Source organism: Hipposideros armiger, unplaced genomic scaffold (assembly GCF_001890085.2).
Source record: "Hipposideros armiger isolate ML-2016 unplaced genomic scaffold, ASM189008v1 scaffold_2, whole genome shotgun sequence".
Lineage (NCBI taxonomy): Eukaryota > Metazoa > Chordata > Mammalia > Chiroptera > Hipposideridae > Hipposideros > Hipposideros armiger.
In genome coordinates, this window is record NW_017731352.1 from 5,797,062 (window position 1) to 5,864,355 (window position 67,294).

At 37.5% G+C, this 67,294-nt stretch overlaps 1 protein-coding gene across 5 annotated transcripts; it reads left to right on the forward strand.

Moving 5' to 3' along the window:
* Nucleotides 1-1,787: 1,787 nt before the first annotated feature.
* On the forward strand, nucleotides 1,788-53,053 carry AFTPH (aftiphilin). Of its 5 annotated transcripts, none has more exons than XM_019635394.1 (10): nucleotides 1,789-1,897; nucleotides 16,450-18,398; nucleotides 29,331-29,482; nucleotides 31,376-31,502; nucleotides 31,922-31,978; nucleotides 34,979-35,101; nucleotides 39,840-39,900; nucleotides 41,429-41,512; nucleotides 45,432-45,555; nucleotides 51,926-53,053. In XM_019635394.1, exons 2-10 carry the CDS (start codon nucleotides 16,482-16,484, stop codon nucleotides 52,068-52,070), a joined length of 2,790 nt encoding a protein of 929 aa, XP_019490939.1. In that variant the 5' UTR covers nucleotides 1,789-1,897; nucleotides 16,450-16,481; the 3' UTR covers nucleotides 52,071-53,053. The 5 variants fall into 5 exon arrangements, with proteins under 5 accessions (XP_019490963.1, XP_019490972.1, XP_019490939.1 ...); XM_019635401.1 differs by lacking the exon at nucleotides 1,789-1,897 and adding an exon at nucleotides 11,998-12,020; XM_019635410.1 differs by lacking the exon at nucleotides 41,429-41,512 and having other exon boundaries at nucleotides 1,790-1,897.
* Nucleotides 53,054-67,294: the final 14,241 nt, after the last annotated feature.

The following is a 67,294-nucleotide window of genomic DNA, read 5'->3' on the forward strand; positions in this document are numbered from 1 at the left end:
GTAGCCTACAAACAGATAGAGGTTTGGGAGTTATGAGCATTTAAAAACAAAAGCTGGATGAGATCTCAGGGATAAGAATATGGGGAGGCCAAGGCCCGAAGGACACTGACATTTATGAGGCAGGCAGAAGAAGCAAATCCATTGGAGGAGAAAGGAAGGATATGATAGGGAGGAGAATCAAGAGAGAGTGCCTCTCAGAAATGCTTTTTCACTTAAAAATGTATTTTAGACACCTTTACCTAGTAGTCATATAGCTTTATCTTTTTTTAAATGGCTATACTTTTTATTTACCCTATTCCTTATTGATAGATATTTAAGTTGTTTTCAGTTACTTTTTAAAAAACAATGCAGAAATTAACATTTTTTGTGGAAATATCTTTCATACTTTTATGAATGCATCTGTAGGATACGTTCTTGTAAATGAAATTGCTTAGTCAAAAGAATGTGCATTAAAATTTTGATATATTACTTAATTGCCTGGAGTATGTGAAACAATATATACTCCCAGCAATAGTATCTTTAATTTTATCCTTAAAGTGGCTTGCGTCCAGAATTGAGGGTAGTATGAATTTGAAAAATAGTAATTTTTGTTTACTACTTTTATGCAAAATTCTGTAAAAAGAAAAGGAATTTTTCATTTTATCAAATTACTTGGTTCAGTCAAATAATGTAATTTAAGAATGCATTTTGTCCTTGTAAGCACCAGATCAAGGAGGAGTTCTAACAGAATCTCCTTTCTCTCCTCTTATGTGCTGGAAGCAATAATTGGATTTTTTTTTTTTAAGCTGAGCCATCCTGCCACCTGTTGGCAGCTCAGCAGCAGCTCAGCTCGGGCCGGACTCGAACCTCTGTTGATCAGAGCTCAAACCTTTGAGTGAGCTCTTAACCAACTGAGCCACTCAGCCGGCCCTGGAAGCAATAATTGGATTTAGAGGAAGTGGATCTGAAGGAAAGAGAATGATAGTATTATCATGAGGTGGATTAAACGTAGAACAAAATTGATGCATGCAAACAGTTCTTGTCATTGTTGTACACATACTGACACAACCAATACAAATTCTGTGTTGTTTTTTTTCTTCTTGTAGCAAACTTTAAGCAATGGCTTCAAGACTAAAATGAGTTATTCTTATAAAACTGATTATCGGAGAGTTAATGGCTTAGAAAATACCCAGAGTAGAAATACTGCAGAAGTTTAAAGTTGTCAAAATCTCACTGCTTACATAATTTAAAGGTTAAAAATGTGGACAAGTGCCACAGCTTTTCTTTTTTGTTTTCTTTTCCTTACCTGATGTTTGCAGCACCTGTGTGGAAGGACCTACTGCCTTTCCCGCAGCTCAGTGACACTAATAGCATTTGGGGAGTATTGACTGTAGTCATTTTCTCTAAATTCTTCAGTGTCTCTTTTGTCAGGCTGTTGTTTTTTTTTCTTTTACTTTGGGTTGTGACGTATCTCTGGTTTGTAAATTTAGGTTTATAAAATCAATTTAGGGAGTCATGACCAGCTTTTAAGAAAAATGAAATAGAACTAAAAATATCAAGAGTAGACAAAGAGTAAGGGTAAATGTTGTTTGGTGACATGTTTCTTAAATGCATGTATGTATATGTTGGGTCATCATGCAAAATGTGTTTATTCTGTGGGTTATGGGGGGGGGAATTTGAAAAATTCTGCTTTAAATGACAGGTTAATTCTCAAATAATTTCTAATCAAAGGTATAATAGTGCATTGCAAATAATAAATGTTACCTGTTTTTTTCTTCTTTTTACCCTTTAGCCTTCCTGCCTCTCAAGAGAAAGTAAAACTTTAAACCAAGCAATAACACCATTAAAAGGTCAACCAGCTAGAAATCTGTTTGCCATGGGAATTCTTTCCATAGTTTCCATGAAGTTATTGGCACAGGTACGCCCACTTGTGGCATTACCTGTGTATACCACACACATACTATCATGAGCACTATTTTGGAATGTGTTTATATTTGATTTTTCAACCATACAAAGCTTTTGTTTTTATGTTAATTTGCCCCAAGAATGTCATTATTATATGCTCTTATATGTGGATAATTAATGACTATTTTTAAGCCTGGGTCATTGTCTGGTTTCCTTATGTTCCTCACATCTCTAGGTCACCTTTTTCTCAATTGGTGGGTGGTCAAGGAACAAATTAAAGTAAAACTAATAGCACTTGTCAAAGACATTGTGAGGTAAATGTGTTACATAGGTCATATTTTAAGGCAAAATTTGTGAGTTTTAGGTTATCGAGGTCATTGCTTCCTTTCTCATTACCTCAGATAATTGAATTCTAACTGTGTTTGGTTGCAGTTTTATAACTTTGACTAGATGCTTTTTTTCTCTGAAAGGTAAGTTGCTGTCACAGTTGGTGTTTATAATATAGAGAGTAGCACTGTCAGAGGAAGGGCAGCTGCCAAGCACCTGCCAAGGTGTACCTATTTTAGTTACAGACGAAAGTGCTGTCTTTAGTTTTGAAAGTCCACAAAGTAGGTGTTCTTTCCCCACCCACAAATTCCCTGGGCACTTCAGGTTTAACTCATCAGTCTTGGCCAGAATGCTCATTTAAAACTTTACAGCAAGAAATTTCTTTCAAAGCATGTCAGCTATTCATGTTGACTGATTTCAAAAGCTGTGGGAAAATTTACATGAAGAACTAAAGAAAGTTGCTGGGAGTAGAGAACAAGAGCCAAGGGACTGTCCAAAGTAGCATCATGCTCTGGTGACACCAGCTGACACGTCCACTTATGCTGAGAAACTGCCTCAAATCAAAGCAGATATTTGTATTAGCTGATCTGTTAAAAATACCTGAACAAATTTTTGTCCTTTAGGTGTTTTTTTTTTCCTAGCTTGCATGTGAGTGAGCACTACCCCTCTCAATATAGTCTTCCTTCAGACATGTTGCAACAAAAAACGACTGGGTTTATTTTCTTTCTCATGTGTCACATTTCAGGCCAGCCTCTCTCAGATCACACTTACTCACCTAGATTGAACTTAGATATTTCCTAACTTATTTGGTGGAGCACTAGGAGACCAGAGCTAGGGTTATAGAAATCTGGTAGGTGGGTGGAGGAGGAATCAGTTCAAAAGTGGTGAGTGGAATAAATGCCCCAGCAAGAACAATAATGCAGTAATGTATTCAGTTCCTACTGAGAGCCAGGCCCTGAGGATGTGTGCTCAACAACAGAGGCCTATGCCTGCACAACATTTCCAGTTTTCTGAGCTCAAGTAAAGTAACTCTTGCAAGAGCAGCTTCAGTGGAATGGTAGGATGGAAGACAGATTGTGCTGGGTTGCAGAGTGAGTGGGTTAGGAAGTGGAGATAGTGAATAGACAAGGCCCTTTCAAGAAGCTTGATAGGAGGAGGAGGAGAGCTAGAAGTGCTGGGAAGGGCGGGCTTTGTTTTGTTTTGCTCTGATTTGTTTGAAGATGCAAGAGTCTTGAACATGTACAGGCTGATGAGAAAGCATCAGTAGTGGGAGAAATTCAGAGAGCCCCCAGAGCAAGCAATTGAGAAAGAAAACAGAATGTCCAGGGGTTATCTGTAGACAATATTGTATATGTAAGCAAGATTTTAGTGAAGGGCCATGAAATTAAAGTAGTTCCTGCTTTTAGATTGTAAAGTTTCTGGAATATTAGGATGGAAAATTAGAGTAGGTAATTTATTCTGCAACAATATGATAAGAACAGACAGTCCTGGGGGGAAAAACTGTTCTCCAAGGGCTAATGCTTCTATCCTTGCTGCTGCTTCTGTTCTGTTGCCTTTGTTATTAACAGTTATCCAAGGTTGTTTATTTGATTTCAGTTAGAAGTACCTTTTGAGAAAAATAGCTAGTAAACTCTCAAATATGGACAGTTGCTATGACAAGTTAAAGGTAAAACAATTTTTAATGTTTTAATCTTGTTTAATTTTTACTGTGAAACTTCAAACTCAGGTTTCATGGCTTGTGGATTTGCATAGAAGAATCAAATAATACAGTAAAAGAAAAGCTCGCTCTTGGGGCTGGCTGAGTGGCTCAGTTGGTTAAGAGCTCGCTCAAGAGTTTGAGCTCTGAGCAACAGTGGTTCGAGTCCCGGCCCGAGCTGAGCAGCCGCTGAGCTACCAACAGGTGGTGGGATGGCTCAGCTGAAAAAAAAAGAAAGAAAAAAAAAGAAAAGCTCGCTTTTAGGAATTTTTGAAAATTAGCTTCTATAAAATGATCTCTTATAGCTGTTTAGCAAGATTCATTGGAGAGTGAATGTGTTGCTGCTCATGTTGTCATTTACATTATGTATATGATATTTGTACTTTTATGAATCACCCTTATTGACATAAAAACCAGGAAGACAGAAAATTTGGTTGTCACTTTTGGCAGTCTAGCATTTTGAGGCTGATGAGTGTAGGTATAAAGATATTTTGCTGTGTATTTTCATTGTTTACCACATTATTACCACTATATACATTAATATTGAAATAGAGTCACCTTTTGGCAGTTTTGCTGGTTATACTTTCTTCATCTTAGTTTGTAAGCCTTTTTTTTTACTCCTTCCAAATTTTTGTGGAAGTTTTAGAAACCTTTTTCTGAGCAGCTCAGAAACATTTTAGAAAGGACTCTTTAATTCTAACATTTGCTGTCCATTATATCTGCAGTTAGACAGTTTTCAAATATTTTATTAGCTTGTAACTGATTCACCACTTACTAATTATACTACCATGAGCTTTTTCTTTAACTTCTTTAAGCTTTTATTTCTTCATCTGTAAAATGATGATAATAATTCCTACCTCATAGCTAGTGTGAGGAATAAATGAGATAATTCGTGAATGCCTTTTTAGATACATAGTATCGACACATAGTAAGCGCTGAATAAATATTAACTTGTTATTGGTGTAAGCAGAGAATGAATGCACATGGAATATACTATTTTGCAACAAATGTTTTAAGTAATACTGCATATTATTATGCAGCTGAGGGCATAATGACATATTGATACAGTTGATAGCTATGATGTCTTGAGCTTTTATTTTTAAGTTGGCAAGTCAAAGGGATTATGAGATCTCTTAAAAATATTCAGCTTTGGGATTGTGGAAGTTTGGTTAGTAGCCTTATAGTTTGCAGCCTATGTTGAAGGGGAGGATGTTAGTCCTAAAAACAAACAATAAAACCTTTCTCAATTCTTTACTAAAAAGCATCTACTTTTGGGGGCTCTCCCTGTTGTTTTGGCCACCATTGAGCTAATATGCTGAGGACAAAGCACTCAAAAAGGGAAAATAAAAATTACCATATTTGTAGATTTTAAATTTTAGAGACATGAAAACCTTTTCGACATGGTTCAAGTCATCTCTAGATGTATTGAAAACCAAGAAGTTAACTAAAATCCAAATCTTAATATGCCTCAGGCAAAGGGCTCTTCTGTTTTTTTATGACAAAATAATTCTTAAGCAAGGAATGTAGGCTGGAGAGATTCATTGACAGTACATTTTGATAGTATCTTAAAACTCTCTTGAGGATATTACAGTAAAGATTTGAATAATTTGAACTACTGCAATAGCAGACGTTTGTAATGCAAATTGATGATAATGGCTTATGTAACATTTTCATGCAATTTTTCTTTTTTTTTTTTAACAATGACTAATTATAAACCTCAGACATAATGTTAAAAAGGTAGCAATTTCTTCTGTGAGCCTTTAAATAAACCTAGCTTGTGTGATTTGTACTGTTTACATCGGTAGCATAACTTTAGATACAGTTGTCTTTTCCCTTTTCTTAGCAACATCCTCCCTGCTTGTGTTCTCAACCACACACAAACACCCTCCCAGTCCCTATAAAGATAGGTTTGGAGTGAAGGGTCCTCAGTAAAGCTGGATTGTGTAACCTAGGTATGTTTATCTGGTCTTGAAAATTGATATACACATTGATGCTGTTGGGTTGGTGCTCCATAAAAAAGATGGGAGTTTCTCTGGTGAGTTTTTAGCTTGTCTGGAAGGAACTCTTCAATGTTTGGTTTTCGGAGATTCCTAGAGGGCCTGTATGTCGTAGAACAATATGTAGACTCCTTGCCATCCCAGCCAGGTGCCTTCTTAGAAGCCTTTATCCTTATTGTCTGGATAAGACCCACACAGCCAGTTTACTTCAAGGTACTGGTAAGAACTTCTGGGTTGCATTATCTGGTTCCACCTCAAAACATTGGTCTTTTAACAGACTGGTCCCTTGAGTTGGTTTAGATGTTATGGTCTCAGTCCTTCAACCTTAGGCATTGTTTCCTGTTTCTAGGGATTGGTTATAGAAATTAACAATAAAGTCAACTTCATGTATCTTTAGTATGGTTAGTAATATTTTTCTTAAATGACTTTTAGTGACCTTTTAAGTATATGCAGAGTCATATGAATGTACCAACTAAGCAAACCTTGGCTTAGATTTTGTTAAGGGTAGATTATGATTTGAGCCACAGACTTGGTTGGTGAAAGTTAAAATGTCATGGTAGTTCATAACTTGCTGAGTATGCAGAATATACCAGGTACTGAAAGTCTTATTTTTTGTAATTCTCACAACATTTAACTGCTAGCCCCTTTTTATAAATAGGAAACTGAAGCTCAGAGAGGGCAAACTCACATAATAAGTAAATGGTGAAAATGGAGTCTGAACTTAGGCTCTACCTGACTCTGAGTCCATGATCTTTCCCCCATACCATACTACCACTTCAGACAAATGTATATTGCCTTAAATCCCAAAATAAGGCAAGGTGTAAATAAGCAACCTTTTTTAATAGAATGGTATATTTGTAACTATGGCCACATATTCATTAACTTGTAATGTAATTGCTGTTAGTTTAAGTATGTTGATTTTCTGAGAAACACTTTTTTGGTTTTTATTGATGTATAGCATATATACAGCAAAACACACACATCTTAAGTGTACGGCAGGATGAATTTTTACAAATGTATGTGCCTGTGTAACTACTACCCAGGTCAAGAGATAATAACATTATTAGCATCCAGCAGGCTCTTCTTTGTCCCCTTCCAGTCAGTACTTGACCCCCTTTAGGTAGCTACTTTTCTGAATTACCACTATATATTAGTTTTGCTTGTTTTGAACTTCATAGAAATGGAACATACATAGAAGTGTATATGTGTGTGTTCATCTGTCTTTTTTCACACATTATGTCTGTGATAGTCATCCATGTTGTTTCCTATAGTAAGAATTCATTTCATTGCCATGTATCTCATTGTATATACCGTGGTTTATTTTAACCATTCTCCAGTTGATGGACATTTGGGTTATTTTCAGCTAAGAATGAAGTTGTCATGAACAGTTGTGTGCATGTCTTTCAGTGCATATATGTCCTCACTTTTGTGGGCTATATACGTGGTACAGTTCTAGTAGATACTGCCAAAGTTCTCCAAACGTGTATACTAGTTTACACTCCCACCATTAAACTGTGAGAATCCCAGTTACTCCTCATCTTTGCCCTCAGTGGCTGTGGTTAAAATTGTTTTCATTTTAACCATTCTGGCGAGTGTGTAGGGGTGTCTTATTATGGTTTTAACGTGCATTTCCCTGATAACTTTTCATGTGCTTATTGGCCTTTGGATATCCTCTTTTGTGAAATTCCTGTTCATATATTTTAGTCATTTTTTATTGGGTTGTCTTGTATTGATTTGTAGGAATTTTTTACATATTCTGGATATGAGTACTTTGACAGTTATACGAGGTCTGACAATTAAGTTCACAAACTCATCCTAGAAAAAGTGCTACATACCTCATTGCTGAATATCATTATGGTCACCTTCGAAGTACCCCCCTTGGGAAGCTATGCACCGATGCCAGTGCCTAAGTTCACCCTTCAAAGCAATTTTGGAGCTCTTTTTCTGGAATGGCCATCAGGGCTATCCCCAAATTACTGTTGATGTCCTGAATGTCATCAAAATGTCTTCCTTTCAACATTTCCTTTATCTTCTGGTAAAGAAAGAAGTCATTGGGGGCCAGATCAAGGTGAATAGGGATGGTGTTCCAATGCAGTTATTTGTTTACTGGCTCAAAACTCCCTCACAGTGTTGTATGAGCTAGTGCATTGTCGTGATGAAAGAGCCATGAACTGTTGGCAAAAAGTTTAGGTCGTCTAAGTTTTTCAGCCTTTTCAGCACTTCCAAATAGTAAACTTGGTTAACTGTTTGTCCAGTTGTTACAAATTCGTAATGAATAATCCGCCTGATATCAGTAAAGGTTAGCAACATAGAACTTAATTGTCCGACCTTGTATGTATTACAAATCTCCCAGGCAGTGCCTGCCTTTTCACTCTCTTAATGTTTTTCTTTTGATGAACACAAGTTTTTAATCTTAACGAAGTCCAGTTTATCAATATTTATTTTATGATTAGTGCTTTCTTTTTCTTGTTTAAAATATCTTGCTTCCCCTAAGGTCATGAACATAATCTCTGAAATTATCTTCTAGAAGGTTGATTGTTTTACCTTTCACATGTAGGCCTACAATCTTATCTGGAGCTGATTTCTGTGTAATATTTTAGATAGATTTTTTTCCCCCTGTGTGAATATCCATCCAGCACCATTTGTTAAAAAGGCTATATTGTACCCCAGTCTCTCTATAAGGATGTGATTTCCCATGGACAAATCTCCGAAGTACAGGAGGTCTACATGAAATTCTCTTATCTCCACTCTCTGACTACCTTTAAGATATTCCATTACTACTCAATCATGAGAGCCTCTTGTCTATTTGTGTATACTATGGCTTGATTCTTTTCTGGATATCCCCATTAGTTATTTACTCCCCTATAATAAGTCTTAGAATAACCAGTCATAAAAATAGCAAGTTGAACACATACCCCCCCCAACACACACACACACGCACACAATGTATGCACACACGCATGTGCTTGATCAGGTTATAAAGAAATTACAGGACTCCTTGTGGCATGGAGTAAATAGTTCATTAAGAAGGATAAAGAAACATTTATTGAGATTGCTGTGTGCCAGGCACAGTATTAAAGTAGCTCATCTATCCCCTTTTCTTTTTCCTGTTAAGTAGGAATAGCTATTTAAAGATCATATTTTCTGTGTGGAAAAAAAGTAGATTTGTCTCAGTGAAACTTAATAGGTAAATTCATTATACACATAATACTGCAATGAACAAATTTTACTGAATAGGTCTGGATACCAAAGAATTTTCTAGAAAGTTTCAGGCCTCCTCCACACTGGGTATTTGGCATTCTTGGCTGAAACTTGGGAGTGGTGCTGTCTTAGGTTTCTAAAGGGTGAGTTGGGCCAGAGCCAAGACCTACTGAAGGGGAACGTGAGGCCGAATTCTTCCCATCAATAGGTGACACGGTTTTGAGAAATATGGAAATGTTCGTAGTCCTGGAGGCTAATAGCGCCTGTTGCACCCAGAGGGAGAAAAACTACTTTCTGTGTTGTTGGTTGGGTCACAAAGTTCCTGATTCAGATCTTTGTATTTGTCATGACATCCAAGTTTAAAATAGGCCTAAAACCAAAAAAATATTTTATTTTTCAAACAATGAAAAGTATTAGAAAAAGCAGTAGGTTAACCATGAACAGATTCTACTAAAAATACCACAGATAGTTCTTCAAAAATACAGTATTATGGGAATGCAAAATGATACAGACTCTGGAAAATAGTTTGGCAGTTTTTTACAAAACCAAACAGGCACCTACCATAGGACCCAGTAATCACACTCCCAGGCATTTAACCCAGAAAAACAAGAACTTATGTTCGCACAAAAACCTGTACATAAATGTTCTTATCATTTTTATTATATATACTAGTTAAATATACTATTAGTATATGTATTATTAATGTAGTATACAGAGGGTGCAAAAAATGTATTCATATTTTAAGAAAGGAAAACTATTAAAATTGTAATACTCAATATATATCGATAACAAAAGATGAATACAAGTCATGTGTATACATTTTTTGGCACCCCAGTATATGCTATTTATAATAATAAAATACTGGAAATATCTGTATAACTTTTAGTTGATGAGTGGTTGAACGAACTGGTACATCTGTACAGTAGAATACTACTCAACAATACAAATGATTGACCTATCGATACATGCAACAACCAAATGGACCTTAAAAAGTTAACCTCAAAATGTTACATACTGTATGATTCTATTTACATAACACTCTTAAAATGACAAAACTATGGAGATGGAGAACAGATTAGGTTACCCAGGGACAGTGATGGGGTGGGAGAATAGGAGCAGTTCTCTATCCTGATAGTGGTGGTAGTTACACAGATCTGTACATGGGATAAATTGAACAGAACTACACACAAACACAAATGAATGCAAATTTGTTTTTTTGTTTGTTTTTAATGATGATCACTGAATGTCTACAGTCTAGTTAATAGTAATGTACCAATAAGGTCAATTTTCAGTTTTCCTATAGTATTAGAGCTATATAAGATGCCTCCATTAGGGGGAGCTGGGTGAAGGGTGCATAGGACTACCTATTTTTGCAACTTTCTGTCAGTCTATTAGTATTTCAGAATAAAAAGTTAAAAAAATTAGTTACGGGCCGGCCGAGTGGTTGAGAGCTGGCTTGGGACGCCAGAGTGTCCCGGTTCAGATCCCACATATGTGGACCAGTGACACTGCCCTCTACAGCTAAGATGCTGAACAACAGCTCAACCTGGAGCTGGGCTGCCTTGAGTCGCCGGCGAAGGCATAGGCTGCAGCCCCTGCTGCAGTGGGTTACCATGGGCTACCGTGTGTAGCCAGCAGCCAGCGTGAGCGGCCAACAGCCACAGTGAGTGGCTGTCCAGAAGCCGGCGACAGATCTGCCTCACCTGGGAAGAGTGCAATGATGGTGCCAACTTGGGCCAGTGAAGCAACGTCCTCCACAACTAGACTGAAGAACAAAAGGACAGCAACTTATCTGTTCCCCTTCCCCCAATTCCCCAATAAAAATCTTTAAAAAAAAAAAATTAGTTATGTTGTATACCCATGTTCATAGCAGCATTAGTCACAATAGCCAAAAGGTAGAAGCAGCCCAACTATCCACCAATAGATGATAGCTTGTATACATACAATGGAATAACATTCAGCCTTAAAAAGGGTGAAATTCTGACACACACTTCAACATTTATGAACCTTGAGGACATTATGCTAAGTGAAATAAGCCAGTCATAAAAGGATAGATGCTATATGATTCCACTTATATGAAGTACCTAGAGTAGTCAAATTCAGAGACAAAGCAGAATGGTGGTTGCAGAAGCTGGGGAAGGGGGGGCTGTTATTGTTTAATGGGTACAGAAGATATTTTGGAAGATAAAAATAAGCTCTAGAGATGGACGGTTATAATGATTGAACAGCAATGTGAATATACTTAGTGCCACTGAACTATACACTTAAAAATGGTTAAAATGGTAAACTTCATGTTATATATATTTTGCCACAATTAAAGTAAGGTACTGTTATTGTATAAGTAACACATGTTTATTGTAAAACATGCATATTTAAATGCAAACATAAATTTTCTTGAATGTTTTTAATTTGTTTCATTTTGAAACAAGCACAAACATAAAACGTTTCAAGTTCAGCACAAACAAGTTTTTTTTTGGAACAATTTTGAGACTCTTACAAACCCAAAGCCCCATCTCTCCCAAAGATTTTAGTGTGTATTTCCTACAACCAAGGACGTTTTCTTATGTAACCACGATACTACCATCAAAATCAAGAAACTGTCATCAATACATTGCTGCTATGTGATCCTTGGACTGTATGCAAGTTTCATAAACGTCCCAATAATGACCTTTATAGAGAAGGGAAGCAGTCTGCGTTTACTTGCCATGTCTCTTTAGACATTTTCCATCTGGAACAGTTCTTCAGTTTTTCCTTAGCTTTAATGACATTGGTGCTTTTGAAGATTACAGGCCCATTGTTTTGTAGATTGTCTCAATTTGAGTTTGTCCGAAGTTTCATTATGAATCAATTCACGTTATGTATTTTTGACAGGAATATTCCAGACGTGATCCTGTGTTCTCATTGCATCTTACCAGGTGATGCATGATTTCGATATTCCCATGCTAATGATGTTCACTTTGATCACTTGATTAAGTGTCAGGCTTCACCACTATAAAGTTACCCTTTTTCCTTTGTAATTAAGTATGTTGTGGGGAGGTATGCAATATCCTGTTCCTCATCTAGCTTTCAGCTTATTCACTTACATGTTTATATCTATGAGGACTGATAGTTTATTATTTTATTCAGTGGATTATAATCAGTTATTATCTTTATTTTGATGCTCAAGTTGTGCATGGTTTAACCACTTGGAGCTACTTGGAGCTGGCTTTTGTGTCCTTTTGATGTGTTCCCATAATTATGAATGCTTTTAATTTAAAAGAAGAAATCATGGTATTAATGGATACATAGTATGCTATTGTATTGTAAGGATATAGCATAATTTGTTTAATTCCTTTGGAGCATTTTGTTTTACTTTTTTTGTAAAGAGTTTGTACAGTATAGGCAGATTGCCTTCTGGAAACTTCACAGCAATTTACACACTCACCAGCAGTATGTGTGTGCAAGTGTCCATTTCTCCACACTCATTAGCAGAGAATGTCTTTTCAAAAATAGGAGCTTCATAATTACAGGGAAGCTGTTAGAAGTCAAGTTACCTTGTACACTAAACATTACAAGGGGTTATCAGGACTCTAAGGGAAGAAAATAGGGTTTATGTGTATCTTTTACTGTTTTTTTTCCTTTTCTCTTTAAATCAGCAGCAGAAAAGAACATATCTCAGAACTAAAGCAAGGGGCTCAGATGGTTAAGAGCTCGCTCAAGAGTGCAAGCTCTGAGCAACAGTGGTTCGATGCCTGGCCAGAGCTGAGCTGCCACTGAGCTGCCAAAAGGTGGCAGGATGGCTCAGCTAAAAAAAAATTTTTTTTAATAAAATAAAGTATAAAAAAAAAAAAGAACTAAAGCAGTTGTTTTCTTCTTTATGATGCTGATTTCATAAAACACACAATTTAAAGTAGATGTATTGCAATGGGGTCTCTTTTCACCTGACTTGCTCATTTCTTTCAAGTAACTCTCAGCAACTGACCAGTCATAGACCTCAAAGATCCTTTTCAAAATTCTGGAGCCATTTTCTACTAACCAGCTGTATAACCTTTGGCAAAGTTGATCACCAGTAGGCCCCGTTTTCCTTATCTCTAAATTAATATGTTTTTTAAGATACCTTCTCCCTAAAACTGGAAGATATTATGAAACTTTATTCTGAGAATTGGAAGAAAGTGATTTTTTTCTTTTTAGCTTACAAAATTGGTTGAATTTTGTAGTCAACATTTTCTTTATGTGTCTAATTTCGCAACTATAAATTGCAGGAACTATCAATTCATTGTTTTGGGGCTGATTTTATTTTAGGACTTCTGTTGTTAATCCTCTCTTTGCTTTTTTTTTTTTTTTAAGATTTTTATTGGGGAATTGGGGGGATGGGAACAGTGCTGGGGAATTGGGGGAAGGGGAACAGACAAGTTGCTGTCATTTTGTTCTTCAGTCTAGTTGTGGAGGACGTTGCTTCACTGGCCCAAGTTGGCACCATCATTGCGCTCTTCCCGGGTGAGGCAGATCAGTCGCCGGCTTCTGGACGGCCGCTCACGGCGGCTGCTGGCCGCTCACGCTGGCTGCTGGCTACACACGGTAGCCCATGGCAGCCCACTGCCACAGGGGCTACAGCCTTCACCGTCGCCGGCAACTCACGACAGCCCAGCTCCAGTTTGAGCTGTTGTTCAGCATCTTAGCTGTGGAGGGCAGTGTCACTGGCCCTCATGTGGGATCTGAACCGGGGCCCTCGCGCATCCCAAGCCAGTTCTTAACCATCGCGCCACGCAGCCGGCCCATCCTCTCTTTGCTTTTAATGTTAATAATCTGCCTGGTGGCACTTTTGACTATTTAGTACAGAGGAACAGAATAACCCAGACATAGATTCCATTTAAGAATTAAATGTATAAAAAAAGAAGATACGATAAACTAATGGGTATGGGAAAGATTATTCTATAAATGGGATTATGATAATTGCTTGGCTATTTAGAAAAAAATTTTTTACTTAGACCTTTGTTTTATTTTTTATTTACTCTTTATAAGATTTTTTTTTTTAAGTGGGGAATTGGGGAGAGCAACAGTGTTGGGATTGCGGAAGAGGAACATTGTATTTTTCCAGAACCCATCAGCTCCAAGTCAAGTTGTTGTCCTTCAGTCTTGGTTGTGGAGGGCTCAAGCTCAGCTCTAAGTCCAGTCGCAGCTTTCAATCTAGTTGCAGGGGGGCGTAGTCCACCATCCCATACTGGTGTAGAACTGGCAACCTTGCTGCTAAGAGCACGCGCTCTCACCAGCTCAGCTCGGGCGCAGCTCACTGGCCCATGTGGGACTCGAACCAGCAACCCTGTTGCTCAGAGCTCACTCTCTTAACCAACTGAGCCACTCAGCTGGCCCTTATACCCTTGTTTTAGATCATACACTAAAGTAACTTCTAGAAGTATTAAAAATTAAATGTTAAAGAACTGATCTAAAAAGAAAATAAAAGTGAATACTATTAAATCTCAGTCTTATAGCAAAATAATGAAGAAAATTACTAATGATCCTTATCAGTTGATTTGACCCCTTAAAAATCAATTTGGGAAAGCAGTTTGGCAGTTTCTTATAAAGTTAAACATACACTTACCATATGACCCAGCATTTGCACTCCTGGGTATTTATGTAGAGAAATGAAAACGCTTGTTCACATAACAATCTGTACGTACATAAATGTTCATAGCAATTATTTGCTATTGTGAAATACAGAAAACAGCTCAAATGTCCTATATGGAGTGAATGGATAAACTGTGGTACATCTTTACAATGGAATGCTACTTAGCAATAAAAAGGAATGAACTATTGATACATGCAACAACGTGAATGGATCTCTAGGGTAGTAAGCTGACTGAAAAAGCCAACTTCAAAGTGTTTCATATTGTATGATTCCGTTTATACAACACTCTTGAAGTAGCAAAATTATAATGATGGAGACTAGATCAGTGGTTGCCAAGAGTTAGGGTTTAGGGAAGGATGTGACTGTTAAGGAATAACACGAGGGAGTTACTTTATATTGATGAATATTATTGAACTGTTTTTGCAGCAGTTCGTATCCCAATTGTGGTGATGATTACTCAAATCTAATCTACTTGTGATAAAAATTCATAGAACTACACACACACACACACAAAAAAAAAAAAACGGGTGAAATTTAAACAAGGCCTGTTGCAGAGTTATTAGTGTTGTACTTACTGATGTCAGTTTCCTGGTTTGATCATGTAACTATTGGTATTTACAATATTATTAGGGAAAACTGTGGAATATACATGATAACTCTTTTTGCAACTTTCTGTGAGTCCTAAATGATTTCAAAATTGAAAGTTATAAAAAAAAATTAAACTGGTACATTCAGACAATGGAATATTTATTATTTCATGCTCAAAAGAAATGAGCTATCAATCCATGAAAAGACATGGAGGAACCTTAGATGTATATTACAATGTGAAGGAAGCCAATCCATACAGTATGTACAGGCCACATACTGTAAGATTCCAATTATATGACATTCTGGAAAAGGCAAAACTATAGACACAGTGAAAAGGTCAGTGGTTGCCAGGGATGGGGGAGAGGGAGGGACGAATAGGTGGAACACAGGATATTTCGGGCAGTGAAATTATTCTCTATGATACTCTAACGGTGGATCCATGTCATTCTACATTTGTCCGAGCCCATAGATTGTACAACACCAAGAGTGACCCTAATATAAACTATGGGCTTTGGTAATAATGGTTCATGAATTGTAACCAATATACCATGCTGGCGGAAGATGTTCACAGTAGAGGAGGCTATGGCACAGGATGTATGGGAAATCTTCGTACCTTCTGCTATTTTGCTGTGAATGTAAAACTGCTCTAAAAAATAAAGTGTATTAAAACAAAAACAAAATTGGACCAGAAATAAACATTGAAAAGCAAAGTGAGGAAAATATTTGTAGCAATTATTAGAGATGAAATTTTCATGTCTTTTATTTGTAAAGAACTCATGCAAATCCATAAGGCAAGCCCCAAGTCCCCAGTGAACTGGAAAGAGAGCTTAAGAGAACAAGTGCCCCAAAAGAGAATTTTGTAGATGTACTTTTGTGTTTATTGGAAATTTTCTGGAAATTTTCTGAAATCCTCAAATTTAGTAATGTACTACCAATGCCCTTGGAAACATACACTAGAAGAGAGAATTTTTTTTTTTTGGCATTTTATGATAGCTATGAAAAGTAATCTCACCTAAGAGAAAAATAGTTTGAAAGATACAAAACAGAGCATTGTAAATTTGCATTGTTTTTAAGTAGCTTAGAGAATTTTGAAAGATCTTGTTGTATGTAACCTGTCTCATCCAAAAAAAAAAAATCTTTTTTTTTTCCAGGTATAAATTAATTATTTGAGAGCAACTGAAGAATGGAGCCAGACATCATTCGAATGTACTCTTCATCCCCACCACCTCTAGACAATGGAGCCGAGGATGAGGATGATGATGAATTTGGGGAATTCGGTGGGTTTTCAGAAGTCAGCCCTTCTGGTGTAGGGTTTGTTGATTTTGATACACCAGATTATACTCGTCCCAAGGAAGAGTTTGTACCTTCAAACCATTTTATGCCAATTCATGATTTCTCAGAAAGTGTAGATGGCCTTACAAGCTTTAAATCCATTAAAAATGGCAATGATAAGGACATCACTGCTGAACTTTCTTCTCCTGTGAAAGGACAGTCTAGTGTTTTACTCTCTACCACCAGCAAAGAAATAATTTCATGTAAAACTGTAGATACTCCCGTTGATGGCATAGAAAGTCCAGGAGACTTAAATAAAGTAGTGGAACAGAAACAGAATGTTGGAGTACCTGAAACTTTCTCTCCAGGAGATTTTAGAACTGATATGAATGTTGTTCATCAAAACAAGCAGTTAGAGAGCTGCAATGGTGAAAAGCCTCCTTGTCTGGAGATTCTAACAAATGGGTTTGCAGTATTGGAAACTGTAAATCCTCAGGGAACAGATGATCTGGATGCTGTAATCGATTCAAAAAGAAGAAAGCCTCTTAGCACTCATAGTACTGAGTATAATCTAGACTGTGCACATAGTCCTGCTGAGGAATTTGCAGATTTTGCCACATTTTCCAAAAAAGAAAGGATACAACTAGAAGAAATAGGATGTGCAGTTTTAAATGATAGAGAAGCACTAACCATTCAGGAAAACAATAAAATCAATAGAGTCAATGAACTGAATTCTGTAAAGGAAGCATCTTTGGATAGAAGCCTTGATGATGATAAAAGAGACACTGATGGAGAGGATCAGGTTTGCGTTTCAGAAGCAAGCATGAAGAAGAGTACCGAAAAACAAGGCCTTCCAACATTGCAACAGGATGAATTTTTAAATTCAGGTGTTCAGTCAAAGCCTTCGAGTTTGGTAGACTCAGCTGATAATTCAGAAGCCGGTAGGAGAGAACAATGTAAAACTGAGGGAAAACTTGATTTATTTACAACTAAATGTGCTGACCTATGTATGGATGCTACTAAAACTCTTGATGCTGATGATGAACTCAGTTCTTCCAAAGAAGAAAGTAGAAAGTTTACTGATTCCCAAAGCCCCAGCATTGATCCTACAGAAGAAAATGTTTTGGATGATTCTATAAGTATAAAAAATGCCGATAGTAGTAATGACTTTGTGACTTGCAACGATACCAATGAGGATGATTTTGGTGATTTTGGCACAGCCAGTGGCACGACTCCACCTTTTGTTACTGGTACTCAAGATTCAATGAGTGATGTCACTTTTGAAGAGTCCTCAGAGCACTTTCCACATTTGAGTGAACCAGGTGATGACTTTGGAGAATTTGGGGATCCGAATGCTGTTTCTTGCCAAGAGGAAATTGTATTTACTGAGTCAGACCGAAAACAGACTTCTGATAGTTTATCGGAGGAATGTAAGTTGGCAAGGAAGTCTACAGGCACTGAGCCTGTTTCAAAACTGAAAACTGGGCAAGAAGGTGAGTTTGGAGATTTTGACTCTGTGCCAAATAGTCAAGATGACTGCAGTGCTTTTCAAGACTCTGATGATTTTGCAGACTTCAGTTCAGCTGGTCTTAGCCAAGTTGTAGATTGGAATGCTTTTGAGGATGGGCAGAAAGATAGTTGCTCTTGGGCTGCTTTTGGAGACCAGCAGGTTACTGAATCTCATCATCGAAAGGAAGCCTGGCAGTCACATAGGACAGATGAAAAGACGGATACTCCGGGAACCTCCAAAACGCACAGTGTCCCTTTAGCAACTTCCAAAGGAGCAGTTGCTGGTGGCCATTTACAGGAAACAGCCACTTCAGTTCAGGTATTTACTGATTTTCTCCATTTTATATGATACAGTAATTGCAGTGGAGGCTTCTAATTTAGCTTTTCAAAAAATATTTTTAAATTGAGTACCTGTTAAAGGAGGCTCTTTATGATACATAATGCTTACCTGATCTGTAGATGAGTTACATATTTTACAACCTTTTGGGAAGCCTTAAATAGTCCTATAGTAATGCTTGGTAAGATTTTTCCTTATCTCATTGGGTTTTCTAATGTTTACAGAAATTCATCAACTTGGTTTTTTAATGAATATAAATATCATTTATGTAAAAATGTGTTAATTAGCTAATTAAGTATTCCAGTGAGTCCTTCAGTTTTTACCTTCACAGTGATTTTAAAAGAAGGTTAAACTGAGATTTAGAAAACTTCTTTTTAAGCTTCAGAAAATAATGTCTCTTCTGTACAGTTTTGATGGCAGGAGAGAGCAAGCAGAATTTTGAAACCTCAACCTGTGCTGAAGGCTATAGGGAATTGAAGGATAGAAAAGAATTTGAAAAAAGCAGATTTGGACCTCATAACATAACAGCTTCTAAAAGACCTGTGATGAGGGCATGAGATGGATTAAGGTTTAGACCTAGAACAAGAAACAACCATGGGCTGACTTACTGTGGTTGTATTTATTTGCTTATAATTTCTTGCAAGGGCACATTTATGGTTACTCTTCTTAGGGGTAGGTATGTCATGGAGAATATTTTTTACCTCCCATCCCCTGTATTTCATCCTTTTCTGGTCCAAACGTTTTCAGAGAAGATTTATTTTGACCTAAAATAAAATAGCCCCTACAAGTGCAGCTTGATACCCAGGTTGTTCCCCAAGCTGGCGTTGTACCCTGTGCTAAATTTTACTTTTCCTCAATCCCCGGAGTGTGAAAGAGAACACTTGAAAATAACTGCTTTATACTGACAATTAATATATGTAACACTTGGTCGACAGGCTTATTATAAAGATATTGAGAATAAAATCAGAATCTACAAACTCTGCTTCTCCAGTTAATCTTTTGCTAAGCAAATCATTTTTAATTGGAAATATTTCCAAATTCTGAATGTAAATTGAAATGGTTATGCATCACTGCTTTGATACTTTTGATACATTATGATATTGTTGAAATGATGGTATTACCAGTTGGTATGCATAGCTCTAATAACTCTTCATTTGACTTTGAGTGTCTGAATACCTTAATCTGTTAATTTAGTTATTACATGGTTTGGTTAATGTGTATTATATCTGATGAGGAATTTATTATTGAGGTAGAAGCTTGCAGTTTTAAACAAGGGGTGAATTAATTATATAATGCAAAGCAAAGACTGTTGGTTTTGATCTAATCCTTTCCCTATTTAGTTTCTTCTTACTATAGTGTGACAGTGGTATTAGATGATCTTCAATATATAGCCTTAGAATTTTTAACATTAGATAGTGGATTTTTAAAAATATGACCACTTCAAAAAGGAATTCTTTGCATCATACAAGTTGGTTGAAGTTATTTATGTATAATTTGATAACTAAATATAGGAGGTAATAAAGTATATAGGCCTTATGGAATACAGATTTGAGTTTGAATCTTGACTCAGCCACTTATAAGCTTTATGATTTTGGACAAGTTACTTCTGAGCTCATTTGTCTGTAAAAGGGACATAATATCTACTTCAAATAAATAAATTGACAGTAAATTTTAAAATGAATGGGAAAAAACTGAAAAATAAGAAGTTTGTATTATGATTCCATTAAGAATAAAACAAAAACTGTATAGCTGTGACAAGATGCATTAATAAGATTTCCTGAGGTTTGTTTGGCTCAGTTCTTAGGCTTTTATTTTTGCTGAATGGGTTACACAAAATGAGCATAACTTGGAGGTGGATATTGGAAAGGAGAAACTGCTGGAAGGGGGCTGGAAGAGAAGTTTGGAAGAACGCTGGGTTAGGGAAGAATGGGTAAGCCCCACTGAGTAAGTAACTGAGTAGTTGAAAGTGACTTTCATTCTCATCCTACTGTTGTGAAGGAGGCTTGTGGTCTACAGTTTCTTCCTTTTCCAGAATCTTCTGGAAAAGTACATTAATCCTCTACATTAGATTTATTAATATATTTTTTTAAATGTTTCTCCTAGTTGGTACAAAGTTGGGGACAGCACAGAAATCCTCACATAATTAATGACTGTAAACTTTAAGTTTTTAATGGTAAAATTTTAAATGATTTATTCCTGTTCAGTCTTACCTGGATGCAACAACTCTGTCCTGAACAGTGCTTGCTATCAAGTGTTTTTATGCAAATTCTGCTTTAACAGAATGCTGTGAGTCTTAGAATTCAGAGCTGTTAATTCATGGGGAATGAGTCTTTGTTTTTGACGTCAGACAAATGATGTAGTTGTCATTTGCAATTTCTTTGACCTTTTTGGTATGTGACATTGCCCAGGTCCCTATCTTTTAGTGCTATTAGCCTATCAAAAGGATATCTTAACATTTTAATAAAATATATCTTCCTTGGGAAGAGGCAATCAGTTATTGCAGCGTTATTGTAATAATTTGTTATTTAAGTAGGGAAAAATAAGCCAAGAAGAAATCTTTCAAACTAATAAAATGCTCTTAGTCAAATTAATTCTCAGAGATGGGTTCAGCAAGCCTCATAGGGTTCAAGCCTTGATGTAAGAAGCATATATGGCCATTTATTTAGAAACATTCTTCTTCTACAGTGAACATTTTTTTCTGAGAACCCAGAATTCGGTATATTTCATTCTCTTGTTAACATTCTTATAAATTGTAGAGAAAAGCAAGTATGGTATCTCTGTTGTATACAAATTGGAAAGAGGTCAAAACTGGTCTTCACTTTGGGGGCTAAGATTTAAAACAAAACAAAATGACTGCAAAAAATAAAATCCTCCTTACTTACAAAGCATTCCTTGTTTTCAAGACAATTGATGTATATTGTTTTAACAGTTTTCTGCCTTTGTTTTTAACCTGTTAATGTTCCAGAAAGAAACCTTGATTTAAATAGCCAAGGTGCCTTTTTCTTAGATGTATAGTAAAAGCGATAATGTCATAAGCAATGCATTTATCTTGGAGCTTTTGTAAAATTTGAAAAATATTGCTCTGGATGTTATTTGAGAATTTAGGTAATTAGTGAGTAATCTTTTTATATTAATTGGCTGTAGAAAAGGAAGCTATGAGCCATTTTTTCTTATTAGCCATCTAATTGATAATGCTACTAGGAAAATGTTTTAGATGAAGATTTGTTTTGAGAGCTTTAAAAATTAAGAGTATCACAAAAAAGAAAGAGAATCACTTTGGGTTATGTTATTTTGAGATTAAGCTATTATTTTGTTCACCAGAAAGCCAGCATTCTCCATTGAGTGTAACTAATCCCACGTTTTTACCTTTGTTTGTTTAATCATCTGCCTAGGGTTTATGCAAGTTTTCCTTTCTGTGGTGAACACTTAAACTTATGACAAACAGAAGTAAGCAACAAAATAAAGACATTAAGTGGTCAAAAGATACAAATTTTCAAATTATAAAATAAATAAGTCCTGGGGATGTTATGTACAGCATGGTGACTCTAGTTTATAATACTGTATTTTATATTTGAAAGTTGCTAAAAGAGTAGATCTTACAAATTCTCATCACAAGAAAAATTTGTAACTGTGGTGATATTAACTAGATTTATTGTGATCATTTTGCAATATATGCATATATTAAATCATTGTACGCCTGAAACTAATATAATGTTTTATGTCAATTATATCTCAATTTTTTTATAAAAGAAAGAAGTTAGGATTTTGTCCATATGCCTTTTGCCTACTTGAAGTATTTGGATAGCAATTCCTTTTGTTATTTTCCCTCAGAAAATTTGAAATTCTGGGCTTTAATTCCAAAATAGATAGAAATACTTTATTAGATTTATCCAGAAATTGTGCAGAAGGGCCAAAGCATCTTTTTAGAGCATGGTGAATATTACAGTTTGTTACTCTTATATAGCTTGAAATTGGGGATTGATAAGTGTACAATTGTAGGTTGTACTTGATATCTTACTTAATATTTAATGGTGGTGAGGCATAAGGTATCCGCTTAAATGGAAGAATAAATTACCCGGTGGATTTTATGTTTCTTCTAAACTTCCACTTAGAGCCAGACCTAATGCTATCAATATTAAAACTATTGACAATAATCAGCTTCTGTTCCTAAGGAAGAAAGGAAAACTAACTAGAAATATGTTGAAAAAATTCTAGGAATTACCTTAAATACAAGGTACTTCAAAGGAGATATACATTTGAGTGGCATAAGAACCAGAGTCTAGGACCCTAAGTGCTGATCTTACACCTTTGGAAAGCTGAATGAGACTCCAGAGAAACAGAACCAGGAGGATGATGGATGGATGGAATGGGGGTGGGAGATGACTATAAGAAATTGGCTTATGTGAGGCTGAGAAGTCCCAAGATCTGCACTCTGCAAGCTGTCTTCAGTGATTAGTTGAGGCCCACTCATATTAAGAAAGACCATCTGCTTATTCAATCTACCAATTCAAATGTTAATCTCATCCAGAAACACCTTCACAGTCATCCCCAGAATAATGTTTAACCAATTATCTAGGCATCTTACGGCCCAGTCAGGGTGACACCTAAAATCAACCATCACAAGAGGCAACAACACCATGTCTATATATAGCTTTCAAGATTTTTGGAAAACTTGTAACATATTTGTGACTGAGACATACTAGTTGGGAAGCTCTGCATTAGATAACATGATTTATTTGCACAAGTGGGTAAAATGAAAATGGCTGCTTATATACCCCAGGGCTTTCTTCCTTCAACCTCAGGCAGAGATATGACAGGCAAAGAGAGATATGATAGAACTGAGAATGAGTCTAAATGAAATTCATGATGCTTTGTCCCCATTGATAAATGAAGACATTGAGTAGTTAATTGTTTTTGCCTTCCCAGAAATCCTCCCTGGTTTGAAAAAAATAAAAATATAAAGACATTCAAGATAGTAAGTACTCTGATAGGAAAACAGATACTTTGAAATGAGAAGTGCTATAAAAAAACCAGTATACCTTTAGGGAGTAGTATAGACAAGGCCACATAGGACTTTTGTGAACCCGTTCCCCATAAAAGATATTTAAAATTTTATCTTACAAATTGGTATAAAGATGAGTATGCTGATATTAGATATTAAAACATTTTCATGAACCCCTAAAGTTATCGTAGGCCCTATGCCCTGTGCCTACTGAGTAAGTTGGTCCTGGGTATAGTGTAGGCTTACAAGCAAGGCCCTGGAGTACCAACCACTGCTAGGTTCCAGTTCATATTTCAGCACTAACTTGCATTAGCCACTTCCCTGAACATCAGATTTAAAGAATAATAAAAGTACTTACTTCAAAACTTATCATGAAGATAAAATTGTGCTTGTGAAGGTGCTTAGCACAGTGTCTTGCACATAATAAGTGCTCAATAAATGTTAACTTTTAATGAATAATCTCAGAAATGACACTGGAAAATGGTCTTCTCGGAAAATGGTCTTCAAAAGTGCAAGAAATAGTGTTCCCAACTGGAATTTTCAGTGAATAGCAGAAAGTAATAGAGAGGTAATGAGAATTTGTGTCGGAGTACTCCTACTTCTGGCTATGATACTCACCCATTATACTATTATAAGTCCAAAGCTTCTGCTTTGAACTAGTTTCCATTCTCAGAATAATTTTGACAGGTAGGGACTCTTCTGAGCATAAGTGCTCTTCTGTGCGAGTAGCAGACCTCCTCCTTTGGCTTCCTAGCACAGGACACAAATAGAGAAAATCAAAAGGCAGTCTGGCATTTGCCTTAAAGAGTATTTGACTTTCAACCCTACATTTATCAGAACCTCCAGTTCTTAAAATGTTTAATAGCTAAATGTGCTGCTGTTTGCCAGGCTTAGAATTTGAGACATGTACGAATTGAAGGATATGACTGAGTTACATAAACTGTTATTCAGCTCTTCAGTCACCAGTTTCCTAATTCTAAATTCAATGGAGAACTGATGACTATTTTTCCTCTTTGACTTTGGAATCAAAGGCATTTAAAATTCAAGTAATTGGTGTGAATATTATTTTATTTAGTTAATATTTTTTCTAACTTCATTTAAATATTTACTGTGCCAAGTGTGTATGCACTTATTTGTTACCCTCACATTAATTTAGAGTACAGCACTGACTCTTTAGTAGAAATTTACACATTTGTTTGGTTGAAACTATGAATTATAGTGTTAGATGAAACAATTTGCTTAAGTGTAGTCATCACCTCAGCAATTAACAGTTCAATCCCTTATCTAATGGCTAGAAATGTTTGAAAGACCACAAAAAGTGGTTTTACCACTTTTTGATTTGGTGAAAAGAAAGCAAGTAGGCTTTGGAGTCAGGCTTTGGATCAAATCCTTGCTGTGCATCACACCAACATCTGCCTGCTTAGTTACCTTTATCTCCTTGAGCTTTAGTGTCTATCTGTAACATGGAAACAAAAATACTTATCTTTCTGGGGTTTTTTAAAGAAGATTTATCAAATAATATATGTAGAGCATCAAACATAGTACCTAGTATATAAAGGCATTCAGCTATTACTATTTATACATTTATAATTACCCAAATATATCCAACCTGTGTACAAAAATGATTTAGATGGCTTACAGTAAGATTTACTTTTGTAAATAGAACAAATATGCCCCCTGCAGTCTTAAATAAAATTGAAGTGCTTTTTAAAAAAAATCTATTGCACGTTGAAACAGTTAACATTCCTGTATCAACTATGTGTAGAAACCTAGGTACTGGAGATTCAAGATAAGACATATTGTCCCTGCCCTCAAAGCTCCTGTAATTTTTATAAATTGAATTTAGAACTGCTCTGATGACAACATAATATAATGGTTAAGAGCACAGACTGAAGCTGTGTACTTCCTAGGTTAGGATTCAGTCTCATGTAATGTTCATGTGACCATGGGCAAGTTATCTTAACCTCTTAGTGCTCCCTTTTTCTCATCTAGAAAATGGGGGTAATAATATTGTTACTTCCCTCATGTAGTTGCTATGATGCTTAAATGAACTAATATTTGTAAAGCATCCTGGCATGTGGTAGGCTCTGTGTAAGTGTTAAATAAAAACCATAATCCACCATAACAGGCTTTTGCAGTTTCCAGCTGTGTTTCAGAGAAAATCTTGTGATCTTTTCCTGAAGCTAGGCCCTCACTTCCTGGACTGGGTTATACTGGCATTGTCTGCTTTGTATATGCTGCCTTACTTGCCTAGGGAAGTGAGCTCAGCCAGTCTGACATGACCACTAATTCCAAACAACAAATGTAATCTTTTGGAATTTTACACCTAATATAAGTCCACATGTACTGTGACATGTTAATAAACATTACTGTTCAATTCACATCTTCCTTTTCTGAGTTAATCGGCCACAATGAGTTAAAAAAATTAAGTAGTGCCCTCACTTAGTCAAAACCAGGAGGAGATTTCCTATTCTGGCTACATATACTCTACATAGAAACAAGAGTTCATATAATCAGGGTAATATAAATAAGGTTCATTTTTACTCATGCACACAGAGTGAATCCAAACAGTTCAAATACTATATCACATTATTGACTCTGGTTTTGATGCGATATTAATATTACTGATTTGGTTTAAGGTTGCACATATTAAACTGTCCTCTGCTCATAGTGTTGAAGAAAAATTGTATGTATTTTAAAAGTTAAAATTATTTAATAATTTTTAAAAATAAGCTTTTATCACTATCACAGTTTTGAATTTTTTTTATCTCATGCTCAAATTGTATGCTTAAAATAATGATTTTGTAATAATTTAATGTCTGATTATAATGTTTTGGAAAAATCTGTTTCTTGAAAGAAACCTGTCTGCTTGGTCACCAGAAAAACTGTTCTTGTGCTGGGTTGTTCAATTTCTCTTCTGAGCATTATGTTATATTCTTGTACCTGTTCTATTTACCAAGTTACTTGGAGTATATTCCATCATATTTTTGAGCTTTATTTTGTATCTTGGGAAGTAAAGCACGCTTAAACACACCTAATGTGTGGTTTGCACACTTTGTATTTCATAATATGATCAAGATTTAAGTTATAAATGCCAATTAGTCAATCAAAAGGTTCACCAATTTCCAAAGTTTAAAATCCACAAGGAGTAGCAGTAACAGGTTTTATTTATATAAGCAGCTCTTAAAGATGTTTTGTGATGAGGTGCTTTTTTTCCAACTTAAGAGGATTTTGGAGAGGATGCAAAAAATTTGGATTATTTAATTTCCTATTATAATACAGTAGAAATTGACAAATTGAGACTACTTTTTTCATAATGATTTAGAATGCTAAATAATGATAGAGAAACATCCTTAGTGAGATTTGAACCTAGTTTGACATGTTTATTCCCTAACAGGCCACTGTGTCTATATGTATCACCTATATGATACAATGATATAGCAGTGATAAAAGTTACCACATCTTGAGCACACATTAGGTGCCAAGTATTTAATCCTCTCAATTCATCATCCACCCCGTAGGGTAGACCCTGATAATCTCCAGTTTGTAAATCTAGAAACTGAGTCTCAGCTACTTGAGTCCACAGTCCTCTATTGAAGTGTTATGATTACATCAGCCATTTACTTACTGTAATTAACTAGTAGTAAATGAATTTTAACATTATTTATTACCATGAACAAGATAGTACAGTAGTAAGAAACTCCTTTTAGAGGATGCCTTTTTACCATCAAAACTGGTCTTGTGGATAGTTGGCAGCCGATGTACTTTTAAAAGTAATATGTCAGAGGAAATTTAATTGTAATCAAAATCTTTGGTAGTTCTGTTAGCTTAGCTGCTTTCTTGTTCAAGAGTTCCTCCTTGTGGTGGGAGGTACTGTTCAGTTAGTGGACTCTGGTTATTTGAATCTTTATTTGTTATTTATTGTTCTACCTTGGGTTGGCAAACTATGGCCTTCGGGACAAATCTACCCTGCTGCCTGTTTTAGTAAATGAAATTTCATTGGAACACACCCACATTTATTAGTTTCTGGATGGCCTGCAAAGCCGAAAATATTTACCGTCTAGTCCTATATAGAAAAAATTGTCTATTTCATTCAACAAAAGATTTTAAGCTATTGAATGTAATATCCTAAAGACATATGGAACTTTCTTTTTAAATTTCTGTAACATATATTCTTTGTGAGAAAAAGTTGGGGAAGAAGTAAAAATTTGAGGTGATTAAGTTAATGTAACGTTCTAAATATTTCCTCAAGTGCATCCCACTAATTTAAGCATTTGCTCACTGGTGTGCCTTAAGACCTGGTAGTTATGTGTAATATTGCCCACGTGATTGAATGTGGTTTAGGGTCATTTCTTTCTTCATTTGATAAATACTTTTTCTATCCCATTAAAAGGGTGACAAAGAAGATACCAGAAAGATTCTGTTTGAACTTACAGAGAAATAAAATTTGGTCATATGTGAGTTTTTGTTTACCTTCCCTGCCCAGGAGACGCCACCACTCCTCATGTTTCCAATTAGATGGTTATCTGATCCCTTTAAAAGTAAGGTTGGTCCCTTCCCTCTGTTGAAGTGCGTAAGCGTAGGTCCCCTTGACACACTCAGGTTTCACAAGCCTTGGGATCTTGAGTCTACTCTTTACTGTAGGTTTCATAATTGATACTGAGAGCTTTTCTCATATCACACACGACTGTAATGAAGGTGTTAGAGTAACTTTTGTAGAGATAGCAGAAGAGTACCCTGAGACTAATTATGTAGTGTTAAGTATTTTGCTCTGATACTGCTTTCAAAACAGATTTTGGTTTGGAAAATACATTTGTGAACATTTTTGCTTTTGGTTTTCATTTTCCTATTTGCTGATTATACTGAACAACAGAAGTCGAATATTAACTTGCTTGTGTTACTTTGCAGGAAGTACCACCATGGTGTGACATTTTCTTGTCCACTGGGTATCATTTTAGAAATACACTTATTCTTCCAACAAGCTTTAACTTATTAACAATTTGTATTCCTATTTGATGTTTAAGTAGTAAATGGAACTGCTACTCAGTTTTACATGTATCTGAAATACAGTTAGGAAAGTGGGAATAAATGTCGTTGTAGGTTGCATATGTAGAATAAACCTAGTAGTATCTCCCCCAAAAGTAAATTAATCTAAATCTAACAAGTTTTAATTAGTGAAAATACTTGGGAATGTGTAGGCTTTGCTTGGAGGAAAGGCAGCGTTCTCTTCAAATATATATACAGATATATATATCTACCATAGAAGAGTAGAGAAATGGAATTTCTAAGTAAAAACTGAGACATTCTTTCCTACTTTGGTTCTGTTAGCAGCAGAGATATTTCTGAAAGGCTTTCAAAATTTAAATGTTTATACCCAGGAAAAAGGTTTGTTCAACTATAACAGCGTAAGACTTTTACAAGCGCCCAATCTCCTTGTTCCTAAATCTAGAGTATGTGAGTGGTAGTAAGAAGCAGCCCAGTGTGGTGAAAACAATATGAATGCTGTCTGTCTTGTTTTTGTTTTTGTTTTTGCTTTTGCTTTGGACAAATTATTCAAACTTTGAGATTGCTTTCTCACTTTACAGTTGGGTAATAATTTCTTCTTTGTAGAATTTTCTAATGAATTAAAAAAGGTTAGATTTATAAAGGACCAGGTATGGTGCTTGGCTTGTAACCACATTTGTTTGTCACCACTCTATCACCATGATTATTTAATCATTTAAAATAGCTGTTCTATGAGTAGTTATGCTTCTTCACTTAGTGTTTCCTGTGCCTGACTGGTAGTTTCTGAGTTTCCGTCTGTCTTATAGTAATGGATAGGGTGTGTGTGTATGTGTGTGTGTGATAAAATTATGACATTATTAAAATTAGAGAAATGAAAATAAATATTTTGGGGGGGTGTTTTGATACAGACAGCTTTATTAAACCGCCTGGAGCGAATTTTCGAAGCGTGTTTTCCTTCCATATTTGTCCCTGATACTGAAGAGGAAGTCACTTCCCTGAAGCACTTGCTGGAAACAAGCACTTCGCCAGTAAAAACAAGAGAGGCCTTAGCTGAAAGTGGGTAAGTAGTAGACAGTTGTCAGATAGCATCTGTATGTGCTAGTTTCGACTTGTTCTAATTTATAAGGTTATCTTAAAACATATAGGTTCTAAAACATTATTGTGTTGAAGCTTTAAAAATCATATTGTGCTCAATGACCTGTTTTTTAAAAACCTGCTTCTCCATTTTTGAGGGTTTTTTTGTTTTGTTTTGTTTTTCTATTTTTAAATCGGTATTCTAATCTTACATATTATTTTTTTACCTCATAGTATGATAGATGAAAACTTAGATCTTACATCTGCCATTCTCCCTTTATTGTCCCACTATACTTATAGTTTTTGGTTAAATTTTTATTTGGTATTTTCATTATTATAATCATGTAAATAGTGTTCACCGCTTAGCCTCTTTTTCCTTTATAGTACAACTTTTTCCTGGACTTAATAATTGCCTCTCTTCTTCCATTTTCTAAGTCTTTCCCTAACGGCCTGTTACTACAATTTTACTTGTGATCAAACCTATCAGGCTGGCCATTCCATTTTTTCCTGCAGTGCTCCTCTTCCTATTCCAGTCTGGAATGGATTCAGGCTACGCCTCTTTAACATGTGTTGTTTGGGGGATTTCCTTTCACTTACATCCCCTTTTGGTGGAACACATACTCTAATAGCCTCCTGAGAAAAAAGGTACATAGGACATAAAATTTTATTTTATTCTATCCTCACATTAAATTTATAATTTAGGATCTTTTGTTGCTGGTGTTCCAGAATTTCCCAGTGAAATATCTTGATAAAAGTTTTTTTCCATTCATTGGACTGAGCACTAGGTAGGCCCTTTCAGTCTGAAGACTTCTGCTCTTCAGTATTGGGCAGTTCTCTTGTATTGACAGTTACCTTCCCTCTATTGTCTCTTTTATTTCCGGAACACCTATTCATTATTAGATTTTAGAGGGTCTAGATTGATTTTCTAATTTTGATTTCAGTGTTATTCCTGGACTTTTCTCTTGCGTGTCATTACTCTCCACCCCAGAGGGCATTCTCTCCCTCTGCAGATCTCTCCTTCGTCCCTGTTTGTGACCTCAGTATTTGTAGCTAAGGGTCTTTTGTACCTCTCAGTTTCATTGATGATGGAGATTGTTTTTGCTTCTTGATTTTCATTTGGGGATGATTTCATTTGGGGAAGAGAAGGGAACAAAAAGGTTTATGTTTTGCCAGCTTAAAACCATTTAGATGTATTTTTTTTAATTGCTAGATGTACAGATAGTTCACACTCTTAGACTCAGAAATCTCACTCTAATAGATTCATTCTAAGGAAATAACACAACTCAACAACAACACATGCCATAAAATACAGAAAGATACTCTTGCCTTACTAACAATAGGAGCCAAACAGTAAAAACAACTTATTTAAAATAATAAGATTTTGGCTAAATAAATGTTGGGGTATCAGTCTTAGTAGAACATTACACAGCCATTGAAAAAGATACATATGTAGATGAGGAAATGTTTAAATTCTGAAAAAAGAATACAAAATTATATATGCTGTAATTGCATCCCTGTTTTTGTGGATTGAGACTCAAGGAGAAAACACAAATATTAAATGGCTGTAATAAGAAGGTGGAGTGCTGGGTTGATTTTTTTTTTCTCCTTTTAAATATTTTTGTTTTAATATTTAAAAAAAATAACACCAGCTAAATGTTTACTTGATTACTGGCATATTGTTTCAAATGAGTTTAACTTAGTTACTTTTCTAATGACTATAAACATTGGCTCTTGATTTCTTTTGGATAATAGTTATATACTCATGTTAGTCTCAAGATTAATTGTAATGTATAATATTTCAGTCACATTAAAAGTAGAATTCATGTTGAAAACTATTGAGTGTAACCCATTGTTGGTGGCTTCATCGTGACCTTTACAGGGAACTGCTGGATGTATGGACCGAGCTACAGGATATCCATGACGCACATGGCTTGAGATATCAGTGGGGCGGTTCCCATAGCAACAAGAAGCTTTTGTGCTCCTTGGGAATAGACACCCGAAACATTGTGAGTTTGTTGGCACCTTGGAAAATCATTTAATCAACCTATGGATGTTTTTTAATTCTGTTACACTTTTGTTCAAACTGTGATAATCTAGTTCCTCAGAAAAATAAATATTAGTTAGTTTAAATGTTTATGTATTTTGAATATGCCAGCTTTTAAACATAGATCTATGTAAACTTTTCTCCAATCTATATCTCCCATTTTTAGAAAAAGTTGTTTTAGTGTTTTTCATTAACTATAAAATGAAGGAATTGAACGAGGAAATCAAAAATATAACCCTATATGGGCAATTTGACAATTTTTTCAGTTTATCATTCACAATGTATATAACAAAGCATTGCAAGCGTATCTTGGAAAGTATTTCACAGTATGATAGAGCATTCTCTAAATATATGTTCTTTCTCTCTAACACATGTATGTAGCTCTTCACGGGCAATAAGAAGCAACCTGTTATAGTGCCCATGTATGCAGCAGGATTGGTAAGTACAGAATTGTCTCTGTGTGTGTTTATCATTGCTGCATTTATTCTGTAAAATCATTTTACATAGCATGACATGGGAAGTGTATTTTTAGGGGCATTTAGTATGGGAAATTAAGGGACTAAATGTAATAACCCTTTTTGATATCATAAATCCCTTTGAGTTTTGATCTGAGAACATTTTTCTACATTCCATTAGTTACAGACTATTTTGTTTTAGATTGAAAATTATTTTTATCCTGGTAATCATAGTACTCTAAGCTTGCTTTTAAAAAGAAGCTGAAGTATCTGTAGGCTTAGATGTATCATTTGTTTTAATCCAGTTGTGATCAATTTAAATAATGCAATATTGAGAGTATGAATATATATAAAAGCTTGGAAATACCAAATTACAGTAAATGAAAATGAGCCAGGACTTATAATTGGTTCTTGGTTTTCCCATTAATGTTTTAAATGTGTTGAATTTTGTTTTTTTCAGATATGCCAGGTAGTCCAGGATAACTGAGGAATTTTCATTCTGTACCTTGTCAAGATTCAGTCACAGTTTAAAGTTTGATGTGTTTGTGGGGTTTTTTTGGTGTGTCTTTGAGTTATTGGTGAATAAAAATGCCCTATTTATTAAACTAAAAATATTTTTAAATTCTTTCACCAATAACTTGAAAATAATGGGAAAATACTATGTTTAAAAAGAAAGAAAAAAAAATAAGGAACGCTTGGTATGAAATTTAAATTGTATAGCCCTTTATGTGCATGTGAAAATGAATTTGCTGTGAAACTTGACCTTTTTATAATCTACAAACTTTTTCCATGAATAAGCTCTAATTATTGATATCGAATTGGACCATTTTGCTTTGTTTTGTTTTGTGGAATTGTACAAAAACTTTTCTGTGCTTGAGCTTTCTTACAGTTTCTGCTCCTTTGTAAATGGTTATCTTATATTTTCAAAACACTTCGATTATCCCTACTCTTTTCTGTTGTGGGTAAATATAATCCAGAACATTTCTTTAACTTTTTGGTTATTTGTATTTCTTTTTTTCGCAAGGAGTAGCATTCTAGAGATTGTTGGTGTTATTGTCACTTTCTGAATAGAAAGTGTGAATTTGATTTGTAGGAGTTTTCATCATGCAGTAATCTACTTAATGCTTATGTGTAGGCTTAGCACATTAGCCAGTTCTTGAAGTTTTATGAGGAGTTAGACACTAATATTTATGTTTTATTTTACAACCTTTTAATACCAAAGTTGAGTTAGTGAATGCATCATTTCATCCATTTTAATGATGCCTTATAGTTACAAACATACTCTTTTTCATACCTGGCTTCAAATTTTAATTATACCTGAATTTTTCCCATGGTGCTTTACACATATGAGATGTTCAGTATCTTTTGATCTCATCTGGAAGAATAGTACCTAAAGTGATCATTTAAGTCACTGATTCTCAGACTTTAATGTGCAACAGAATTGCTTGGAAAACTTGTTAAAAACACAGAATGCTGGGCAATACTCCCAGAGCTTCTTATTCAATAGGTCTGGGATAGGGCTCTAGAATTTGCACATCTGACAAGTTCTCAGGTGATGCAGAAAGTACTGATTGGGAGCTACTTGAGAACCACTGTTTTAAGTGATAGTTCACATTAGAAGAGTTGGGTAAGTGGAGTAATTGTTAGCCAAATGTGTTGCCTCTCGCATAAGGGCATGCTAGAAAGCCTGTGTAATGTATATGATATTGAGTTAGACCATGAATTTATTTTTCCTTTTCAAGCTGGTAGATAAAAGCCTTTCACATGCAGCATTGATAAGAACTGAATCTGTAGGGGCCGCTGGTTTGCTCAGTTGATTAGAACACAGTGCTCGTAACACCAAGGTTGCTGGTTCCATCCCCGCATGGGCCACTGAGCTGCGCCCTCCACAACTAGATTGAAACAACTACTTGACTTGGAGCTGATGGGACCTGGAAAAACACACTGTTCCCCAGTAAATAAAAAAATAAATAAATAAAAGAATTGAATCTATAAATTGTGTTAGTTAGCTTATGCCCTATTTGGGAAGGGGGAGTGGGGAATTCTCCTGAAAACTTGTTTTTAGAAATTTACAAATTCTAACATTATTGACTTAGCAGCTTTTTTCTTTTTTTTCTTTTTTTCTTTTTTTAATCCTGAAAAAGGAAGGCTTTTATTTGGTCTGGTTGGTAAATATTCAAGAACTTATCGAGTATTATTTTTAAATACGTAGAAGCTTGGCATTTCTTCAGGCCATTAACCTGGATTATTACCCTTTATTATTAGTGTTTGGTAAAGTGTTGATGCAAAATGCTGATTTTTTTTTCTTCATTGTTTGTATCCCCATCCTGACTGTCTTCTTTTCTGAGTCACAAGTGTATTTGTAACACACCTAATGAAACATGTAGGATATTTTCCCCTCTGAAGTGGCTGTGTCTCTGCCTTGCCAGTCCAAAGAACTAAGTATAAAAGCTCTCATCCTATAGTGGAGCTAAGATCAAACACTAAATTCACACTGAAGCATGTAGACATCATCACATTACACGGTGTGTTTTAAAATCAGCTCTCACTTCTCCAAGCGCCACCGTGGTGAGATGTATACGAAGGGTGCCCTTTCCCACAGTTTCGATGTGTGAAGCATCATAAAAGTGTTGGGTTCTTAGGGCCTGGATATAATACACTGTCGTGCTCGCCTCTTCCCCACTCTCGCCATCCCAACTTATGTTTTTGCTTTTGTGTGACATTGATAACTAAGCACTTTAAAACAAGTCTTCTATAAAATACAAGGTCTTACATCATAAAGTTTAGGCTCCAAAGATATTATTGTAAAACATTTTCCATTATAGTGCTATAAGATTTTCTCTAAACAAAATTTAAGAATAGTTCTTTTTGTCCTTAGTACTTTCCAAATGACCTGTTTTTTTCCCTTCTGCTTTCTGCTAGATTAAATTTCTTATAAAGTTGATATCCCCCCCAAAATTAATGGCTAATATACCTTTTTCAGGGTATGTTAGAACCCACCAAGGAACCATTGAAACCACTATCTGCTGCAGAAAAAATTGCTTCTATCGGTCAGACAACTACCATGTCACCAGAAATGAACACATGTACATCTGACCAATTCCAGGTAAAATATCTGCATGTATAGATATGTTCATGCATATCTATACACATATGTCCACACGCACGGTTGCTTCCCTTAATATATAACTTTTAGTTTTTAAAAATTTGATTTCATGATAGACGTGATTTCAATTACTTACTAATATCCTGTGGAATACAATGAACAAATTATCCTTAATTTCCAAAAATAGAAAGGCACAATTTGAGAACTGGCAGTTATGGGTAAGTCCTTTAAATCTATGCAAGCCTTAGTCTTTTGATCTATAAAATGAAGAGCTTTTGATCTATAAAATGAAGTATTTCTAAGTATCCCTTGCAGCTCAAACATTGTATGATCATAATTACTGACACACAGATCGGGTAAGTGCTAGGTTTCCCCTAAAATGGGAAACATTGCATTTATACCAACTGTTCAATTCTATTTTTCTTTTTTCTGAAGCCTGCAAAATTTTTTAAAGTAATAAAATTTAAGCGTGTTTGTTACACCAAAAACTGTTGTTTTGAGAGTTTGAACAAAACTGTTAAATTGAAAATGATGTGACATTTAACAAAACATTCTGTGGATTAAGAAAAAAAGAAAGCTGTCTTACCTTTTTTATTCTTTACCTCCTTGGCACATTTAAGAACAAATTTTATTTCAATCTAATATGTTTAATATTAAAGCCTCCCTCTTTTTATCTGGGGGAAAAGCAGCCATTTTAGCTTGCTTAATTACTCTTCCCACATCAAATCAGAAACTGATTCAGTGCTGGTTAAATATTGTTTTTTCGAAGATTGATATTTTTAAGTGAACAGTACCATTTCTACAACATATCCTTGCTCTGTTTGTCATTTCTTAACTTAAATATCTTCTTCATTTATATCTAATACAAAAATGTATGTTTGGACAGCCTTTCCCAAAATGTGTGTTCCATTGAATACTAATCCCCAGAGATGCTCCACTAAAGAATGGTTCCAGAGTGAAGATAGATTGGGAAATACTTTACATCATACCCTGCAACCACCCTTGGAGATTTACAACACACACATTTTGGACTCTGAAGAATCTTGTAGTGTATAACCCTTTATGTCTCAAATTTACTTAGCCACAAGACCCTCTTCTGCAGGGACAATGGGAGAAGAGTCAAAATACCTGTATTACTAGTGTTTTGAAGAACATACTTCATAAAATAATGATGTAAACCAAGGTCCTGCCCTTTTAAAGTGTTTCAAGAAACATCTAATATTATTGCTATTAGTGCATATATTTGTTTCTCTTTTTAAAAAATATTTTTTAAAAATACTCATAAATATTGAATTAACAAGTTTATTCTGTATTTTCTTTGTTGTAGTTTGTGATCCTCCATTAGCTTTAGTTTTTAGGCTTTTGTAGTAATCAATGAAAATAATATTTCCCAATGTATGTTATTCAGACTTATTTCTGAATTGACCTGAGCCTGTGTAAGTCTTCATTCTAACATACACATACACTCACACTGCAGATTTCAGCCTGTATATCAGAATTTTGTGCTGAGATGCCTGACCTCCATCACTAAATTATATGATCTTTTCTTGGCTCCATGCTTGTGATTCAGGTTAAAATATTTAACAAGCATCTGAAATGCATTGTAAAGACTCTCTTTATATAAAGTGATATTTCTTATTATTATACTGTTCTTTGGCATGAATGTATATAGTGCTTTTACTTTACTTTTTGGCCATGCAGTAATGCTGTTACGACTTAATGCTGGTCATAATTTTTAGATGAAACAACCATAGCCTTTAGTTATAAAAGCATAACAAAATGTGTCCAAGAAGACCTGTTTAATACCTGATTTTTTTTTCAAAAAGCATATACTGAACCTTTCTTTTATCAAGTTTTTTGTTTTTGATAACACTAAACATTGGCTTTCAAACTTAGCATAGTAACATAATTCTCATGACTGCATGCTTTTCTATCTGTCTATTATTCTATCTCAGTTTTGGTACCCACTGAATTTTTATTCTTTCTTCCAAATTAGTTTGTACTCATTAATCTTGTAACAATTGGCACCTCTTGTTTAGTAATTTAATAACTTATTAACAACTGTTAATGGTATCTTTTCTAAGATACTTTTACCTGAAAAGACAGCTTATGGGTAAAAGCAGCAACTTTTGTTCTTTTGGGGGTTTTTTTGTTTTTGTTTTTGTTTTTTAATCTTTACCCATTGAATTGCAAGGTTATACCATTCATGGTGTGATTACTGATTCCCCTCGTAGGAGGATCAATACTTTAACCACACTTTATTCACTGCTGAGTACAGTCAACTGTGGCTCTAGCCAGCAGTTACCCAACTAGTCAGCATTAGCAAACTTCCTCTCTTAGGCTACTTGATATGGCTATTTCAGTTGTGAATTAGAATATTAGAAGTTAGAAGAAAGCAAAAATTATTATCTGCCATTGTGCTCTCCTTTTACAGTAAGAAAACATATTTGGAAAGGCTGAGTGATATACCCAAAATCACACATCAGTGGAACACCTAAGACCAGAACCCAAGTCTCCTGTCTCTAGTCTCCTTTTTTTTTTTTCTCTCTCTTTTTACAGCCTTGTTTCCTTAGTGTTTTTGTCTCTAATCATTCATACCACATTGCTTCAAGTTCTTTTAAAATGCTTTATTCCAGCTTTTTCTTTTAATTGCCTTGTCAATGCCATTAGTTAGGCTATAATTGCGTAGGTATCCTGTTTTTCATCTGTCTCATTCCCACTAAATGTTGATTCGTGTTTTAGCACCTCATTATTATAATATTGGATATGTCTTTAAAATTCTGTACACCTTTATGAGAAGCTAAAATTGTAGCAAATCACTGAAATATTTCTAAGCATCCAGCTACTTGACATCATTTCGGTAAAACATGTTAAGGAAAGAACTTTGCTCCATTTATCCAGAAATTTTGTTACTGCATAAACCTGGGTTATGTCCATCCAGTCAATGTTGGACGTTGACACTAAAGGTGTCACTCATCTAGAAGTAGAATAATATTAAGTTGAATCTGTTGGAGTGCCCAGAGCTTTCTGTTTGTTTGCTTGCTTGTTTTTGAGGTCAGCTAAAGATCTTTTCTAAATGTTATTTATCAGTCTTGCAAATAGGTTATAAACTAGATTTTCACTAACATTTTTTGTTAAAATAATTGTAGTTCACAGGAAGCTGCAAAGATGATACAGAAGAGGTACCTTATAGCCTTCACCAGTTTCCCTCATGATTGCATCTTAAATAATTATAGGAAATATCAGAACCATAATATAACATTTGTACAATATGTGTGTTTAGTTCTATGTTATTTTGTCACGTGGATAGATTCATGTAACCACAGCTGCAATCGAGATATAGAACTCTTCCATCACCACAAATAGTCCCTTCCATGCTATCCTCACCTCTCCCCACCCCCACAACTATCCCTAATGTCTGGCAACCACTAAGTATTTTGCTTTATTTATATCCACCCTCCCCGCAACCTCTAGGCCTGACCTGATTTGGTGAGGAGAATAAATGCTTATAGTAATATGCCTAACATTGGTATCCCAGTTTTCAAGACAATTGTTATTATAATATCATGATATTAGACTTTCAAAAATAACCGATTCATGTTCCTTTCCTACAGGGAACAACATCTTTACACAGAAAAAAAATGAATATGACGTTTTAATAGTACCTACCTTACAATAAAGTATAAAGCATATAGTAAAGCAATACAAAAAAAATAGAGACGACATGTTAATATTAACAGTCTAATAGGTTATTTCAGTAAATGTTGTCAACACTACTCCCAAAATAAAAGAAGGAAACCCAAAACCACAATTTTTTTCTCATCAAGAATGTTCTTAAAATAAAGCAATGCTCATTTTGAAAATGTTTCATACTGCCTTACATCTTATATGCACTATTTGCTCATTTTATCTTTATGTATTTGTCAGTTAACAAAATTTTAAAACCTAGAATATGCAAATGTATTCTGAGCATACTTTTTAGTACATTATCTTAAAAATTGAATTCTAATACATATTGTAAGTAATTTCTAAATTAGAGAAGTTGATTAATTGTTTTTTTTTCTAATTTAAACGTAGTTCCCATTTACTGGCCCATAATTTCCTTTGTAATTTGGAAAATTGTATAGAACTGGAGACCTTGGACTTTGAGCCTTCTTGTTTGATATATAACCAGACCAACTAAATTAACCACATGGGTCATACAACTGGTTACTTAATAGTTACTCAGCCTCTAATAACCCAAATCTCCTCAGTATTAGTGGTACCTTCTCTATTGCATTATACTATTCTATTAAGAAGTTTTAAGTGGCTAGTCTTTTAAAATAATCACATTAGTGAAAAAAGTCAGTGATGTCTTTTAATATTTCAGTGTTTTTATTGTAATTAAGCCAATAGTTTAAATCATCATTTGAGAATAAATTGAAATCTTGTCATAAAACTATTCTACAAATTTCTGTTTGAAAATGTAAAGATAATTCCATTTCTCAGGTAACAAACTTTTTTTAATGTCAGCCAGTTGTACTGTTTGTAAATTTTGCAATTTCAGTTTGAGTTAATACATGCAGGTAACCTGAAATTGTAAATTATTCAGTTTTGTCTTTAGGTATTTTATTGCCTAATTATCTTGCTATAATAGTTGTGTGTGTGTGTGTGTGTGTGTGTGTGTGTGTGTTTAAGGATTCTTTACGTTGCTACAACCTGTACTGATTAATTTTGATTTTTTGGTTTTCAACTCTAGGAGTCTCTACCACCCGTCCAGTTTGACTGGAGTAGCAGTGGCCTTACTAACCCTTTAGATGGTACGTCTCTCCGTAGAGCCTCTAGCACCAGAGCTAGAGTTAAGAAAGCTACAAAGTTCAGACAAACTTCTCTCTGCTGATTTCCTTTTTTGTTTGAACATAACTTCTTATTCTTATCTTTGGAAATTCAGGCTTTCTTTCTGAATAGTAATTGCTCGAGAAACCAGCCATTACTATTATTAACAGTGTTAATGTCCTGTATAGGTAGTAATAGCTAGCTAAACTTTTAGTTTCTTTATCTTAAGTCAAAAAACAAGCTGCTTTATTTTTTACAAGTATCTAGGTAGCTTAAATGATATTTTAGATAGGACCAGTTTACCTGAAGTTTGTTTCTATAGTTTTAATTTATGGGATTTTCTTGGATGCAAAGTCTTGTGACTAGAAGCTGCTTTAAAGCACAAAGCACAATTATTTAACCAAAAACTGTGTGCAAATAGATTCATATTTATTGACTCAAAGTAGTTTTCAGATTTAATAATATTTTATAGAGCACTTATGTGCAAATGGAAAATGAATGATTTTCTTGATCCTTTTTTAATCTCAAAATACTAGTAGGTAGTTCCAGAAATAATTGGTTTTACTCATGGCTGTAAGAGAAATTCCTGAAAAGGGAATAACTTATTCCAGTAATGTGGGGTCTTTAAAATAACACAAAATGCTAGCTTTCCAATGTGTTGAAACCACAAGTTTTAATTGGACCCTAAAATACAATTACTCTTATTCCTCATGCTTCATCAGTTGTTTGAGCCATTGCCTGAAACACCTGTCATTCATATCAGCTTTGCCTTAGAGTGAGGATCCTAGGATATTTGGAAAGCATCCAATTGAATAACTGTGCTGAAGGAAAGCCTGAATGCACCTTTCGCTGTTGTCTGGTGTCTTATTTATTTAGTCAAATCATCGTGCTTTTTATTAACAAACAACTTCTTTAAAAATGTGTACTATTTCTGATTACTGTTTCAGAGTTAAAGGGGAACAGTACAGCTTGAGGTTGCACATCAGGGTAGGGCAGTTACGACATTCCTTATTATGTTGTTTTATTTTAAGTTAATGTATTAATGCGTGTCCTAAAACTGACAATTTAGTCACTTTTTTAAAAATCCTTAATTCGAAACCAACATTACTAACATGAAATATTGATTTGGGCATGTACAGTGATTTAATATTGGGTTGAGATTAAAGTATTGTTTCCCTTTAACGGGTATATTTTCCCCTTGGTCTTTCTGGTATGGCTTCGAGTTTTGATTGAAAGAACTGAACTCCTAACTAAAACCTTACTAAGTGTTAAATTATTTACATTGTACATGAGAAAATGTACATCGAATTAAATTGTTACTTCAGAAATGTCCTTAGTAATGAAAAACTAATACTGTACACATTGTTTTAATGTTGATTTAAAAATGTGTAATGACTACTAATTATAACCTGCATGTTCAAGTGTGTGTCTTACCCCTTTTTACACATAACCCCTCCTCCCTTGGCTTACCTTCTGTGTGGCTGCCTACCAACACGGTCACTGAATTTCAAGCTAGTGGAGGTTCCACTCTTCTGAACCTTGATTTCTTTGGGCCCGTGGATGACAGTAGCTCTAGCAGCAGCACCACAATCCCAGGTCAGCAGAGTGTTAAAACCACAATTCTAGTTTATTTACTAAAAGCATGACCACATCACTTGACTTTCCTATAAACAAGGAAACAAGTAGATTGTATTCTCTACGATGTCTTTCTAATACTTTTCTTTCATCTATCGTTATTTTCTAGTAGTTGACTTTAGCAAATGACTTTTATGAAATGTATTTTAAGGAAAGCTTTCTCAGAGTGTATAATATTCAGAGCCGAAAGTAGTTGCTAGGAATAAAACAACCCTAATGTCTTTAGACAGTTAAAGGCAAGGGATGTTTTTTCCATGTAAGTGAAAAATGTGATGTTTTATATGCTTAATTTTTAAAGCATATTCTATAAAGCCATTTGAAAAAATAGAAGTGTAGAGACTTAAGAATATTTTAGTACACAAAGATAACTTTATATTGTTGTGCCTGTGATAATAGAACCTTTACAAATTCTAGCATTCAATTAGTTGTTTGTTAGTATTCCTAAATGTATAATTAGGTGTCAAAATGTTGGAGTCTAGCACTTAGTTATATAGTCCCACATAGAACTATTACTGTTTTTATGTAGCTCTTAAATATAAAGTATATTGTTAGTTTTCCATGGAGAAAAAGAAACGTTACAAAAGTTAATATCAGAAAATAATTGCTATGAGATACTAAAAGTTAGAAATTAAACCTTACTGGAGTGCCTGTTAAATTAATGTTCAGCCCTGCAAAATTTCAGTTCATTGACCAAAGAACTAATGTACTTTGTCATTTTCTAACTGAATAAAAGATTAAAATATAATGGCATTTTTATGTTTACATTTTATTTTAAATGATTTTAATGAGTCTCTGTCATCCCAATTTGTGATCTGGTAATCATATCCATTGATCACCAGACAGCCCTTGGGGTGCTATATAGATGCTGATGCCCAGAATGCATAGCAAGGATCCCTCTCTGTCCTCCTAGTGGCCAGTTACACAGCCAGCCTGGTTCCTGAGAATTTGTTGGGTTTGTTCTATTTGAGTAGAAAACCCTGCCACTGACTTCCAGCAGCTTAGGCACCATGGTGGGAAATGGGGGAGAGTAAGAGTCAGCTAAGGGTGAGCCTGGGACAGTGATGCCCTTCTCCAAGTTCTCCTTATGGAAATCTGATCCTGCTATAAGGAAGTTCCAAGGCCATTTGGTAGAATGACTGGGTTCCTCAAATCTAATAAGCCCCTGTTTATCTTGTTCATTGTTTCCAAGATTTTGCAAGCGTATGAAAAACCAATCTGTGTTTGGTTTTGACTTCAAAATGATATTTTACTGTTTACTTAAATTACTTCTAAATACATTTGAGCTATGGAATGACCTGGGTGAGCTAATTAGTTGTTTTAAATACTTAATGGGGCGAGGAGGGGGGGAAACTTGTGTATCCATTTCCTTATTACTGTATTCCCAAGAATGAATTACCAAGTCCCATTTTTAATTTGCTCTCAGCTTTGTTTTGTCATGAACTGTATTATAATTTAAATGAGGTCACTATTTTTGGATGCCCAAAAACCTGGTTTAAATTTAATTTTTGGTTACATTTCAAATTCAGTTAAAAACCATCCATAGGAGCACAAATAATCTGACCATATAAAGAAGTACAGAAATGACCTGAAAACCAGGCTCTCTACCCAGCTTCAAGAAGAACAAGTGATTTCAGCATAGAGCTGTAATGGAAGGAAATTAGCATGGTCAAATGAAGTCCTCATTACTTTGGAACGTTTTAAATATTTTCATTCCATATTTTCATTAATATGCTCTAGCTGCTGTAGAAATTTGATTACTATAAAGTTGCTTTGGCTTCTTTTTATTGCTGTTGGTTGTTGTTAAAACTTACCATCAAGCTACAGGTATCAACACCTTCCTTAGTATTCCATTTCACCCCTTGCTTGTACTTTTTCTGACTTGTTTCTGGGAAAGTCATTTTGTCTTAGCTTGCGGTTATTTAATTATTTTGTGTGTGAGACTTAGGAGGTTGGCATAGAACTTGGTTGGCTAGCTTTAGTTATATAACTAAACTATGCCTCATTAAGGTTCTATAAAAAAAATAAAAAAAAACTCTTCCATGAAAATAATTACTCTATTAGTATAGAGCAGGTATCTTGTTTTTGAAAAACATAAAAGATAGCCATAATACTATTTATTTTTCTTTCGTTCTTTTTGAGGATAATGTTTGTTTTGGGCTAGGGAGGTTGATTTTTTTCTTTTTTGGTTACTTTTTTTTAATCTCCCACTGTACTGTTTGACAGCCAAGTAGCTGGTATTTTACAAACCCAACTAAATTTTTACCAGCACTTTCCTGTTGCCAGTCAGAATGCAGTTGTTTATTCTGCATTATGCATTAGACATCTACTGAAATTTTGTGGTTACTTGGAATCTAACTTTTCATAGTAGACGAAGGAGGTACTTTGGGTTCATTTGATCCCTTTACAGGCATCTGTAATTTTTTACATTTTAATTGCAACCTATATACTTACTATAGAAATACAGAGAAAAGGCTTTTCAAATATATTTTTGAAACTGTACCTTAATGAAATATTAAGAACTTGGGAGAGTCAACAAACATTTTCTATAGCCTTCCTCCCTGTTGGACATGGTAACTGTGGAAGCTGCTTTTGCTTGTTTGATTTCTGTAAACATCTGAGATCTATGTTTACATCTGCTAGTCATCTATCCGCAAAGTTGATTAATAGAAAGCAGTTCCTGGTTTTTTTCTTAACTTTGAAATATCCTAATAGGAGGAAATTAGTTAATATCAATATGTATTTATATATAATTTTATCAGCTGATCATAAGGGCTTTTTTAGAAATTATAAGTAAAGATTTATGACGCTCTAAGACATTTTTCCTTACAGTCTGCTTTTCTGTTATACCCTGAAAGTACTGAACTTTTCATCTAGTAATTTGCTGGGACCAAGTAGAATAAAGGATTAAATTTTTTTTTTTCTGATTATCTTGATTATCCAAAGCTTAGCTTGAGTTGAAATATTTAATTGTTTTTTTTCAGTGTTTGTGTAGTCATCATATTTAATATATATCCATATTCAAGGGAAATATAAAAACATATATTTTAGTGAAGTCAGGTAAGAGAAGAAGGATTTTTATAGACTTTTATAATAAATCTAATCTTCTAAAAGCTTTGTTTTGAATTCCTCTAACAAGATGTTTGAACTGTTAGCTACTAGATATAGATATGAGACTATAGAAATACAATTAACCCTTGAGACAATTTTCATTTTATCCAAAAATATTTTTTCACTTTTTCCAAGAATATCTTATCCTCCCTACTTATTACCTGAAGAAAGAACAATTCAGTATATAATTTATCTTTAGTAATTATTTGAAGCTTTGAGTAATATTTTCTGTCCTCAGATTGGTCAGAATATTTAAACTAACCAAATCATTTACCATATTTGAAACTTTATATTAGCTTCTAAATCTTTTGATGCGGAAGAAAATTATGGAGGAAAATGGTCAGGGAGGTAGGGGAAACAGGAGGTTCAAAAAATGAGATTAACCAATTTAAAAATTGAGGTGTCCTATTGTATAATAAATCATGTGTATTCCATTTATAAATCATTGTTAACTTCCATGTCAAACTATTCCAAAATTGAGCAAGTTTTCTATAGCAGATAGAACTTTTAGAAGTATTTGGATGGTATTATGTTAGATAAAGGCTATCTTTATACCGAAGTAGAATTTTAAAAGTATTTTCCTACTTTATAAAAACTGTAAAGTGGGACTTATACTTTAAAAAATAAATGCAATAGTACAGTGGACTAAAGATGTGTTGTGCTTGCAAAAGACTCAGATGTTTACAGAACGTTTGCCTTGTGCATCCTGGATTGTGGCTATTGAGTAACCCACTGCAGCTTGCCATCACTGACTATCATTTTATACTATAAGGTGTCGACCCAGAGTTGTATGAGTTAACAACTTCTAAGCTGGAAATCTCCACCTCAAGCCTCAAAGTGACTGATGCTTTTGCGAGACTCATGTCCACAGTAGAGAAGACAAGCACATCTACCAGGTAAACAGCTAGTGTTCATTACACCCTCATTTTCAATTCTGTTAAAACAGCCCAAATGGAAAAGCACATAAGTTGGCAGTATTTCAAATGTATTGTTATTAAGTATTAAAATTCACTTTATCTTTGTAAAAACCAATTGATGCCTAATTCCAGAAAATAGTATCAAATTATGTTTAATTATGAACTTGATTAGAGCAGGGTTATTTCATAAAGAGACTGGAAAGGGCTAACAGATGTGGTTTTTTTCTCCCCCCACCCCCACTTTGTAGAGAAGACTCTTAAGTATTAAGTATTGAAATCATAAAACCATTATAAAAACACTCGCACTTGTCCTTCATAACTTATGAGAAGATCATCTTTGGGAACCCAGTCTCACACTCCCAGAGTCACTTAAGCTAATCTTTTCATTTCCAGACTAAGATAGAGTGGGGGATGACCACTATTTTATTTTCTGCATTTTCAATGGTGAGCCGTATCTGGTTGCTTTACCAAGGTTTCTGTTAGCCCCTTTAGGCCTTTAGAAAATCAGTTATTCTCAACGTCAGAATCAGATACAAGGAATGTACTTGGTTGGGCCTTGTGTTTATGATTCAGGAAACCTTTAGTTTTTTGTAACTAAGCACTGGAATAAGCCATTATTTTAACTTGTTAGCCATAGAATTAAGCTAGTTCCTAATAAGAAGCTAATTATTATGAGCCGGTAAATCACTTCTGCAAGAGCAAATATTGGTTGATTGGCGTACCAACTGTGCTGTCCCAAATCCATGACACATGAGCATTTTAAAGTACATATATTTACCTGCTAGTTGTCATTTTGACGGAAGTATTATAGCTCTTTCTTCTGAATAAATACATTCCACTTACTTGTCAAATTCAGATTAATATTTTAAATCAGTGGTTCTGTAGCAAAACATTCATTTAAAACAAACTTTTTTCTTGCAAATAATGCTTACCTGTCTTAAAACTTTTGCTTGAGTTATCACATTGCCTTTTAAACTCTATTGTATGCTTAAGTATCCATTCATTGAACCGATATTTATTATTATTGCTATTAATATTTAGAATTATCAATGCTGTTAATTATTTGTTTTATAACTATGGATACCCTTAACTTTTCCCTGGAATGGATTTGCAGCATGCAAATTGTTGTTTGTCCACAGATTCTCTGCATTGTTCTTCTCATTACCCCTATTTCTTTGTAGTAATGCTACCTGGCACTGTTAAAGCCTACTATTAAGTGAACCTACTTGTAAGTGAGGCCATTGTGGGTGTTTTGCTTGCTTTCTAATTTTTTCTCTTTACAAATCATTTTTTCAAGTTGAAATTCTTCTCATACAAATTTCTCATTCACTTTTTCTATATATGTTAACCAAAAGCTAATGCACATTTAACTTAAAAAAAAAAAGCGACTGGCACTTTATTGTTTGGGCTTTCCCCTGCTGTTTTTCGAACAATCTTTTCTAAGGGCAATCTTACTGTTTACTGTTTCCTTACTTTTTTTGCCTGTGCAGTCTCACTGAATAAACTATAGCCAAGTTTTGGTTGGAAATCCCAATGATGACAATTCATGTTTTGTGCCATTAGGAGGAGCTCTAAACCACACTGTTTGTTAACTGCTCTCCTAACTTTTTAACTCATTCTTGAAACATGCTGTACACTTGGGAATTTTTCCAACCGTATAACTTCAAGAAGTTATTTTCATTTTTCCCTTATTCTATACTATTATGAAATGAACTAACACTGTAGTGTGTATTCTATCTAGGGTTAGTATTATAGCTGCATTGAATTACACTCTAGTACCTGTTCAGCTTCATATTTAAAATACAATAAAATGAAAAGAAAAGAAGTTGCCAACTTTGTATTTTCTGTTTTGAGGAATTAATTGTTTGAAAACGGTGAGAAGTGCAAATATTCACAAGTCTTACAATTAGAAAGTAATACTTTAAAAATACAATTAGAAAGTAATATATGAGTACTTCTCAGTTGTACAGTGAAGAGATGGGGGCGTGGCATAGTAGCTTTAGAAAGCATTTTATGTGTCTTTGTTGTTTTTAGGTTTTGTTTCATTTTTCTTTTTGTTTTTGAGTAAATTATAGAATGTAAAGCTCAGCAAAATCTTCTTGGCTCTTGAAAATACATAGAAGATAGAGTAGAAAAGCACTGAGCAACTGTAGGGTAAGAAAAGGTTAAGAAGCAGTGGTCTAGGTAAAGGAAATTTGATATGTAACAAACGACATCCCATACTCTTTTCTGAGTGCCTTTGCGTGTGTAAGAGAAAGCACATGTGCTCTTCTCTTTCCATACATAGGTTGTGAAAGTGACTTCTTGCTTTTTAAAGAAATGCAAGTTTTTAGTTTTAAAATACTTCCATCTTCTTGCATACTTTTTCTAATATAAAGAAAACTTCCTTACTAATTTTAACCAGTGAATAGCCAGCTAGTTAGTAGCCACAGACCTCTAACTGAAATTTATACAAGCTAAAGGACTAGTTGTCAAAAGGGATACATCTTTTTTTACCTTTTTAATTGAGATATAATTAACATACCATAAAATTCACCCTCCTCAAGTGTACAGTTCTGTGGTAGTTAGTATATTCACAAGGTTGCTCAACCATCACCACTAATTCCAGAACGTATTTATTGCCCCAAAAAGAAACTCCAAAGTCATTAGCCGGTTACTCCCTATCTGCCACCTTCCCCAGCAATGACTAATCTTCTTTCTGTCCTATGGATGTGCCATTCTGGTTATTTCATATAAATGGAATCATACGGTATGTGGCCTTTTGTGTCTGTCTTCTTTCACTTAGCATGTTTTCAAGTTCAGCCATGTTGTCGTCTGTATCAGTACTTTTTATTCTTTTTCATGGCTGCATAATATCCCATTGTATGGACATACCATATTTTGCTATTCAGTAATCAGTTGCTGGACATTTGGGTTGTTTCCACTTTCTGACTAGTATGAAAAATGCTGCTACATTCATGTACAAGTTTTTGTGTGGACAAATGTTTTCAGTTTTCTTGGGAGTGGAACTCCTGAGTCATACGGTAACTCTATGTTTAACTTTTTGAGGAACTGCCAAACTATTTTCCAAAGTGGTAGTACCATTTTACATTCCCACCAGTAATGTATGAGGAATCTAATTTCTCCCATTCTCACCAAGGCTTGTTATTGTCTGACTTTTTGGTTATAGCCATCCCATTGAGTATGAAATAATATCTCATTGTCATTTTGATTTGCATTTCCCTGGTGGCTGGTGATGTTGAACATCTTTTCAGGTGCTTATTGACCATTTGTATTTCTGTAGAGAAATGTCTATTCACATCCTTTACCAATTTTTTTAATTGGGTAATTTGTCTTTATTGTTATAAGAGTTCTTTACACATCTGGATACTTTACGTATTCTGGATCTTTATCAGATATATGTTTTGCAAATATTTTCTCATTCTGTGGGTAGTTTTTTCACTTTCTTGATAGTGTCCTGTGAAACACAAAAGTTTCTTAATTTTGATGAAATATACAGTTTATATATGTTTTCTTTGTTGCTTGTGCTTTAGGTGTCATATCTAAGAAACCATTGCCTATTTCAAAGTCAGGAAAATTTACACCTAGGTTTTCTGCTAAGAGTTTTATAGTTTCAACTCTTATATTTGGGTCTTTGATCCATTTTGAGTTAGTATTTTAATATGGTGTAAGATAGGGGCCTAACTTTTTTCTTTTGCATGTGGATATTCAGTTGTACCAACACTGTTAAAGAGACTGTTTTTCCCCCATAGAATGGTCTTGGTGCCCTTGTTGGAAATCGGTTTACCATAGATGAGTGGACTCTTATTTCTGGACTCTTATGTATTTCTTTGACAAAAAGAATAAATCTTAACTAAAGAGAATATATATTAAAACTAGGTCATTGCCTTTGGCTTTGAGAAAAGATCATGATATAACTTTATTTTCAAATTCTCCTCCAGCATTTTCTTCTTATATTTTAAGAAAACTAGATCACATCAATGCATAGTGACTACAGATAAATGCACAAACTATAAAATCTATGTAAATTGTTTCTTATTTACATAGCTTCATATTGCCTTCAAGTCGTGCATCTGAAATAAGGCAATTGGTAGAAATCCTAGAATAATCTTTACCAACCATTCCTTGAGTGGAAGCTTCTTCCTTGCTCTCCTTTCCCACACTTTAACTCCTCTCCACAAATGAAGAAGTTCATTTAGGTGCAGTTTTGTTACTGTTTTTAATAACCTTTTATTATTATAGAAGTAGATATATTACAGAAAGTTAGAAAATATAGGCAAACAAAATTTTAAAAATTTAAGTATCCCATTCTTACCATTCAGATCGCTATAACTCCTTAGTGCATATTCTTTCAGATCTTTTTCTATTTAAATCTACATGTACGTGTGTTGCTTCAACCAAAAATGAGATTTTATGCTCCATACTGAATTGAACCTACTCTTACAGTCAATGATCTCCATCTGTCAATTTTAGTAAATTTTCATGTCATCAAATACCCAGGTTATATTCAGATTTCTTCAACAATGTCCCTTCTCTCTGCTTTGTCCAAACCAATAATTAATCTAGGACTATTGCACCTGGCTGTTATGGCTTTTAAGTCCCTTTTAACCTAGCATATCTACCCTCATCCCTTTTCTTTGTTTTTCAGTTTAATAGCACTAGCCTGTTAAAAAAGATTAGTCCAGTTGTCCTGCAGAATATCCCAACAAATCTCTGGATTTGTCTGTTTGCTTCCTGCAAGTAGTATTTAAATAAGTTTCTCTAGTTCCTTTATTTTCTGGAAATTATATCTAAAGGTTTGATGGAGTCAGGTAAATCATTTTGGCTAGAATACTTCCTAGGTGGTGTATTACATCAGAAGACACATAACGTCCGGTTGACTCCATCATTAGTAATGCTAAGATTGACCATTGGTGAGAGGCTGACCTTTTCCATTATACACTTCCAGGTTTTCGCTTTGAGAGTAAAAAGTGAACTGTCTGGTTTTACTTTATATCCAGTTCCCCGTCAAACATCCATCTAATAGTTTTGTCACCATTTAAGTGCCATGAAGTGAAGAGTTTAACCAGAAAATGTTTGAAGGGCTGTTTCATTCTTCTGAGAAGCCTTAGAGCTGAGTTCAGTATTGATTGGTCTGCTGATAGTTTCAGTGTGCCTAAAGCTCACCCTCCTGTTGAAGAACTTTGGTCCTAAAAGTCTGAAGTTTTATTTTTTCAGTCATTCTATAAAATCTTGATTTCAGCCTGAATTCAAAAGTGGTAACAACAGAAAAGCCTACTTAATAAAATAAAGGCCTGCATCTGTCTTTTCTTGCTTTATCTCCTAACTTCTTGCTCCCCATCTCAAGAACAAAGAAAATATTAAGGTGGAAGAAATAACTTGTGTCACACCTAACAGTACCAACTGTCCTTTACCATGAAACAGTTGGGCTTTTTAGAGTCAACAATTTTAAATGTACAGTGGTTTGAAATTAATATCTTTATGACTACAACTATTCTTTCAATATATTTAACATCCTGGAAAAAATAAAGGTTGAATTACAATCATGTGCTCAGTTGGAGCCACATGTGAAGCTCAGTTGGCATTTTCTGTGGTTCATCTACTAGCAAGACCAGGGGTTCTTCACACCTGTGCTAGGCCCCAAAGTGCTCACTTCTAGTCCCAAGGGCCAGTGTAGCAAAATGAACTTCATCTTGAGAACCCCCAGGATCTAGAGATTTCCCTTCTTCCTGAGTCTTTCCTGCCTGTGTACATGCTCAGCATCAGCAGCCAGCCTCGCACTGCTGCTGCTGGACCAGCTGTCTGCGTCCCAGTGAGGCCGAGACTGGGTGGTTTCGAGTTGAGGGTTTTCTCTCCTGGAATTCCCCCTTGGGGACAAAGGGTGCCTGAGGTTAAAATGACTTACAAGTTCTTGTGCCAGACATACTTTGTCTTATATTAAGGTAATTTGGGTAGTTTCACAGGGAGCAGGGGGAACTCCAATTGGGTGGAGTGTTATTAGGGCTTCTGAATTGTATTTCTGTTTAGTAACATTTTACAAATATGCCTCAGTAAATGCTCCTAGCCTTGAGTAAAGCTGTGAGCTGTACATGGGAACACATGAATGTCTGCATGTACATGACGAGCTGTAATGAACATACATAAATAGAGCATGCATCTTCCTAGGAGATTTGGCATCTGGCACCGGAAGCAGACAACACAAAAGTATTATGAGGTACAGGAACTGGCAGAGAAAAAGATACCCAAGCCCCCATAGATTGCTAACTGACTATGTTGAGAGTGGACTTTCTCCCATTTGACCTACAGCAAAGTCCCATTAATACACTTCTCTTTTTTCATCTGTCAATAGGAAACCGAAAAGAGAAGAGCACCTGAGTGAAGAAGCCATCAAGGTGATAGCTAGCCTTCCCGACTTGACATTCATGCATGCCAAGGTGTTGATGTTCCCCGCCACGTTAACACCTTCCACAAGCTCCCAAGAGAAAGCAGACTGATAACTGGTGTGAATCAGGCAGTTTCAATTGCTTTTCCTTCCCTCCATCCCTTCCCTACCATCAAAAGCATACCTGCTGTAATTAAAACAAAAAAAAAATTCAAGTTCAGCTGATTTGTTGGTAAGCCGCACTAGGAAGGTATACATAGTAATGTATATTTATTTACATACTGAAGTCCTAAATTTATATTAGAAAAAAATGTAAATAATCGGGGGTGAACATTTTTGAAGATTTATTCTTTTTGTGTTGCTGGGGTGTATACATTTATGTCTTTGTGAAATACACTGGTGGTGTCCTTCTTACAAAACTTTTGAAATAAAAAAAAGAAAATTAAAAACTCAAATCTCCACTGTCTGTGAAATCCCCTTCAGTCTTTTCAGATTCCACTGAATGTCCTATTAATTTTTCATGTCCTATCTTGAATTACTTTTGCTATCATAAATAAGCTCCAAAGTGCCCATTTAATTTTTTTAATTTTGTGTGGTGGCTTTGTTTCAGATCTGGCTTTTGTTAACATTTTTGTGCTCTTTTTTAATCTTTTCAATCTGGCGTATTGCTGTTTGACCTTTTGCAAGGTACTTCATCGATTGCTCCTTTGTTACAGGGTGTGGCTCATTGTCAGAACTTGATTGGGAGGGGTTTAAAAAGATTGTGTCTGTTTTAAATCAGTTTGGTTTGGAGAAGGACCAAATTATACGAATGTCTTACAATGAAATTTACTTGTTACTGATTTTTTTTGTTCTATCATACCACTATTTTTTGAGGATTTTGCACAGTGTAAAATGACATAATCATAGATTGCTATGGTTTAGGCTGTACATACAGTAAAAACTATGGGTTTTAAATGTTTGGGGAAATTCCTATGGAAAAAAGAGAGACGTAGAAGAACCTCTAACAAGGGTAATGTGCATGCCCAAGTCTTTTGAGATTTCAGCGTGTAAATTTCCTTTTAGCTTACACAAAAATAAAATCATTTAAAAGAAGTGTAGCCTGGCGTCTTTGTACTTTGGTATCGGGGGGAAATGTAATGAGTTTGCATATGACATTTATTCCATCTTATTGTATTTCAGTCCAGAGGATATCATTTGGTAGGGCTTCCACTTTGTTGAAACCAGGAAGAACTCTAATCTGGCCCATAAGAGCTGGATCAGTACTTCTAGTAGCTGAGCTGTTTTTATGTAGAACTTGAGATCATTAAAGAAGTTCCCATGATTCATTATAATGTATCTTCATCAGAATTGGCAAGGTTCAATAGGGATTTGTAGGGAATTATTTTCTTTCCAAAAAAAATATATGCGTGAAATTAAGGTGAGCAGAAAATTTCTAAAAAGTAATTTTAAAATACTGTTACTAAATATCGCTGCCCCAAAAAGCCACATGATGTCTTTCATTAGAAATAAGCAGTCAGCCCAACAGCCTATCTGCTATGGGAATGTTCCCGTGGAACCCTTTCGCATTGCCATCATTGACAGATTCCTGTGTTGCCAGGTTATTACACGAGCCGTTGGAACAGTTGCCTGAGTGTAATTTAGGTATGGCCTGGAGTGGCCATGCTGACCCTCCAGTCCATCTGCCATCATTTCCTTTTCTGTGTGTCTTTTTCAGAGAAAGGTTTCCTTCAGAATAGTCACGAGTCTTCAGTGCCCAGTGACCTTCTGAATGGAAGGATAAGATTATTCTCAGCAGAACTTTACATGTTTCAGTAACTGAAGCTTAACAGGCTGCTTCTACAGTACAGTACAACTAAACTAATAACAACCTTCAGCAACCTACGTTAAGAGCCTATTTATTAGCTGTGTTTCTGTGAGGAAGTTAATCGACTTCTCTGAGCCTTAATTATATTATCTTTCAAAATGGGAATGATTCTACCTGTGGGGTTTATGTATTAAATAATAAATGTAAAACACTTGTCACATGACTAGTAAATGATACAGCATAGGGTCAGCAAAATCTATGAAGGCCCCGGAAGTCCTGGTAGATTTAAGAAACACTTGTAGAAAGGAGCACTGGAAATAACAAGTTGTTGCCTTGTTATTTTAAAAGTCAAGTGGGCCTTCCTCATGAAAGTAGTCCTGCTTTCATGACTCAGAACCTTACAACCACTCTTAGATAAGCCAGATTTCCCTTTCATTTTTCAGATTGGCCTTTGATGTTTTAATCACAATAGGTACATTGATATTGGGTTGTCATGGGTTAAAGTCAGCACTCCAGTCTTGAGGACTAAAAGTGCTCGGCTGTTTTTTTGCACCAGACCAGGACTCGAATTGCCCCCAGAAAGCAGTAGCCCTGGCTGCTGGAGCAAGAGCCCTGAGCATCCTGCGATGTCAACTAAGGGAGAGGCTGTTGGCTGCATGCTTGTCTTGGTCATCAGCTGCCCATTCGTCTGAAAGTCATCCAAGAGGAAGGACCCTGCAGAGTTAGAAGAAACCCAGGAATCAGCGACCCTAAAAGCCCAAATCACACACAGTGGGGCCTGGTTTAGCAATCAGCTTTGTGTCGTTCACATCTGAAAACCAGCTCACCCATCCCCCTAGAGCAGCGGGTCTCAACCTGTGGGGCGCGACCCCTTTGGGGGTCGAACGATCCTTTCACAGGGGTCGCCGGGGACTTGTATGTGGGCGTATCTGCATGTGGGCCTGGAGACGGATAGAGGAGCAGTGTCTCAGAGGAGCGATGTCTCGGTTCCTAAGACCATAGAAAAGAGGTGTTTAACGATGGTCTTAGGCGACCCCTGTGAAAGGTTGAGAACCGCTGCCCTAGAGTCTCATCTCACTTGATGGCCAAATCCAAATAGCCACACATAATTCCCCAGTTAGTCCAGAGCAGATGGGGAAGTTTAGGAGAAGCTTCCCTGAATTGAGTCATGTGTCACTACTATTTTTGAGTCCTTTCATATAGAAACGTGTTCTTCCCTCTACATGATTATTGGTGTTCTTTATTTAGAACTTGTCACCTTTTCGATCCCTCATATTTCTTAGTTAGGATTTAGGCTTTAGGCTGGGCTGTAACAAAAACCCAAAAAACTGCATTTCATGTAATAAGACTCACACCTTTGTCACATTGGAACTCTGAAGTGGGAATGTGTCATTACAACTGGATGGGGTATCCCGTTTATTTGGCAGTGGTTTGTTTTTTCTTAGTGATATACAATATAATGCTGCTGTTGAAAAATGGTATGGTGACGGTGAAAAATGGTAATGGTGGCTTAAACAATAGAAGCTTATTTCTCTTGCCTTTAAAATGGGAGGAAACAGTTTGGGGCTGGTGAAAAGGCTTCATAAGATCATCAGAGACTGAAGTGTTTACTATCTTCTGTTCTCAACACATGGTTTCTACCTGATGGCTCAAGGTGGCTGTAGATGGTACAATCACCATCATCCCTTACGTTACAGCCATCAGGGAAGGCATTCTCCCTCCTGTTAAGGACACTTGCCATAAAGTGTACATGACATTTCCGACCACACTCTATTGGCCAGAACTTGGTTCAGCACCATATCTAACTGCAAAAGAGACTTGGAAATAACATTTATTCTGGGTAGCGATCCAAAAAGGAGTCTAGTAGTAAGGAAGAAGGAGAGAACAGACAACGTAAGACAACCAGAAGTTGGCCATGCTTTTTTTTCACTTCTCAGCCCTTGCAAACAGTCTAATTGAGCTAAAGGAATACATAGAAACAAATTCCGGATCTTTGTCTCCAGCTGCAGCAATGCTTCAGACTGGATCTGTTGCCTTCCTGGTGCTTTTCCAAGGCAGAAAGAATCTGCAGGGAGCAGCACAGGTTTACTGGGACCTTGGCGCGGAAACAAATGCTAAGACAAACCATGGATGGAAGAAGGAAGCAGCCTGGTAGAGTGAAAGAGGCACTGGATTAGACCAAGAGTTGTATGTTCTAAATATAATTCTGCCACTCATCAGCTATAAGATCCTGGATAAATCCCTTTTCTAAGTCTCTGGTACTTCATGCATAAATGAGGGGCTCGAGTCTATAGACTTGAAGACTAAGGTAGAAAGAAACCTTAAAGAATCATAGAATTTTAGGGCCCGAAGATGGGCTGGTCCAATGCTTTGCAAACCACTCCCAGGAGCCCTGCTGCAGCGTTCTGGGAGGGCTCAGCCCTGCAGTGAGGGGATGTCCAGCAGCAAAACATTGGGCTTACGTATGGCGAGGTGCAGAAGATTTCATCCGATAAAGGGTTCCATTGCTACCAAAAGTTCAAAACCAATGATGATTAAATTCTCAAGAGTTGAAGAGATTGAAGCCTAAAAAGGAAATGGAATTACACAACATGACACATCTATAACCAGAGGCAGGACCTTGTTATACCAGTTTTCTTGACTCTTGGCCTTTTCATTTACACCCTCCTGCATCTCCTGAATCGGTGGCCAGTCCAGCCTTTACCTGAACATTTGTAGGGACCACATATGGGCTTAGAAGCTCACAAGGCCACCCTTCTGTTCCCAACCCCCGCCCCGCCCTCTTCCCCTCTCCCCTCCCAACACACACACCAATTGTTAGGACTTTTCTTGAGTGGAAACCTACGTCTTGATAACCTGCTGTTGGTTCAAGCTATCCGCTCTCAAGCTGCATGAGATAAACCTAATCCCTTTTCCATAAATATCTGAAGGCCACTATCATGTTAACCCGTCCCCTCCCTCCACCAGGTTTCCCATCACGACATGGCTTTCAGGTCTTTCCCATACTCATCATTCATTCTTCTCTGGACATTGTCCCAGTTTGCCAAGGTTCCTCTTAATGTGCTCCCCAGACTGGACCAAATGGGGCCTCATCACTGGCATGGGGCTCAGATTTATTTTATTTCAGACTCTTCTTTTTAACTGTAGCCAAAAATTGCACTGCTATATATGGCGACAATGTTGCCTCTTCAATTCATTGTGTAAACAGCATTTTCCCCCTAGCTGTCATCAAGCCAGATTTTCTCTATCATCTATTTGTGTCATTGAGTTTTTAGATCTAAAAACAGAGTTCTACATTTATCCTTTTACAACTTTATTTTGTTCGTTTTAGACGATGATGTCAGCCTATCTCATCAAATTTTACTTGTACCGTCTAGCATATAGTCTCTCCTTCGTTCCCCATCTTTGTCATCCACAGATTGATGAAGAAGCTTCAGGATCCAAATCACCAACACGAATGTTAACCAGTAGAAACCCTGCAGCTCCCCTCCCAGTGTGCGAGGAAGGCTTGGCATAGGGCTTCTCAACACCATGACACCCACGTGTCTCCACCCTGCCCCGCAGATCCTGAGAACAGGCGAGGTCTTGCCAAATTCGGTCACACTACGCCTGTGGCATTTAATGAACCATCCTGAGCAATTCTACAGACCATCTCCAACACCTCATCCAGCTTGAAAATTTCGGTGACCTAGTGACCCAAAAGAAGCATAAGGGTGATAAAATAAGTAGAAGATAAAATGACACCTACTCAGGATGGGAGATTAAAGAACACATGTAATCACAGACACACAGTAAGCGCTCACTGGATAATTTTGGATCATCACTCATGCAGGCCCGTATTCCGTCACCGATGATGCAGATAAAAGGCTGATGGTGGGAGAATATGGTTCTCTTCCTGACTGCGTTAACAAGTCAGCCCTCCGGAATACTCAGGTCGCCCTTCGTGTAGCTCTTCCGTTTCGTTTATCCATCATTTTAGCTTATCTGTTCAGCCTGGACTAACTCTGTGGATGGCATTTTATATCACCTCACATAATATTTTATTTTAAATTTACCTTGTTCAGAAACTTTCCCCTTCCTTCAGTTTTCCAAAAACAGGATTTAGGGGCCAAAACAATGGTCACCTTATCTCTACCCTGAAACGTACTGCGAGCGGTGACTTGAGCTCCTTTGGCTTTCACCCTTTTGTCCCACAACCATGCTCCTCTCTTGAGTCATTGTCTCTCTCCCGCGGGTCAGTGACCAGGGTTATGAAAGACCCCATGGGTCACAGAATAAGAATGGGCTCTCTGTCACCAGTGCTGTGTCTGCCTCAGCAAAGTGTTTTTGTCTTCCACAGTATTTCCTATCTGGCATCCTCAATCAAGACAGGTAATAAATGTTCTTTGTCAAGAGCCCCTCCCCGAGCGCTGCACCATGATTCTGACTGCCCCCTGGCCATCCCCACCCAGACATCCTATAGACTCCAGTGTTTAAGCCTGGGCACCACACATCCACGCTCCTACCTGCCTCCCCGCCCTCTGCCCAAACCCCTGCCACGCTCCCTGGCCTTGTCGGGCTCCGTCGCCACAAAGTGCCCAAACTCCAAACTCACTCTTGGCCTGCTCCCTTTCCTCACCCCTAATCCTATTGATTCTAAAATCCTATCAGTTATACCTCCTAAACATCCATTTCCTCTCTCTCAGGCCCCCCTTAGGTGACTACTGTAACAGCCTCCACACGCCCCTTCCCCCACCTTCCCTCCTTCCCATCTCATCTTCCGCTATGACAACAGAGTGCTATTTTCCTGTTAAAAATCTTCCATGGTACCCCTTTGCCTTCTGGACAAGGTCTTAACTCCTTGGCATGTCGCAAAACACCTGGGACCTTTGTCCTATCTGGGCCATTGGTTTCTGCCTTGATGGCAGCTCCTCGCTGCTGGTGACCACATGCCTCGGAGGTGGCCCAGGCCAGCACCTCTCCCAAAAATGCTCTCTCATCATGCAGCCAGTGTGACTTCCTCTAGGAGCCTTTCTGGACCTTCCCTCTTCCTCCCCCACCCCGACTCCAAGCATACACACACAGCGGGCTCTCCAGCCTCCCAGAGTGCTTGGCAAACCTCTCCGATAATCTAATGCTCAGAATAAGCCTAGTTTACATTTATTAAGGGCGCTCCTGAGTGCCAGACACAGGGCTTTGCACATATCCTGTCTCTGAATCCTCCCAGTAACCATAAACGGTACCTGAACTATCTCCAGTTGACTGGTGAGGAAACGGAAACTTGGAACATTATGTAACTTCCCCAAGGTCATTCAGCCAGGAAGCAGAAGATCCTAGAACCCAGGTCTGTCTGATCCCAGAGGCTGAACACTTAACTACAGAATATCAGCCTCTCAGCATAATGAGGGCTGTCAGAGCACCTGTTGCCTTCCTGTATGATGACCAATTCGCTCATCTTTCTGCCCCCGGCTGTGAGCCCCTTGAGGGCAGGGACCTTGGTACCTGGCCTGGCGCCCTGATGTGGGCACACTTTCACCGTGTCTGCTTCTTCAACCAGGTTACGCATGAGACCCTCCATGAAATGGAGGGCAGTCTTTCCAGAATCTGTGCTTTGCCTCTGCCTGCAAATATTGTGAAACCCACCTCAAGCCCCACCTGAATTTTTCCAAAACATATTCTATTTTATCCCTCACCAACTCAATTCTCCAAGCTCTGAAGCAACCCCAAACACCAATACTAACCCCATGGGGCTTCCATTTTGCTAAAAACTCTTTGTTTTGGTTCGTTTGTTTTTGTCTAAATCCCTGCTTTTTGCAAGCATCATGTGGGGGCTGAATGTGAGGGGATCTCAGGGGCTCCTGGAACACAGATCTGTAGCCCACACCACCTGGTGGCCTCTGGATGAAAGGCACACAACTGTAAGAGCCTCCCAAACCTGGAACCGTCCTGCCCGTTCCCCAGAGGGTGCCCTGAGTGGATGTTTGTGGGAAACCAGTAGAGATGCTTTTCGGTCTCTGAGCAAGGCTTTAGTGTGGCTCACAGGAGCTCAGATGACCACACTCTCGGATCCTCAGACAAAGCTTGGTATTCCGGACAGGAAATGTCCAGCTGACAGTCATTAAACTTGAGTGACACAGCAAGGGTTCCTGAAGGCATGCTCTATGTTGAAACCTACCCAGCCACCCGTCAGCTTTCAACATCCCGTTTACTCCACCCCTACTTTTCTTTTCTATATCTTAAGCAGGGCTTGTGTGTTGGGGCTCAAGGTGGTGTGGGCATGGTGTGGGGGATGGGGGGAGGTTGCTCCTAACTTTGACATTCTGGGCCTGGGCTCCCCATCATGGCCACAGGACCCCAAATCCAGCAGGATTATTGCTACACCAGGGGTTCTCCTTTCATTACAAATTTAAGCCCCAGCTAAGCGGAGACATTTCCCTGAAGCCAGTATTTTGACTCAGTGGGAGGAGAGAAGTGTGGCCGGAGGACCATCCAAATCCTCAGTTAATGCTCTGGCCAGGGGGAGCATCCGTTTGAGTAGGGTTACATTTTGTTTCACTTTATTTGTGATCAGTTGCCCCTGGAGCCTGAACTTTGATCTGGGTGAGAATCATTAATTCATTAGCTCAAGAGACTGACCCAGACCAGCATCCAACCTCTCATCAGAATAAACTATTCTCCGTTGACTCAAAGAAGGAGCCTGAACTCTTTCCCCGGTGACCTAATATTTGCCCCAGCAGCACCCCTATTCCATTCTGGCCCCTTCTCCCCCACCCTGTTTAATCGCCATTCCTGGCTGCCCAGATCTTGTCAGTGCAGCAACAGCTAGAACCCAGAAAACAGGGAGGCCTGTTTCCCTTCAGCTACTATCTTGTAACTCCCTCTTAATTTACAATCTGTTTGCTGTTTCAGATGTTTGGAAAGAAAACGCCTTAGTCAGCAGCTCTGGAAAGCTTCATTTTCAGTGAAATCTGGACTCTTCTTTCCCACCCCCCAGGTTTGTTTTTTGGTTTTGTGGCTGAAACCTAACATCTGTGAGGCAGGCAGGAGCTCATGGGCCCTGGTCGCCAGATACCTGTTGAAAGGATGCATTCAGAAGTAGAAAATCTGGGCAGAGCCCACCAGTGACAACTGGTACTTATCTAATACCAGCCTCCACTAACCAGGAGATGGGCAGGCAGCCGCCCCAAGAGAGGAGCAAAGACAAGAAAGGGAGGGCCGGCCGAGTGGCACGATGGTTAAGAACTGGCTTGGGACGCCACAGGGCCCCGGTTCGGATCCCACATATGAGGGCCAGTGACACTGCCCTCTACAGCTAAGATGCTGAACAACAGCTCAACCTGGAGCTGGGCTGCCATGAGTCGCCGGCGACGGCATAGGCTGCAGCCCCTGTGGCAGTGGGTTGCCATGGGCTACCGTGTGTGCAGCCAGCAGCCAGCGTGAGTGGCCAGCAGCCACAGTGAGCGGCCGTCCAGAAGCTGGCGACTGATCTGCCTCGCCCGGGAAGAGCGCAATGATGGTGCCAACTTGGACCAGTGAAGCAACGTCCTCCACAACTAGACTGAAGAACAAAACGACAGCAACTTGTCTGTTCCCCTTCCCCAATTCCCCGTAAAAAATCTTAAAAAAAAAAAAAGACAAGAAAGGGAGGTCTGTCCTAGCTCAGATGCTAGTGGGGACTTACCAGGAACCCCTTTCCCTAATGACTGACAAGGAAGCCAAAGGTGCTTGAAGACGGGACCATTTTCCCCGCTGAAAAGGGCGTGTCTACGCCGTGGTCTAGACCTCCACGGGCTGAACTCTGGGGAAGGGTCTTCTTAGTCACTTGTCAATCTGCCTGAATTGATCATTGTCTTTAATTGTGCTTCTGAAGGATGGTGAAGGAAGGGACATGCGCTCTTTCATAGTAGATAATCATTTCATCGTGGAGCTTGGTAGGGAGCAAAGGAGGTAACCAGAGTTGCAGCTCGTGCTCCCTGGTGGCTCCCAGCTTTCCCAGGTAGCTGTCCTCGAGCCCTCACCAGCTCCAGGACAAAGGAATTCTCAGCCTTCCAGGGCCACAGAGGCTGTGGCCTCAACACGCTCCTGAAGCAGCAGAATGAGACAGCAAAGTTTGAATCCTGGCACTGCCACGTCCTAATTGTGAGACTATGACCCAGTCTGTAAAATGAGGCTAGGAATTAAAACAAAAAATACCGAAATAGGCTTCTTAGAAGATAACTGGTGTTAAACACTTAGCATATGTGGAAATACTAAGTGATCAATAAATATTAGCTATTATTATTATTATTATTATTACTATTATTATTATTGACACCAAGTTCCTATTGGGTGCCTACAATGTTTCTCACCTGACTTGGGAGCCATTTAGAGTACAGGCTGTTTAAAATGCAGCACCTGACTCAGGGAATAATTAGCCAGCTGTTCATGATCAAGCGGTTATGAACCACCTACTCTGCCCTGAACCAAGAAGAGGCTACAGAAGTAACTGAGCACCATGACAGGGTTTCTGGCAGATGCTGAGGTGACCCAGGGAGGGAAGATGGCAGTGGTGCCTGCAATCATCCGGGGAGACTCAGAGAGACCTCCCAGGCATTTCCATGCAAGGCTATGCCTGACACTCTGCCATGTCTTGTGGTGGGCCCGTCTTTTAATCGTTCTGTGGTGGGCTTGAAGGGTAGATGGGATATAAACGTATTAGGAGGCGTGCTCAGCCATAGCCCATTCTAAGAGGTGAACCCCACAAAGTATCTCCATTCTTCAACTTTGATTAAGCGCCTGCTATGTTCCAGGTACTAGTAGTACGCATCCCATCCCTGATCACACAGGAAGGGTATGCCCCAGGATTTGTCAAGCACTCGGGGCCTGGCCAAGCCAGGAAGGTGAGCCGTGTCCCTTGGGGCATCTCCTTCTCTTCCCTTGAGCCGTGCTAAACCTTAGATAGCTTAGATTTCATTTACTCATTTACTTTGCCGAACATCATCATGTGTTGCCCACCCACCAACGTCATATCCAAAGTAAAGAGATCATCTCCTGCTAACACTGTTATCACACCTAAAAAAATTAACAATAATTTATGAATACCATTTGAAATCCAGTCTGTTCAAGTTCCCCCAAATGTCCCTAAAATATCTTTTATAGCTTGCCTGTTCAAACCAGGGTCTGCTCAAGAAGTATGCATCCCATTTGGTTGTATGTTTCTTTTAATCTAGAACAGTTCTCCATTCTTTCACTTTTCATTACATTGATTTTCTTTTTTTAAGAGACCAGGCCAATCATCCTGTAGAATGTCCATGTTCTGGATGTATCTGATTGTTTCCTCCTGGTGTCATTTAGCTCGCTCTTCTATCCCTTATGTTTCTTCTAATAGAATCTTAGTCCCTTCAGGATGCTTTACCAAAAATACCACAGACTGGGGGTGGCTTATAAACAACAGAAATTTATTTCTTACAGTTCTGGAGGCTGCAAAGTCCAAGATCAAGGTGCTAGCTTGGCTAGGTTTTGGTGAGAGCCTGCTTCCTGGCTCTTAAACAGCCATCTTCTCACTGTGTCCTCAGATGGCAGAAGGGGTGAGGGAGCTCTCTGGGGTCTCTTATGAAGGCACTAATCCCATTCACGAGGGCTCCACCCTCATGACCTAATTACTTCCCAAAGACCCCACCTCCTAATACCACCACACTGGGGATTAGGATTTCAACATATAAATTTGGGGGGGACACAAACATTGTCTATAGCAACTAGTATAGCCTTTCTAAAGGTCAGTGTCTTGAAATATCTCCCACTTCATTCAGCTTTCAGCAGAGGATTTGGGGCCCTGCAAAGCATAGGTACATTAGGGAGGGAAAGGCTGAGGAAGAAACAGCCCTTGGGGTGCTCTCAGCATGTCATGGAGACCCAAGTGCACAGCCAGGGAGGACCTATATGCCCCAGAAAAGATTCCAGCAGAGGGCTGGGGGCATCCGGCAAACTTGTTATCCAGAAACCCCACCTGTGGGAACTGGCCCTGTGGGTCACCTGTCCTGCCGGGCTGTCGCAACCCAACCAGGACTGGCCACCTAGTAGATGGCCCTCCTTCCTTTCGGGGACCTTTCCCAGACCTCTGCAGGGCTCCCTTCCTCCCTCCTTCAGGCCTCTGCTCAAAGAGGCCTTTCCTGGACACTAGCTAAATTAGTGCCCCAGCTCTCCCTAACCCCCTGCCTGCTGTGTTGTTTTTCTCAGCACTCACTACCATCTGACATATATTTGTTGTTTATTTTGTGGTATCTGTCTCTCCTGCCAAGACTGTAAACTTCATTAGGACAGAGACCTTTGTTGCCCTGTTCAATGCTTAGTACAGCTTCTCATGTAAAGAAGAAAGCTAATAAACCTTGAATGAATGAATGAATGAATGAATGAATGAAAGATAGATGAGCCCCACAGCAAATAGGCCAATTCCTCACACATAATTGACCTCAAGTAAACAGATATTGTTTGAATGATCATCTTTCCCAGAAACATATACTAAAATTCCAAAACTACACTTAGCATTAAGTGGGGGAAAATCACATCATCCATGAATGACAACAATAAAATCTCCCCCTACGAGTTGTACAATCTCCTGGCCCTCAAGTTGCCCCTGCTGCCAGAATTTGGGCAACTCTGGAACGCTCAACTCAGGGTGAGTCCAGGGCCTCTTGGCCATAAATACTATTTAGTCCCACTTGGCAAATAAGAGTTCTATGAATTATGGTGTTTGGCTGGAAGGATGATTCCTCTGATTTTTTTTAAGTTGAGCCTGCTTTTTTTTTTCTTTTTCTTTCTTAGCTCTCAAATGCCGAACAGGTGCTGTATTCAACTCCTAGCCAAGGATTGTGGCTTAGAGTGGGCGCTGAGCCAGGGGACCTGGGAGAGGTAGCAGGGGTGCCTGAGGGCCAGGGTGGAAGCTAGGGTGCCGCCCACTGATGAGTGAGGAAGCAGAGCTTTTTTTGTTGTTGGAGTCAAACCAATAAACGGAAGGGTGTGTTATCTAAAATGGGGCTTCTCACCCTGGCCCTCAGGGAGTTCCAGAGATCGCCTGAAGCTCTGTGCAACATACTGTGAATATTTGCTTCTGAGCACCCTTCTTGGGAGAAGGTCGGTAGCTTTCATCAGTTTCCCAGCTGAGTTTGTGACACTGCCTCTTCCCCTCCCCCCACCATCACCACCACCAAAAAAAAAAAAAAAAGAAAAGAAAAGGTAAGAAAAACACAGAGACTGCACCTGGCAGCTTTTTGGATAGTGAATCAACAAACTTGTGTCAAACCCCTGCTGTGCCCCCATCCCACCCAGAAACTCAGGCTCATTGGGGAAATAAGGCCCAATGGGATGAGGCAAGTTAGGGTGTTTGGGTTTTAATTTTTTTTTTCTTAAGTTATTTCTTGAGGGCTTCCTCTGTGCACAGCATAGTGTTAAACTCTATAATAAACAGTAATAATAGCAGGCTCTTACCTAGCACGTAGTAAGTGGCAGGACCTCTTCAAAGTATTTTCCATGTATTAGCTGCTTTAATCTCCCCAGAGTCCTATGAAATAGTTGCCATTATTTTCATCTCACCTTACAGATGATAAAACTGAGGCCCAGCGAGGTTAAGTAAGTTGCCCAAAAGCCCACAGCAGACTGGATTTAAACACAGAGGACCTGGCTCCAGGTCCATGTACCTATGTGACCCCCTCAAGCTCTATTATCTCATTTGAGCCTCACAACCACCCCTTGAAGTATCTACGAGGATAATCGCCAGTCTGCAGGTGATAACACTGAGGTTGGGCAACTTGCCCAAGGTCACTCTGTGCATTGCACACCTCCTGCTGTGAGGCCTGAGAGCCAAAGAAGAGTCAGAGGAATTCAGAGGAGCAAATGGCCACTCTGGGCAGGAGTAACCAGGGGAGGAGTCCAGCAGAGGGCAGTGGGAACCTGGAAGGCCACTAAGCTCAGACGCATGTGCCTGGGGGACAGCTTCTGGACACCAGCAAGCCGGGGTCCTGGCCCCTGCCCCATCCCATTGCCTCCCTAACCCAGTGGGAAAGGTGGCTTGTGAAGGAGGGGATAGAGCCAGAGTCTCAGGGTTAATACCCACTGTCATCCCCCATTCTGCATCAAAGCCACACGGGGTCCTATGAGGAGTGCAGGTCAAATTCCCCCCACAGCCAGCCCTTCAGGGTGCGTGGCCTGGCCCCTCTGGCCCCAGCTCTCCAGCAGAACTGGCTGGTGGGTCCTAGCCTGAGAATTGTGGGGGCTTCATCAGTCCTGAGGGCTGGGGGGGGGGTCTTTGTATCTTGGAGCCATTACCAGAAGGTAAGCCCCAAATCCCTGTACAGGCTCAGGTCCAGAGGAGCCCCACCCCGGACCCAGGGCCAGGTGAAGCAGTCTGGGATGCGGGCAGAGCTTTCTTAGATGTTCTGTGTGGTTTGCTAAGATTTCCCTTGCTCTAGGTATTTGGAGAAAAGTATCAGTGAGACTTCAAATTGTTAAGCTTGGGAGCTGCCATTGGACAGTCCTGTCACATTCAAGGCCAAACCATACCCCTGCCCTTCCTACTAGTTTTTAACCTTTACCTAGATCTGTCAGCCAAATATATATATAAAATACTGTAAAGATATATATATATATATATATATACATACATATCTTTAAGATATATATATATTTATATATACCGGGAGTGCCAAAAAAATGCATACAAGTGGACACTTTTGTCAGCATTGCTCAAGCAGTAGTTCGCCATAATCAGAAGTGTGTGGACGCTGATGGTAACCACTTTGAGCACCTCTCGTAACTGCAAAAGTCAAACGTGACTTACATTCATCTTTTGTTATCGGTATAGGGTGAGTATTACAATTTTAACAGTTTTTTCCTTTCTTAAAATGTATATACATTTTTTGGGGCACCCCTGGTATATATATCTTTAAGCTACTTGGAGGGGAGTTTCTGCCACTTGCAACCAGACTGTCTTCTTTACTTCTCTGAACCATCTAGACTTTCTGTAGGAGCTTCACCTTCCTGCAGAGGGGGCAGGGGTGGACTGGGGAGGGCATGAAGACCTCTGGGTTAATGTGTTGGAAGCTGCCGCCAAGCTTATAAATTTTTTAACTCATTGAGTAAAACTATAGGAAAATGGATTTAAGTAGAAAAATAATGTCATTTCCACAGCCTTGGAAGCACACGAGTTTGGCTTCAAAGCTACTAAACTTTCTTTCTGTTCAGGAGCTCTCAGCCCAATGGCAGCCAAGTCGCTGGACAGGCTCCCCAGGGTCCAGCAGGGCATGTGACGTGGGGGCAGGGCCAAGCAAGGCTTCAGCTGCAGCGTGAGGTACAGCCAAGGGCTGTCTCCTGCCCAGCTGGATTTTCCAGTCCAGCCTGCACGTTCCTTCCTGTTCTTTCCCTCATCCTCTGGCAAAAAAAAAAAAAAAAAAAAAAACGTGACTGCAAACCAGACGCCAGATAGTGAGGGGGGTTCCCATGGGGGCCTTCCTGGTGGAGGCGCTAGGGGCTCTGCCAGCCTGCTCTTGGAGGCCAGGACTTCGGGGTTTAGGCTGGCA

What these genes read in the sequence shown, in the direction of transcription:
- AFTPH (XM_019635394.1), top strand. Translation starts at nt 16,482, where the DNA reads ATGGAGCCAGACATCATTCGAATGTACTCTTCATCCCCACCACCTCTA. An exon ending in CCATGTATGCAGCAGGATTG is followed by an intron (nt 31,979 to 34,978) that starts GTAAGTACAGAA and finishes TACCTTTTTCAG; the next exon opens with GGTATGTTAGAACCCACCAA. An exon ending in CCTTACTAACCCTTTAGATG is followed by an intron (nt 39,901 to 41,428) that starts GTACGTCTCTCC and finishes CTGAATTTCAAG; the next exon opens with CTAGTGGAGGTTCCACTCTT.